General features: G+C 40.0%; 2 protein-coding genes across 2 annotated transcripts; one reads left to right on the top strand and one right to left on the bottom strand.

The window, feature by feature from the left end:
• Window positions 1-7,827: 7,827 nt before the first annotated feature.
• Window positions 7,828-21,592, top strand: LOC124273479 (vesicular, overexpressed in cancer, prosurvival protein 1-like). The gene is made up of 5 exons (XM_046708748.1): window positions 7,828-8,042; window positions 14,620-14,696; window positions 15,976-16,053; window positions 17,950-18,080; window positions 20,396-21,592. The coding sequence occupies exons 1-5, from the start codon at window positions 7,995-7,997 to the stop codon at window positions 20,611-20,613; spliced, it is 552 nt and encodes a 183-aa protein (XP_046564704.1). The 5' UTR covers window positions 7,828-7,994; the 3' UTR covers window positions 20,614-21,592.
• Window positions 21,593-23,767: 2,175 nt separating this feature from the next.
• Window positions 23,768-53,314, bottom strand: LOC124273481. The gene is given in 28 exon segments (XM_046708750.1): window positions 23,768-24,154; window positions 24,157-24,185; window positions 28,731-28,824; window positions 29,704-29,818; window positions 29,949-30,062; window positions 30,553-30,707; window positions 31,277-31,396; window positions 31,493-31,520; window positions 31,522-31,588; window positions 31,590-31,669; window positions 31,671-31,685; window positions 31,942-32,120; window positions 32,286-32,330; window positions 33,044-33,307; window positions 34,733-34,759; window positions 34,962-35,145; window positions 35,237-35,354; window positions 36,015-36,195; window positions 36,396-36,597; window positions 36,600-37,082; window positions 37,698-37,917; window positions 39,232-39,367; window positions 42,917-43,207; window positions 43,389-43,511; window positions 43,748-43,843; window positions 44,087-44,184; window positions 44,775-44,843; window positions 53,229-53,314. Coding segments are annotated over 28 exon segments (3,714 nt in total). The 5' UTR covers window positions 53,300-53,314; the 3' UTR covers window positions 23,768-24,044.
• Between the last annotated feature and the right edge of the window lie 18,775 nt (window positions 53,315-72,089).

Raw genomic sequence — 72,089 nt, forward strand, 5'->3', positions numbered from 1 at the left:
AAAGATACTGTTGACCCGACCGTGTACCACAGTAGCGCCATGATAAAGAGACACTCAACATGTGATGAAGATACTGTTAACCCGACCGTGTACCAATGTAGAGCCACGATAAAGATACATTCAACATGTGATAAAGATACTGTTAACCCGAGCATGTACGACAGGAGCGTCATTATAAAGAGACATTCAACAAGTGATAAAGATACTGTAAACCTGACCGTGTACCACAGTAGCGCCATGATAAAGAGACAATCAACATGTGATAAAGGTATGGTTAACCAGATCGTTTACCACAGTAGTGCCATGATAAAGAGACATTCAACACGTCATAAAGATACTGTTCACCCGACCGTGTACAACAGTAGCGCCACGATAAAGATCCATTCAACACGTGATAAAGATACTGTTGACCCGACCGTGTACCACAGTATCGCCATGATAAAGAGACACGCATTATGTGATAAAGATACTGTAAACCCGACCGTGTACTACAGTAGCGGCACGATAAAGAGACACTCAACATGTGATAAAGATACTGTTAGCCCGACCGTGTACCACAGTAGAGCCATGATAAAGAGACACTCAACATGTGATAAAGATACTGTTAACCCGACAGTGTACCACAGTAAGCCATGATAAAGAGACACTCAACATGTGATAAAGATACTGTTAACGAAGCGACCGTGTACCACAGTAGCGCCATAATAAAGAGACACTCAACATGTGATAAGGGTACTTTAAACCCGACCGTATACTACAGTAGCGCCATAATAAAGAGACACTCAACATTTGATGAAGATACTGTTAACCCGACCGTGTACCACAGTAGCCCCATGAAAAAGAGACACTCAACATGTGATAAAGATACATTTCACCCAACCGTGTACCACAGTATCGCCATAATAAAGAGACACTCAACATGTGATGAAGATACTGTTAACCCGACCCTGTACAACAGTAGCGCCATAATAAAGAGACACTCAACATGTGATGAAGATACTGTTAACCCGACCGTGTACCACAGTAGCGCCATAATAAAGAGACACTCAACATGTGATGAAGATACTGTTAACCCGACCGTGTACGACAGTAGCGCCATAATAAAGAGACACTCAACATGTGATGAAGATACTGTTAACCCGACCGTGTACTACAGTAGCGCCATAATAAAGAGACACTCAACATGTGATAAAGATACTGTTAACCCGACCGTGTACCACAGTAGCGCCATAATAAAGAGACACTCAACATTTGATGAAGATACTGTTAACCCGACCGTGTACTACAGTAGCGCCACGATAAAGAGACATTCAATACGTGATAAAGATACTGTTAACCCAACCGTGTACCACAGAAACGCCCACGATACAGATACATTCAACATGTGATAAAGATACTGTTAGCCCGACCGTGTACCACAGTAACGCCATGATAAAGAGACATTCAATACGTGATAAAGATACTGTTAACCCAACCGTGTACCACAGTAGCGCCACGATAAAGAGACATTCAACATGTGATAAAGATACTGTTAACCCGACCGTGTACCACAGTAGCCCCATGATAAAGAGACACTCAACATGTGATAAAGATACATTTCACCCAACCGTGTACCACAGTATCGCCATAATAAAGAGACACTCAACATGTGATGAAGATACTGTTAACCCGACCGTGTACCACAGTAAGCGCCATAATAAAGAGACACTCAACATGTGATGAAGATACTGTTAACGCGACCGTGTACCACAGTAGCCCCATAATAAAGAGACACTCAACATGTGATGAAGATACTGTTAACGCGACCGTGTACCACAGTAGCCCCATAATAAAGAGACACTCAACATGTGATGAAGATACTGTTAGCCCGACCGTGTACCACAGTGAAGCGCCATGATAAAGAGACACTCAACATGTGATAAAGATACTGTTAACCCGACCGTGTACCACAGTAGCGCCATGATAAAGAGACACTCAACATTTGATAAAGATACTGTTAACCCGACAGTGTACCACAGTAGCGCCATGATAAAGAGACACTCAACATGTGATAAAGATACTGTTAACCCGACAGTGTACCACAGTAGCGCCATAATAAAGAGACACTCAACATATGATAAGGGTACTTTAAACCCGACCGTATACTACAGTAGCGCCATAATAAAGAGACACTCAACATTTGATGAAGATACTGTTAACCCGACCGTGTACCACAGTAGCCCCATGAAAAAGAGACACTCAACATGTGATAAAGATACATTTCACCCAACCGTGTACCACAGTATCGCCATAATAAAGAGACACTCAACATGTGATGAAGATACTGTTAACCCGACCCTGTACAACAGTAGCGCCATAATAAAGAGACACTCAACATGTGATGAAGATACTGTTAACCCGACCGTGTACCACAGTAGCGCCATAATAAAGATACACTCAACATGTGATGAAGATACTGTTAACCCGACCGTGTACGACAGTAGCGCCATAATAAAGAGACACTCAACATGTGATGAAGATACTGTTAACCCGACCGTGTACTACAGTAGCGCCATAATAAAGAGACACTCAACATGTGATAAAGATACTGTTAACCCGACCGTGTACCACAGTAGTGCCATAATAAAGAGACACTCAACATTTGATGAAGATACTGTTAACCAGGCCGTGTACTACAGTAAGCGCCGATAAAGAGAGACATTCAATGCATTGATAAAGATACTGTTAACCCAACCGTGTACCACAGTAGCGCCACGATAAAGAGACATTCAACATGTGATAAAGATACTGTTAACCCGACCGTGTACCACAGTAGCCCCATGATAAAGAGACACTCAACATGTGATAAAGATACATTTCACCCAACCGTGTACCACAGTATCGCCATAATAAAGAGACACTCAACATGTGATGAAGATACTGTTAACCCGACCGTGTACCACAGTAGCGCCATAATAAAGAGACACTCAACATGTGATGAAGATACTGTTAACGCGACCGTGTACCACAGTAGCCCCATAATAAAGAGACACTCAACATGTGATGAAGATACTGTTAACGCGACCGTGTACCACAGTAGCCCCATAATAAAGAGACACTCAACATGTGATGAAGATACTGTTAACCCGACCGTGTACGACAGTAGCGCCATAATAAAGAGACACTCAACATGTGATGAAGATACTGTTAACCCGACCGTGTACCAATGTAGCGCCACGATAAAGATACATTCAACATGTGATAAAGATACTGTTAACCCGACCATGTACGACAGTAGCGTCATTATAAAGAGACATTCAACAAGTGATAAAGATACTGTAAACCTGACCGTGTACCACAGTAGCGCCATGATAAAGAGACAATCAACATGTGATAAAGGTATGGTTAACCAGATCGTTTACCACAGTAGTGCCATGATAAAGAGACATTCAACACGTCATAAAGATACTGTTCACCCGACCGTGTACAACAGTAGCGCCACGATAAAGATCCATTCAACACGTGATAAAGATACTGTTGACCCGACCGTGTACCACAGTATCGCCATGATAAAGAGACACGCATTATGTGATAAAGATACTGTAAACCCGACCGTGTACTACAGTAGCGTCATGATAAAGATCAATTCAACACGTGATAAAGATACTGTAAACCTGACCGTGTACCACAGAAGCGCCATGATAAAGAGACACTCAACATGTGATACAGATACTGTTAACCCGACCGTGTACCACAGTAGCGCCATGATAAAGAGACACTCAACATGTGATAAAGATACTGTTAACCCGACCGTGTACCACAGTAGCGCCATGATAAAGAGACACTCAACATGTGATAAAGATACTGTTAACCCGACCGTGTACCACAGTAGCCCCATGATAAAGAGACACTCAACATGTGATAAAGATACTGTTAACCCGACCGTGTACCACAGTAGCGCCATAATAAAGAGACACTCAACATTTGATGAAGATACTGTTAACCCGACCGTGTACCACAGTATCGCCATAATAAAGAGACACTCAACATGTGATGAAGATACTGTTAACCCGACCGTGTACCACAGTAGCGCCATAATAAAGAGACACTCAACATGTGATAAAGATACTGTTAACCCGACCGTGTACCACAGTAGCGCCATAATAAAGAGACACTCAACATTTGATGAAGATACTGTTAACCCGACCGTGTACCACAGTAGCGCCACGATAAAGAGACATTCAATACGTGATAAAGATACTGTTAACCCAACCGTGTACCACAGTAACGCCACGATACAGATACATTCAACATGTGATAAAGATACTGTTAGCCCGACCGTGTACCACAGTAGCGCCACGATAAAGAGACATTCAATACGTGATAAAGATACTGTTAACCCAACCGTGTACCACAGTAGCGCCACGATAAAGAGACACTCAACATGTGATAAAGATACTGTTAGCCCGACCGTATACCACAGTAGCGTCATTATAAAGACACATTCAACACGTGATAAAGATACTGTTAACCTGACCGTGTACCACAGAAGCGCCATGATAAAGATACATTCAACACGTGATAAAGATACTGTTGACCCGACCGTGTACCACAGAAGCGCCATGATAAAGAGACACGCTTTATGTGATAAAGATACTGTTGACCCGACCGTGTACCACAGTAGCGCCATAATAAAGAGACACTCAACATGTGATGAAGATACTGTTAACCCGACCGTGTACCACAGTATCGCCATAATAAAGATACTGTTAGTCTGACTATATTCCCGACAGTACTCGTAAAATGTCACACATTTAAATTCTAAGTGTATCACGAAATCTCCACAACAAAAACACATTTAAACCCGTCTGTATTGCACATTTACCTCTTACGATAAGATGCATGAAAATCCGAGTTAGAATTGATCTTCAGTAACTCATGCTTGTCGTAAGAGGCGACTAACGGGATCGGGTGGTCAGGCTCGCTGGCTTGGTTGACACTTATTATCGTATCGCAGTTGCGTAGATCTTCTCTCATGATGTTGATCACCGGATTGACTGGTCCAGACTCGATTATTTACAGACCGCCGCCATATAGCTGTAATACATCACTGCTGAGTGCTGCGTTAAACAACAAACCAACCAACCATTCCAGTGGGATAACATTCACGCTGAATTCGAATCAGACCTACTACCGATAAGCTGACAGGAGTTATCTTTCTTCACACGCACATGATTTTACACAGTCTAACGCTTCCTTCTGTTGTCCTTCTTCTTCTACAGTCAACATAGCTAATTGGTCACACCTAAATGAGCCTGGTTTGAAAAGTATGCAAGCTACATCACGGCGTAACTAGGAGATACGACCCAAGTGATACAGGTTTCGTACGTTTATCACTGTTTGGACACCCACGAGTCCGTGCATGGTGCTGAATAACATAAGCGGGAATTTGAATCCACAATCAGAGGATTCTGAAGTCTCAATGGGAGTCAACTCTAAATAGCAATTGGTCCAGTTTGTCCGCATGAACCAAAAGAACGCTAATCAACATTTGTAGGCTAAAAAACGGAATTTTTAGCCTCGGTGGTTACATCTACCCGTGATATCTTTCATTCATATGAACGTAACTCGTGAAGATCCGGGTTAGAATTGGTCTTCAGCAACCCATGCCTGTCGTAAGAGGCGACTGACGGGATCGGGTGGTTAGGCTCGCTGACTTCGTCCACCATGTGAATATAAAATTTGTAAATGGCTCAACGTACAGTTCTGAATCAACGTTTGAAATACAGGCACATTCACCCACTCATGCATTACAGTGGTCAGTGGGTATTCAGGCTCGCTGACAAATGTCATTGCATCCCAACTTTGTAGATCGATGCTGTTGATCACCGGATGTTCTTGTCCAGACTCGATTATTTACAGACCGCCACCACATAACTGGAATGTTGCTGAGTGCGGCGTAATACTAAACTCACACTCACTCACGCATATGAACGCACAACACTATCAAAAGGAACATGTCGTGCTTTCTTCGCAGTTGCGCTAAATTCATTTACACTTATTTGTGCTTCATTTGTAGTTTAACCAAACACACTTTGATTGATTTTATTTCAGAAATGTAGGCCATCCGGCCCATAATTCACATACATAGTCCTTTAATATACTTGACAGAGTACCTCATTATATGAATTATGGCATGTGACAATATTTGATTGATTTACCAACAACATTTAAATATGCTTACATGATACATTTAAATCATTTACAATTGTTTTCAATCCAGTTTTGTCTTAATTTAAAGCTGTAAAATATAAAAGCTCCTAACAGACTTATCACATATGTGAAGAACAAAATATATTTCATAATATCTCTTTAAATCACTTGAATTACATCTGGTTCTACACTTGCCAGAAACAAAATAGGAGATCAAAACCAGTTTTTCATATCTTTGCACCATCTCACCACCAGAGTGATGTTAAGTTCCTCCAACATGTGGATTCCAACTGCCTCATAGCCCACAAACAACAACCATCCGTGTTTGTTTGTTTGTTTCTTTGCACTCAGCAATAGTCCAGCTATACGGTGGTGATCTGTAAATATTCGAGTCTGAACCAGACAATCCAGTGATCAACAACATGAGAACCGATCTACGCAAATGGAAACCGATGACATGACTGTGTCAACCAAGTCAGTGAACCTGACCACTCGATCCCGTTAGTCGCCATGTACAACAGGCATGGGTTGTTGAAGACCAATTCTAACCCAGATACTCAACCAACTGTGACGATCTTTTAATTTTGCCGAATATTGTCATGGAACAGGACAAAACTTTAATGCGTTTGTAAGGAGTATATAATGATCGAATGCGAAATCAACATATGTGTGTATTTTGTTCGTTATATTTGCTTTTTTTACACGAAAGTCGGCAATATTTCATTTATATGACGCCTGTCTGTGAATAATCGAATCTGGACCAACATTCGAATGATTGATATCATGAGCATCGATTCATGCGATTTTAGTTACGCCAACAACGGATCTGATCTCCTGATCCGTTAAAAACCTATTTAGACAAGCACTGGTGGATGTCCTTCTATTCGTACCAGGGACAAGAATCATTAGAATTTAAAAGAGCTTCTATTTTAGCGGATAAATAATCTGAAGAATTTTTCGTCAAACACTAACCTTTCAGCTATTGAACATATTACAGGCTTATTACAATAATTGCTATAAGGAAATGCCCTTATGATGATGCGCATCACCGAGGTTTTCATATTTCCATTTGCCGTAATACATTGTAATTGAACAACAGCTTAGCATATGGCAATGGGTTTGTGATTTCCTGTACACCTCCTACTCTTTCAACGTACCCGTTATAGATCAGATAAGTAGGTGATGACTAGTTCAACATCACTATTATTATGCTACAGGAACTTTTGTATTTGAGAATATTTGAGACTGATATCCAGCGTAAAAGACTGATAAATGGCAACAGATGTGAAATTTCCCATACAATATTTCCCTTGTCAAGTACATGTTTACCTGTAATGAGTCGGAAAAAAATGTGAAGACAAATTCAATATCACTTATCGTACGTTACAGGAACTTTTGTTGTTGAGTATATATGGTGTTGAGTGCTTAGGTTATCGTAAATCGGTCACTGGCCATGAAACACAACATAAGAAATAAAAAATTCAATGATTTTTGTGACGGCAAACACAATGATATAATGCCACCTGATCACCTGCTGTTACATGTATTGATAATTAGCTTCATCATCCAGAAGACACGATGAATTATTCCGTTTCCATGGCAACCCTTTATTCCAGTATATAGATGGACTGTGGGTGTCCTATCGCTACCCCGACTTCCAGGAAACGCTGCATGCTATATTGTGGGTATCGATCACAGAGCTTGAAAACCATGGTAACGGAGTTAGGCGCGATCACGTGCTCTGTGATGTTGAAGAAGGTATGAGTTGTTAATGGCGCCAGGTTGATCGTACAGGCAGGACTATGACCGGGTGGTATCGCAGCAGTGTTGTCGTCCTCGCTGCGTGGCAGGTGAGGATGAGAGGGTTTAGGCGTCGTTGATGTTTTTACCATTCCACTATCGCGGACAATGTATGTGACATCTTTGGCTTTGGCTTCCTAAAGCACACATTCTTCAGACTTACTCAGAAAGCAAAACCATATATTACCGCTTTGGAGCTCTGTTATTGAAGATTCAGGTCCATGTGGAATAGAGGCCTTTGCAATGGTCATTTCGCATAATTTCCCTCAATACTTTGTCTTTACGTTTCAACACACAATCGAGACGAATTCATCTATGGTGGTGACGTTTCATTTCACTTATGTATTTAGGTTGGAGTAAACATAGCTAATTAACGTTGTTACCATTTTGTCTGTGTTGAAGCGTACATGAATATAGACAATTTATCCAACTGTCAATCTTTCTGTTTCGTGTTGAGGTTTCACGGTGTATATAGGGTTGATCACCATGTCAATGCTTTAGTTGTTCATGTGGGATTTCAATGTTTAAATATAGGGTGGTTTTGTTATATGTGTTTCTGTTTTTCTGTGAAATATATCAGGGTCTTGTACGTGGTTTGTCCGATGTCGATATTTCAGAAAGTGACAAAGCTTTTCATATTTTGTTTATGATTTTGTATATTTATCAGTGTTTCTGGTTTGTACGCAGGATCTCGTGATTTTTTATATGACTTATCCCTCTGTGAATGTTTTTGGCTTGTAGGCATGGTCTCATGGTATATATATGATTTATCCCTCTGTGAATATTTCTGTCTTGTATGCAGTGTCTCATAATTTATGTATGATTTATCCCTCTGTCAGAATTTATGGCTTGCATGCAGGGTCTCATGGTTTATATATGATTTATCCCTCTGTGAATGTTTCTGGCTTCCATGGAGGGTCTCATGGTTTATGTATGATTTATCCCTCTGTCTGTGTTTCTGGCTTGTATGCAGGGTCTCATGGTTTATGTATGATTTACCCCGCTGTCAGTGTTTCTGGCTTGTATGCAGGGTCTCATGGTTTATGTATGATTTATCCCCCTGTCAGTGTTTCTGGCTTGTATGCAGTGTATCATGGTTTATGTATGATTTATCCCTCTGTCTATGTTTCTGGCTTGTGTGCAGTGTCTTGTGGTTTATATATGATTTCTCCCTCTGTGAATGTTTCTGGCTTGTATGCAGTGTCTCATGGTTTATATATGAGTTATCCATCTGTGAATGTTTCTGGCGTGTATGCAGGGTCTCATGGTTTATATATGATTTATCCCTCTGTCTTTGTTTCTGGCTTGTATGCAGGGTCTCATGGGTTATATATGATTTATCCCTCTGTCTGTGTTTCTGGCTTGTATACAGGGTCTCATGGTTTATGTATGATTGACCCCTCTGTCTGTGTTTCTGGCTTGTATACAGGGTCTCATGATTTATGTATGATTTACCCCTTTCGTCTGTGTTTCTGGCTTGTATGCAGGGTCTCATGGTTTATATATGATTGACCCCTCTGTCTGTGTTTCTGGCTTGTATACAGGGTCTCATGGTTTATGAATGATTGACCCCTCTGTCTGTGTTTCTGGCTTGTATACAGGGTCTCATGGCTTATGTATGATTTACCCCTCGTGATTTTTTATATGACTTATCCCTCTGTGAATGTTTTTGGCTTGTAAGCATGGTCTCATGGTTTATATATGATTTATCCCTCTGTGAATATTTCTGTCTTGTATGCAGTGTCTCATAATTTATGTATGATTTATCCCTCTGTCAGAATTTATGGCTTGCATGCAGGGTCTCATGGTTTATATATGATTTATCCCTCTGTGAATGTTTCTGGCTTCCATGGAGGGTCTCATGGTTTATATATGATTTATCCCTCTGTCTGTGTTTCTGGCTTGTATGCAGGGTCTCATGGTTTATGTATGATTTACCCCTCTGTCAGTGTTTCTGGCTTGTATGCAGGGTCTCATGGTTTATGTATGATTTATCCCCCTGTCAGTGTATCTGGCTTGTATGCAGGGTCTCATGGTTTATGTATGATTTATCCCTCTGTCTATGTTTCTGGCTTGTGTGCAGTGTCTTGTGGTTTATATATGATTTCTCCCTCTGTGAATGTTTCTGGCTTGTATGCAGTGTCTCATGGTTTATATATGAGTTATCCATCTGTGAATGTTTCTGGCGTGTATGCAGGGTCTAATGGTTTATATATGATTTATCCATCTGTGAATGTTTCTTGCTTTCATGCAGGGTCTCATGGTTTATATATGATTTATCCCTCTGTGTTTCTGGCTTGTATGCAGGGTCTCATGGGTTATATATGATTTATCCCTCTGTCTGTGTTTCTGGCTTGTATACAGGGTCTCATGGTTTATGTATGATTTACCCCTTTGTCTGTGTTTCTGGCTTGTATGCAGGGTCTCATGGTTTATATATGATTGACCCCTCTGTCTGTGTTTCTGGCTTGTATACAGGGTCTCATGATTTATGTATGATTTACCCCTTTGTCTGTGTTTCTGGCTTGTATGCAGGGTCTCATGGTTTATATATGATTGACCCCTCTGTCTGTGTTTCTGGCTTGTATACAGGGTCTCATGGTTTATGAATGATTGACCCCTCTGTCTGTGTTTCTGGATTGTATACAGGGTCTCATGGCTTATGTATGATTTACCCCTCGTGATTTTTTATATGACTTATCCCTCTGTGAATGTTTTTGGCTTGTAAGCATGGTCTCATGGTTTATATATGATTTATCCCTCTGTCAATATTTCTGTCTTGTATGCAGTGTCTCATAATTTATGTATGATTTATCCCTCTGTCAGAATTTATGGCTTGCATGCAGGGTCTTATGGATGGTTTATATATGATTTATCCCTCTGTGAATGTTTCTGGCTTTCATGGAGGGTCTCATGGTTTATATATGATTTATCCCTCTGTCTGTGTTTCTGGCTTGTATGCAGGGTCTCATGGTTTATGTATGATTTACCCCTCTGTCAGTGTTTCTGGCTTGTATGCAGGGTCTCATGGTTTATGTATGATTTATCCCCCTGTCAGTGTTTCTGGCTTGTATGCAGGGTCTCATGGTTTATGTATGATTTATCCCTCTGTCTATGTTTCTGGCTTGTGTGCAGTGTCTTGTGGTTTATATATGATTTCTCCCTCTGTGAATGTTTCTGGCTTGTATGCAGTGTCTCATGGTTTATATATGAGTTATCCATCTGTGAATGTTTGTGGCGTGTATGCAGGGTCTCATGGTTTATATATGATTTATCCCTCTGTCTTTGTTTCTGGCTTTCATGCAGGGTCTAATGGTTTATATATGATTTATCCTCTGTGTTTCTGGCTTGTATGCAGGGTCTCATGGGTTATATATGATTTATCCCTCTGTCTGTGTTTCTGGCTTGTATACAGGGTCTCATGGTTTATGTATGATTGACCCCTCTGTCTGTGTTTCTGGCTTGTATACAGGGTCTCATGATTTATGTATGATTTACCCCTTTGTCTGTGTTTCTGGCTTGTATGCAGGGTCTCATGGTTTATATATGATTGACCCCTCTGTCTGTGTTTCTGGCTTGTATACAGGGTCTCATGATTTATGTATGATTTACCCCTTTGTCTGTGTTTCTGGCTTGTATGCAGGGTCTCATGGTTTATATATGATTGACCCCTCTGTCTGTGTTTCTGGCTTGTATACAGGGTCTCATGGTTTATGTATGATTGACCCCTCTGTCTGTGTTTCTGGCTTGTATACAGGGTCTCATGGCTTATGTATGATTTACCCCTCTGTCTATGTTTCTGGCTTGTATACAGGGTCTCATGGTTTATATATGATTTATCTCTCTGAAAATGGTTCTGTGTTCTATGTAGAATTTCACTCTGACAGTGTTGCTCTTTTGTATGTATTTCATGTTTACACAAAATTAATACCCGTCAGCGGTTCTTGTTTGTATGTATGATATGTTTACACAAAATTAATACCCGTCAGCGGTTCTTGTTTGTATGTATGATATGTTTACACAAAATTAATACCCGTCAGCAGTTCTTGTTTGTATGTATGATATGTTTACACAAAATTAATACCCGTCAGCGGTTCTTGTTTGTATGTATGATATGTTTACACAAAATTAATACCTGTCAGCGGTTCTTGTTTGTATGTATGATATGTTTACACAAAATTAATACCCGTCAGCGGTTCTTGTTTGTATGTATGATATGTTTACACAAAATTAATACCCGTCAGCCGGTTCTTGTTTGTATGTATGATATGTTTACACAAAATTAATACCCGTCAGCAGTTCTTGTTTGTATGTATGATATGTTTACACAAAATTAATACCCGTCAGCAGTTCTTGTTTGTATGTATGATATGTTTACACAAAATTAATACCCGTCAGCGGTTCTTGTTTGTATGTATGATATGTTTACACAAAATTAATACCCGTCAGCGGTTCTTGTTTGTATGTATGATATGTTTACACAAAATTAATACCCGTCAGCAGTTCTTGTTTGTGTGTATGATATGTTTACACAAAATTAATACCCGTCAGCGGTTCTTGTTTGTATGTATGATATGTTTACACAAAATTAATACCCGTCAGCGGTTCTTGTTTGTATGTATGATATGTTTACACAAGATTAATACCTGTCAGCGGTTCTTGTTTGTATGTATGATATCATGTTTACACAAGATTAATACCCGTCAGTGGTTCTTGTTTGTAGGTATGATTTAGTGTTTATATATGGTTCATCCCTTTGTCAGTGTTTTTAATTATTATGCAATATTTCATGATTTATATATAATTTATTCCCGTGTCACTGGTTTCTGTTTTGTAAATCTTGGATTTTGAGGTCAATATATATAGGATTCTCCTCTCTGTCAGTCTTTCTGTTTAGTGTGAAGGTTTTTCATGATTTATAATAGTATATACTTTATCCCTGTGTCAGTGTTCTGTTTTGTAAATCTTGGATTTTGAGGTATATATTATATATCTCAAAATCCAAGATTTACAAAACAGAACATCTCAAAATCCAAGATTTACAAAACAGAACACCATATGATTTTCCCCTCTGTCAGTGTTTCTGTTTAGTGTGACGAATTTCATGATTTATATAATTATGACGTGTCCCTTTGCCAGTGTTTCTTTTAAGTTTAGAGCGTTTGATGCTTCGTATATCATTTGCACCCATATTTATGTTTCTGTTGTTACGGATTGGCACTAGCCCTGTATCTGCTTTCTCTCCTAACAGTGGTTCTCTACATAGGAGGTCATGGTTTTATTGCGATTTATTCCCCTGTCGGTTTTTCACGTATATGTAGAGCTTTTGATGCTTCGTACATGATTTGTACCCGTTTTTACATTTTTTTGTTGTTGTCGATGGTTCTGGGCCTGAATATGGCTCATCTCCTGTCAGTGGGTTTGTTTTGAATCAAGGGTTTTATAGTTTATGTGAGTAATGTACCTACGTCAGTGTGTCTGTTATATCCATGCATTATTTGAGGTTTATCAAGCTGTATAAATACAATATCGATTAGAAACAAATATTATGAATGAGGACAATGTTGTTTTTTATGGATATACAACTTCTTTATTCTGCATAGGCGACGTTTCGACATAGATTCTAATATCGTTATCGAGCAGATTGTCACCACTTGCTTGACAACGACATTAGAATCTATGTCAAACGTCGCCTTTGCAGAATAAAGAAGTTGTATATCCATAAAAAATATTGTCCTCATTCTTCATCTCCTCAACTTCTAGAATGCCAATCAAAGAAGAAAGAAATATTGTCTGGATTATCCTTCAACAAACTGAAGACGAAGGCAAATTATTTAGACTTACATGAGGGTTAGCTGAATCTTTACTACAGCCATAAATCTGTTATGCATTCAGTAGCTTACATTCAATGCCTATCTCTAATGGGAAAGCTGAGAAAATCCTGAGGGATGAATTGGCATGACAAAATTCTCAGTACGCTGGGATCCAACAGTCCTGAACTCGATCCAGACTCGTCATTTTTTCATTTCTCGATGTTTTGATGCAGACATATCTTACCGTAAAATGCGATTTGTGACTAGGGATGGGTGTTTACTTCATCACTGCAGGCCATAGGCAAAACACCAAAGTATTTGAAACATGTAACGTCCAAGGTGATAGCCTCGCGTACTTGGGATTTCAGAGGATCCTTTAGGGGTCTACCTCTCGAAAGGTCTGACCATTAATGATCAATATTAGACTAATCCGCTTTGTCAAGTTCATGAAAATATGCGTCTTAGAAAACTCACCGAAGGCGCGTTGTCACATTCTGCTGATGCAGTGCATAAGCTTGGCTTTGAACCAAATGTGGCATCAAATCTCCAACATTTCCCACACATGACGAAAGAGCAATATGTCAAGCATTATGCAAACGATGATAAATTCTGCTGTGGATGCCTATTTATACTATCACCAATACGCCTACAAAACCAGTAGGATGCCGGTTTTTCAGTATCGTTATTTCACATGCGCCGTCCATAACAGTTCGACTCAGAACTTTTCAACTACCCCGCGTGCGTGTATCACATCTATATGTACGCATGTGTATGTGTATATGCTTGTATCTGTCTATTCATCTATCTATCTCAGATCTGCTTTACGAGTGGAAACAAGGCCTGTACATACCACACTTACAACTACGGCCACTCAAGAGTCGTCGCCTACAAGTAAGTGCACACACAGGTTTATAGGACATCTGTTGAACGTTATGTTGAATGCCTTACACGCCCAACGTGGAGGTATGAATGTAACAATATTATATACTGGGTGAGAGTACATTGATGAGGATTAGCAATATATGTGGAAATGCACTGATGTTTACATGAACACATGCAATAAATGTTATAAGGATCACCACTTCAGAAGGTAATTTTGTGCGTCTTTGGAGATAGCCAAATAGCAATAATTTGTGAGGCCACACGATGCAAACATAAATATATTTGAAAACTCCCAGTAATAGGTATGTCATAGGTTCACAACTGTGCACCGCTGTCTCACGTTCAGAGCAAGTGTCTTTGTGCTTGCCCGATGGGGATTGTCCCATTCGTCAGGAAGAGAGCATTGACAGTTCTTGTTCAAGCCTTGTGAGAGAGTCATCTGCAGCTCGTTTCAATGATGTTCTTTTGAACAGGCAGCCGCTCTGTGCGGACAATCGCCTCCTGCCCTTACTAGGCATGCACGTCCCTTGTAGGATGATATCTGGTGTTACTGTCAGTGAGGATGTGGTACACATTGTGTATGTCATACACTCTTCTAAAAAAGAAACGCATAGGTGATATTGAGAATATTGGACTCATGTAACTGCGGCAAAAACAATACAAATATACTATTTCTTTCCAAAACGTCATCTTTGTGTGATTGTAAACAGCTTCAGTGCCAAAACACAATTTTAACTTTTCCTTGCTTTAGAATCATTTGATGAAATATTCGCCAAAACGTCACCAAGGAAACATGCAAAGCAAATGCAAGTGCAAGTAAGCGGAAAAGCATGCGGTATCGATCACTATAAAATGGCAAACGTTTTGTTTAATTTTGTCATTCATTTTTGCTTGGTGCCGAGCAGTAATTGCTGCCAATGGTGGCCATACAAAGCACTGACTTTGACGCCATCTTGTGGACGCAAGCAAACAGAAACGCAGCAATAAATGCTGTTGTTGTGTTGGCGAACGCTGTCTATAGACGTGTGAATTTTCACCAGTTTACCATTGAAATTACATGGAATAATTGATCTTAACCTAGCGCAATATATTCTCCTTAAGTGGCTTATACGTTTCTTTTTTTATTTGAATAGTGTAATGTTCATGAACAGCTTGGGTAACTAAATATATATTAGGACATTTTAACGTTTACTTTAAGTGTTACAAGAACAACACGAGTACGTTTATTTTGATAGTCCCCACTTGAAACTTATATTAATTTGTATATTGTTTTCTGTTCTCGCTTCAGTTGTCATGACTGGGAATACTGTTGCTCCGGAGTTTGCTGTGACTATCCCGTCTTGATTCACAAATTGTGGTACTTCTGGTGAGTATCGGACATTATCAGACAATGTAAGCTTGAGGTGAAGGGCTGGAGGTATTTGCAAAACTACAAGTGTGCGAGAGATGCAAACAAAGATGGAAGTATCTTGGCATGAACATCCACCGCAATAGGAGATTTAATTTGGCAATCAATGATGTATTGCCCAGCTCTAAGAAGGCCATGGTCGCACTACTGTGGAAACGCACACCTCAAATTGGCGCTTGATACCGTAATCATTCTTTTCGATATTTTCGATATGGGAGCGAAATATTTGGCTATGAAAATACTGTAAATATTGAAAAAATTAATCTTAAATATCTTAAGTTTGCTACTGGTTTAGATGATTATACAATTGTTAAGAATATTTCAAGAGAGAGAGAGAGAGAGAGAGAGAGAGAGAGAGAGAGAGAGAGAGAGAGAGAGAGAGAGAGAGAGAGAGAGAGAGAGAGAGAGAGAGAGAGAGAGAGAGAGAGAGAGAGAGAGAGAGAAGAGAGACTTGCGTCGGATGGTTGATTAGAGTCTATAGCGGGAGATTAAGACGAAGGTGGAAAGGAAGTTCAGAGGTTGGTGGGCGAATTAGCGGCAAAAAGGTGTTTGATGGGTAAATGGAGATGGAGAGAATGGTATGGCGAAAACAGAAGAAAAAGAATTAAGTGAAGTGAAGAACACATGGAATCCAGTGAATATCTTCATGGCTTCAATACTTTGTGGAACAGTGAGTGGGTTCATATTTATCGACACATCGGCAATATTTCAGCCATATCTAGACGAGAACAATTAATGATTATACATAGTAATTAATGGTAAAGTATAAACCTGTCAGCAAATGACAGTAAAATAACTAGATTATCAGAGATATGAATTTAAAACTAGTAGTTAAATCTAAAACATTTAGATAAAACTATAGATGACAATACAATATAAAATCAGGCTATAAATTGCCAACAACTGAAGGTAGATCACCATACTAGGCACCACGGGGACTTACAGTACATTTGCTTCCTGCATGGACCCTAGCTGGATTTACACCATCCCTTCAGCTGTTAGCAATTTAGACAAGTCTAGCTACATATATAATATACACATATTCTACAATTAAAAAGGTGGAGAGCTTTAATTTACCTTGAATGTTTTGGGACTTACGTACCCTCTCAGGAGGACAATAATTTTACAGTACTTTAACCACCTTTGAGGATACAGCCACTAACAATCTGAGTTACTAATTTAAACTTCCAATCATAAATTATTGATCTAAATCATTTAACAAATCTGTTTCTTTTTAAAATATAGTTACCTGATATATTAAAAGATCCGTATTTAAATAGTTATCCCTTATGATGGTTGTTGAAAAAAAGCCGGCGGGGTAGCCTAGTGGTTAAAGCATCACGCTAGACCAGGGTTTGAATCCCCACAAGGTCAAAATGTATGAAACATTTTTTCTGTCCTGTGAATCGCATGCATTATATTATGTGAACCGGTAATAAACGTGTAATAAAGAGCTCTGATATTGGCCTGAATTTAATATCGGTGTATACATTTCAACATAACAGTGCAGTATTAGACTTGACTGTAAGAGACATGACTCTGTACTAAAGTACGTAGACTGTTTGTTTGTTTGTTGTTTAAAGCCGTACTCAGCAATACTACAGCTGTGTGACAACGGTCTGTAAATAATCGAATCTGAATCAGTCAATCCAGTGATCGACATCATGAGTATCGATCTATGCAGTTGGGATGCAATGACAAGTGTCAGCCAAGTCAGCGAGCCTGACCACCCTATCCCGTCAGTCGCCTCTTACGGCAAGCATGGAGTTTCTGAAGACCAATTCTAACCCGGATCTTCACGGGTAACTACGTAGACTGGCTATGTGTTTGATGATTTTCTCTTGTTTGTTCCAGGGTTGGGATACTGGCTCTTGCCTTCTTCCTGCTGCTGGCGTCAATCACATGGTATAAGAAACGTTACTACGGTCGGGTGTTGAGAGTCCACCCTGCTGCTATAGGACCGGGCGCTGTCCATATGCATACAGGTAAGTGGGTTAAATCTGTTGGAGAAATGATGCGTTCCTAAAAGCTTCGTCCTTGACCCGAAGTCAAGGGTTCGAACCCCTTCGTGGGTACAACGTGATCTATAAGAAGGTTATATTTTTTCAACTATGTCAGGGACGGTGTGGTCGCCTAGTGGTGAAAACGTTAACCGCATAGTAATAGCCATTTATAAAGCGCCTGTATTCACGTATTGGCCTACCTTTAGAATACAGCACCACAAACTTTAAAAATACATCATAATACCCTTTTACGTAATGTAATGTGATTTTGTTCGAAAGCACGTTCTCGAAACAATGCCCTATGACGCCTGCATGGCAACACGGTTGTCTAGCTCCGCGAGTGCGTATAAGTTCCGCTCACTGGTGTTTCATCTCTACTAGCTATGTTATTGCATAAGCCCAACGATGTTGAGAGTTTCCAGTAGTTTGTATACCGGCGGATGCGCAATTTTTTGCAAGCACCAGTTTGAAATATTTTTCTTTTTTCACTAATACGCTCATATTTATTTGTATTAAGGGGTGCCGAGGTGTTATGTTTTGTGTATTATTGTATTTTATATTTTTTAAATTTAGCGAGAATGCGTTACACCGGTCTATATTATATATATTCGATTATTCGCAATTTTAGGCAATGTAATTATTTATATTATGTAAATATATTTTATATTTCGGTTTCTAAGTAACTATTAAGTCTAAATGATTTACCAATGTGAACTGACATACATATATATTTTTTTCATTCAGTAATTTGAACCATTACATGGACATTGTTTTTATGAGTATTTTATTTTTCGAAGCGGTAATAATGCATTACACTGGACACGTCAGTCATATGTTTGTGCCGGTTCGGTCAATGCATTCTATTTATTAGGATTATTTCAAGGGGTTAGGGTAAGGGTTAGGGTTAGGGCTTAGGGCTGAGGGTTTAGGGTAGAGTAGGTACATGTCCGGTGTAATACGTGAGTACCATTTGTTGCATTTTAATACATTTTTTCACACAAAAACGGGAAAACAAACATGACGAAAGTATACTATGAAAAGGTTGAATGTAGACATTTTGGGCTAATGGAAATTGGCCTGGAATTTGCACTCAAGCCTCTTTCACACGCAACATTGGTTCAGTAATGATTCGAAGGCTAACTCACCCTCGTGCCGTCACGACACATGCTCATGTCTCCCTCGTTCCTTAGTGCGATCCACATTATTCTTACAGTGTTCCCTACATCACTTTTCTGTCACAAAATCACCGATTTATATAAAAGCGCGTCATTCATTCATGCACCGTGAAATCTACGTCTGACGCCTAACGTCAACAACCCTTTTCAGTTTGAGGCATATCGGCTCATTCCACGCCACACGTTAATTTGTAGATTACGGAATAGGACGAGTGCGCCAAATGGCATCGGGTCCATTCGGCAATTGTCCGTAGATTAAAATCACGAGACACCAAGTCTACCCGTAACCTTCGTAATTGTCCGTGACCTATTCGACTCTCTCCGTTCATTCCGTGACGTCACAGGAATGACTCGATAAATTTGCCCATTGTGCAATAGTGTGGACGTAGCTCAGTCGGCTAGCTGTCGAGCTAACAATCCGAAGGTCACGGGTTCGTGTCCGATGGGTTCTCACAAACTGGTTGCTTGTCTTAATGACACGTGACCTACGGCAGAGCTCGTCCTCACGAGAAGTTGTGGGGCTGTATTCTAAATGTGTTCCCACGTACTTATGCAGGCTCGAGCCGCTAACACATTATTATGGCGGATAACCTAAGCTGCCTGTGAGGCGCTAGGAGATTTACAGTCATCCCACCGGGTACCCATTCACGGCTGGGTGATCAGAGGCAAACTCGTTTCCCTAAGGTGAAATCACATGTGGCATGTGTGCTTCTTTGTAAGGCATGACGGAAGTCCGAGAAATGCCCAGGAGGCAAACGGTCAACCATCCTAGGACTCCGTGTGGGGGCGGTGGGGTAGCCAAGTGGTTAAAGCCTTCTCTCGTCACGCCGAAGACCCGGGTTCGATTCCCCACATGGGTACAATGTGTGAATCCCATATCTGGTGTCCCCCCGCCGTGATGTTGCTGGAATATTGTTAACAGCGGCGTTAAACCATACCCACTCACTCCTAGGACTCCGTGACCAACGTGAAGATGCTATTGTTGGAATCGTCCATTTTCTTACTATTGCGAAAAGTGTTTTTTTAATAAATTAATTTTTCGAAGTTAGTGCACAATTTAACCCGCGGACTTTGAAAGATACATACGCTGACAGATTTTCATCCAACATTCTCACATTACAGTGACAACTCAGCAATACATCCATACACCAACCTACCCTGGATCATATGTTTCTGTACCCCCCGGGCCGTATGTCTCCGCACCCCCGGGACCTCCACCACCATACTCCTCCCTCCCAGGGCAGACACAGGGCAAGCAACCACCCCCAGCAGGACCTATGCAGCCAGCATATCTACCCGCAGGGATGACCCCGGACAACGACAGCAGTAATCTATTCTAGTGGGCAGCTTATTGCCTATCGGGAGGAATTTCCATCAAATATTAATCGCAAGTATCGTGATGCTCTACAACGACAACCATTTGCTGTTGGCGATTTCTGTCGCCCAGAAAGGGGGTTCTAGTGATGATTGGATATAGACAGTAGCAATTACAAACGGCTGCACATAACATACTTCTAATTTTCATGTGCTTGAGAATGTAGCAAATACGGGTTATGTTAATAATGATAATAATAATTGTGTCTCGATGTATATCAAAATGTGTTCGTTTCTAATACTCATTTCAACACATTTGCATCCTACGATTATATCAACCAATCAAAACCTCGGGATGAAGTGCTGTATAGCAACGTAAGCAAGCGAAATTACGAAGTTTCTTTTGCTATTGTTGTCAACGGCATAAGTAACATTGACAGAATCATGGATAACTTGTTTGAGTGGCATTTTAGAAATTGGGGCGTAAAAGTCTGTTCAATATAGAATCATGGAAGACACAGAACAGTCGACAGAAGATGCCCTTGAACTCGACGATAATCTCGGAGACGGTTAATATTCTGCGGTTTGCAAGTATTTTGCAAGATGCGAATACTACAGGATGTCAACAACTTGATTTTAAATTTCTGATCCATAACAATGTCCACCGCCGTGATATTGCTGGAATATTGATAAAACTAACTCACTCACTGTGGTCTATAAAGGTTTCAGCTAAACCGTATGTAACGTTGGTTTTGATAGTCACGTTGTGGATTACACTGACAGTTTGAATAAGCATTTATTATTGGTAAATTAGACATTACTCCGCCCTCTGCATCGCTCACCATGTTGTATATAACCTGTTTTCCTCCGTTATACGATATATCATGTATATCGCATGTTGTGATCCATACGATGTTGTAACATACTTAATAGTGCCTCTTGAAACCCTTTTCAGGTTTACATTATTTGTTACAATTGTGCGTAAATAAATGAAATCAATTCTGACAGAGGTGTCAAGCGTTCACTGTATTTGTATGGTGACGAATTATCGTCACGTATATCACGTTTACGCCTATACACATTTGTTTAGGAGCAGTTCAGGTGCTGGACTGCCGGTGTACCCGAATCCATATCGAATATACTGACTGTGTGGTGATGTCACAACGACCAAGCAAGATGACCATTCGACTGGACTCTGAGAAGAGATGAATACACAATTCCATTTAGTACGTGGTCAAAAGTAACAAATGCTACATTTGGGATTTCAATTTTTCCTTTAAGTACAGATTCTAGTACTTTTGTTTGGTTGAGTCCCATCCGAGATTCGAACCCCGATATTGAGAGTCAGGCTTTTAATCGCCAGCATGCAAAGTCAGCCGTCTAACCCACTCAGCCAGATAAAAGACACAGCGATGTAACTGGAAACAAAATTTTCTGAATAGGTTTCTCATTAAGAACGTTACCAGTTGACAACAACGCCACGGTATACCTTGATGCATACAGTTACAACTGTTTAAACGAACTCAAAGGGAAAACATATTTCAGTTCATTATAACCGTATTTCCATATGTTCATTTCGACTAAAATGTACAAGTGACATGGACCAAACAAACAGTTATATCTGTCATTTCGTTATAAGCGTGTCGAAATAATAATAGTTTACCGCATGTTGATAACATACTGGCTATCTAAAGGACATATATACGTAGCTGGATTTACGAATATAGCGTATGGAGTTATTTCCCTTTGATAACAAGGTACATTCCGGCTTGGTTTAAGGCTCAATAGGATTTAAGTGAGTTGGTGACACGAGTTGGTGACACGAGTGCTATGTCCCATATGAGCCAGTGCCTACACCAGTGCCATGTACCATATACGTCAGTGCCTACACCAGTGCTATGTACCGTATGAACCAGTGCCAACACCAGTAGAGCGTAAAACATGTTTATAAAAGTGGTTTGTTGTAGAACGCAGCACTTAGCAATTGCCCATTATTACGGCGGTCTGACATGCGTCAACCAAGTGAGCGAGCTTGACCACCCGATCCCGATAGTCGCCTCTTACGACAAGCAGGGGTTCCTGAAGACGAATTCTCACCCAGATCGTCGGTTATAAAAGCATTCATAAAGAGACTTTAAACGTTCAAATATTTTCGCTGTGTTACTCATCTCCGATATTTATCAATGATATACTATTCAACCACGACAACAAAAGAGCATTGACAACCACTGCAACTCCAAGCGCGTTGATCAAACTCAACACAAAACATACAAGAAAATGAGTGAATGGTGTAGGGTGCATTTTATTGAGAAAATAAACAACAACACATAATCCATTAATTCAAAGTCCCCCCAATGAAATAAGAACTTGACCAGTATGACCCTATATCAAAATACAAACTTACCCTTGACCAGTGAGATCCCAAAATTACTAATTTACTCTTGGTCAGTGAGATATCCACCAAGATACACAACGCTACCCTTGGTCATCGAGATCCCACAGTAGAACACAAGATTATCTTTGGCCAGTAAGGTTCTCAAATGACAAAACTAATTTACCTTAACCCATGACGTCTCCCCCAAAGTGCAAAATTAATTTACCGTGACCAGTGAGGTCTCCCCCTACCCCCAAAGAACAAAAAAAATATAAAAAATATAATAAATAACAATAGTTTACTTTGACCAGTGAGGTCTCTCCCCAAATTACCACAATAGTTTACCCTTGAAAACAGAGCTCCCGCAATAAAACACTAATTCGACTATGTCGCAGGTTGCAAATACATTCTTTATCAATAGAAAAAGGAAATGTATTGATATTATACTTATATATCAATATCAATCAAAAGTAAAATTGTGAAAACAGTTCTAGGTATAAAACTATAAAAGTAAGAATTAAGATCTCATTTTAATTAACGCAAAACATATACGAAATTAAGCGGAAAATATAATAAAAAGTTAACAAACCACAGTCAACTGATTTTCGATATGATGACACGTACTTAACAGACTCTCAGATGGATTATCGCTCTCATATTGTAGCTGTGAAGCCCATTTCTGCTGTCCCACGCCGAGATATTACTGGAATATTGCTAAAAGCGGCGTAAAACACACTCACTGACTCATGTTGCAGAGCCTTTTCTTCCCAACATGTGACGCATGATACGCTTTAACGGTGGCAAGAAGGGAATAATATTGTCCCACGCCATGTTAGTCCAATATCTGAGTGTGTACGTATTCTATTTTTCGAACAATTCCAGTAGGAGACACAGAAAGCTAATAATATGAATCGCAAACAGGAATTAACACAATGTTAAGATAATGTCAGTAAGAAGTTGAGCGACATACAATCTCATCAGCGTAAAATTGCTGTTCCAAATGTGTGTGTGACACAGATCATGACAGATTGCCTGGTAACACAACGTGTACCACGAGTACCACAGGGTACCGGCCTTTCAGCTTCATTGCTGATAGTAATAGTTTTGATCGTCGCCGTCCGGTCGCAGACCGAAAGAGGACTCCAGGCTGCCCACGATGGTGCTGCTGGAAGGCGGACGTTTGCTCGGGGACCAGACCAACACTCCTGCATCAGCCGATAGTGACTGAAATAAAACAGACATAAACTTACCAACCATTGCGCTGTTAATAATGACAGTACATTGCGAGTGTCCTTCGTTATTATGTCCGTTACACATTACGTTTAACGCCATATTCAGAAATAATTCTGTACTTGACATCGGTTTGTAATACTATGTTTACACCGGGTGTGCGACCGATCAGCGACCGAAAAATAGCCCTCGATCGCACTCTCTCGCATAAAGTCGTAGCGCTGCGGTCTCAGTGAGGTCTCTATCATTGCCCAAAGCATGGCCAAAGACCGCCATCGTTCGCCACCGGTCGCCTTAGGTTTGGCCTGTATAGTGAATGGTTCTCCACGCTCGTACAACTTCTACGATCGGCCCAACTCGTAGTGAGGTCGCGAAATCTGTCGCAGTATCATCGCACAAGTCTTTATAAACTCGCAGGTAGCTCGCAGGTCAGTTCCTTTGATCGCGTCCAGTTTTTCATCAACACCTCCTTGGTCATGTTCCTCTTAGACCATGGCTTTGACCATGATAAATGTTCTTAAGGCAAAGGCATCATTGGCCAGTATGAAGTATGGCAGGTTCCTTGGTAGACCATCTGAGTCAGCGTCAGGACTGGGGAGAGCAAGTGCGCCAGTCTCCAAGCGGTCTTTTAGATCCGAAGCATTAAATCTGGGCGTCTGATTGGTGTCCACTACCTTCAGTTTCCACCCACAGGAACTTGTAGTTGTAGTCCACAAGCGTCAGGGAGTAGCAGCTCTTGTTGACACACCAGTAGCCGCTTGTATTCTGATATGCTTTACATCCAGGGTCCCTATTAGTGCTGGGAATTGGTCAAAATCTCATAATTGATGATTGGTTCATTACAACCGATCAATCATCGAAAATAATTGGTTAGCGTCATTTATGAAATTTTCCTGATTATTTTTCTTAATGGACAAAACAAATAAAGAAAAAAAACTGTAGTTCTTTGGTGTTTTTGCAAAGGTATTGGCAAATTTCACATCTTTAACGGATGACTAGTAGGTTAGGAACATTAATTTCTTTGGAGTCTTGAAAATAAATTCAACCATGACTTGGAACGAGCTTCTTCTGTAGTGGTCATGAAATGTAACAGACAAAACCAACCTTGTAAAAAATATTGTTAATGCTAACAAGTGTTTCCAGAATTGTTTGTGTTCGATTATGAGTAATCATGATCGATTGCTTATCGTTTAGTCACTGCGACCAATCTTCGATTATTTCAATTAATCGGACCACCACTAGTCCCTATCGCATGAGGCACTTGCCATCTTAGGTCGCCGGAAAGTCACACCAGGGCTACATGACCAGCGCATTGCGACCTAGTTGCGGTACGTAAGACCGATCGCACCAGTCTCAACCAAGTCGCCATAAAATGAAAATTTTAAAGATTTTGGTCGTATTCAAATCGCGCACCCTATTCGGTTTTAAACAGGAAGAGGCGATCGGTCTCGAAGGTACGCGACCAGTGCGATCGTTGGTCGCAGTCAGGTCGCGTTTCGGTGTAAACATACCGTAAATTGTCGAGTCTGGACCAGACAATCCAGTGATAAGTAAGATTAGCATCGGTCTACGCAACACGGATACGATGACTTGTCAACCGCGCCTGACCAACAGCGTGCCGTTGTTCAAAACAGCCTTAGCGCTAAGGTGATCGTAACTCCCATACCTAAAATTATACTTACGACAGCCTTAGCGCTAAGGTGACCGTAACTCCATATCTTACAATATAATTTACAGCAACCGCAGCGCTAAGGTGATCGTAACTGCCATACCTTACAATATACTTACGACAACCTTAGCGCTAAGGTGATCGTAACTCCCATACCTTACGACAGCCAAAGGTTGTTTCGTACAACGGCACCGAGATCCCGTTCGGAGCATCTTACGACAAGCAAGAGGATGAATTCTAACCTGGATCTTCATTGGTATAATGAGCATAACATATTACTGTAACCTTTACAGGTTACTGACTCTATTCTATGTTACTATTGTTGTTACACATTTCTGTCACTGTTCTTTATCGCTAATTTTACACATACATATCCGAATTTATCATGACTGTTTCACGCATTACTGTCACTGTTTTTTATGGCTGAACATTACACGTTACTAGGTGAGGTGAGGTGAAATTGGGTTTTACGTCGTGCTTGAGAATATTTCGTTCATATGACGACGTGCATGCGTGTGTATGTGTATGTGCGGCTGCGTGTACTAGCCCAGACGTAAGCTGGTTTTATAGTGCTAGCCCACTGAGGTACCATGCCGCAGTGAAGGATGAATACCCCACTCAGACACATTATACTGACTCCGAGCCGACCAGTCCTTGTTGTACCCATTAACGCCGAGCGCCAGGCAGGGACCAACAAGTACCATATTTTAACGTGTTTTGGTATGACGCGGTCGGGGATCGAACCCGCGACCTTCCGCACTCCGGGCGGACGCTCTAACCACTACACCACGGAGGCGGTCACACGTTACTAGGATGGTACACATGAATATATGTTGCATATATTTGTTTGTGCCAAATATTTGTGCCAAAACGTAATCCTCCTGTTCATATGTCATTACAGAAAGTATTTACATTTGATTTCCAGTCAAATGTGCTCAGTGACAGTCTTTGAATGTAAAGCAGTTGTTCGTAAAATAGTATATGGAGGGATCAAAACAACATGGCAGCCTTCAGTGGCCCATTCAATTCATGGTGTTTTTGTGCCAAAACATTGATCCGAGAAGATGCCATCATCTAAACGCTGCACCCCCGGTAAGTGCTGTTTATTTAGACTGAAAAACATAGCAAAGTTTTACAGTTTCAAAGGAACTTTTCGCTATATTTTTCCAGTTTTTTGCATCACTGTTTTGACGGTGCTGCATTGTAATTGCACGTTGTGATGGTATTTATATCTGTTTAAGGGTGGACTGGTTTAAAGTGGTGTGTGAACTACGACAGCTTAAATATGTTATTTTCATTTTCTACTTTTCCTGTACATAACTTACAATACACGTTAATATGTGTTTGTGTGAACTGGATACATAAACACGACATACGTATTTTTAGCAGACATGCCAATTGTACTGCATCCTGTTGCCTTAACGACTAGTTACGAATGTCTTTCGGTCGCTCTCTAACCTGACATGCTATTTATAAGGTAGAAACAACCATTACTAGCACTTTTAAATATTATATACATACTGCTATTAGGTGAATGGAATATGTTAAATAAATATATGTTACTGTTAAATAAACAATAATAAGATATATAATGATATCCAATCATGTCATGTAATAATGTCATGCCAATTGGCTGAGAATATTTGATATACACATGTGGTTTATTTGAGGCCGTAAACTTAAGTCCATTTCGCCATTGCAGTAAGTAGCCATAAGTAGTGTGTATTATAATTATTTACTACATTTTGACAGCAATGAAGACAATGCTTCAAGTCATCTCATGAGTATTATTACCCCAGATCCCAGCAAACAATTACTCTTCTGCTTTAGAAGAAAACAGCTGGCTATTTTACTTTTTCTGTTAACATTGGAGATATGATTCATGACCCAGATAGTGTTTCCATGAAAGTTTGCAGTTGGTTCTTTAGAAGAGAGCCTCAAGATACACTTTATAGATGCTGTCAAATGGCCGTTTAGGAATTATAACCGAGTTGGCCAGCAGAAATCTACAGTGAATATTACAATTTAGTGCTGCCCAACTGTGTACCATCCAATGATGAGCCTGTAAACTATCACGTTTTGATTGCCAGTGCATGGCGAGAAGACTTTGCACAAGTTATCTATGCGTGGGGTGTCAAATATTACGTGGTGGAATCTGTTTGGAATGAATCTAAGAGAAACCGAACCATGCAAATGTGTGTCTGAATCGTTAGTTAAGTTCGGAACTAACGTGAGGTGAAAGTGTTATTTTGTTGGAAAACATTATGGAAAGTCAAAATTCTTTTTTACTCGCCCAAACTAAGTGTTCCAGGGGTTTGATTGTATATTGATTGAGTATTTAAAGGAAAGGAAACTGTCCAATGAACATTATGAATCCTTTTTGTCCAGATCTGGGTTAAAATTGGTCTTTAGCAGCCCGGGTGATCAGGGTGGCTGACTTGGTTGACACATGCCATCGTATCCCAGTTGCGTAGATCGATGTTCATGATGTCAGTCACTGGGATGTCTGATCCAGACTGGATTATTTACAGACCGTCGCCACATGGCTGAAATATTGCTGAGTGTGGCGTTACACAACAAACACACAAACAAACCTTTTCTGTATTCACCATATTGACATGCCAACAAAATAGAGTCTACTTTCACGGTGAACTATTTGTATATAAGAGTGTATTTCAAGTGAAGTGGTAATTTTAAAATCATTTTAGAATTTTTACAGTGTTAACTGTTAAGGTAATTCTTTTAGTTTACCTTTCTGTATAATTTGAGGTAATCCATCCGTGTTAATATAAACAAATATCTAAACAAACACCAGCATGAGGTTTTATATAAAGAGATTCCAACTCAAATATTAACTTGAAATTACTTACATGTCTTCCGCATACTCCGGCCTTGACAGTCTATATCCGCCCTTCACCTTCGTTGGGATGTCACGACCTCTGATGTCAGAGTAGGGTGTTTCACCTAAGGAAGACAGCAAACTGGATAAAAATCCCTATAAAAACACTTCTTTTCCCTTGGTGTTGTACATACAAGAGTCATTCAACCATTGAGTCATACCTTTCTGTTACTTATCAAGCTTTACAATGTCAATCGGATATGACATTTAGACACAGATCAGTACAGCCAGACACATATCTCAGCTGATGATATGCCGCAGCTCCACACGTCCAACTGCCGATTCAAATGGTTTTATCATGTAAGCTTTTTTTCCGGCTACCTGATTGGTCTAGAGACAGTCACGTGACCGTCGAGAGAAAAGCATATTGACTCCAACCCAGGTCCGACAAAAAGTCATATTGACTTGAGTTACTAAAAATAGATTTGACGTCAAGCTATGACGTCATTCTATTGTTTTACATGTCACAGTATTGTTTACATAACGTTATTGGTTTGTAGCGAAAATGAAATTACTTTTCCTGACTAAATGGATATGTTTTGGTTTTTAGAAGCTTTTTTCGGTAATTACATAATAAAACAATTATGGTCAATACCTTTTTTTATGGACCCGCGAAAAGCAATTTTTACTTCGTCCTCGGTTAATAATGCTTTTCGAGGGTCCATAAAAAACAGGAATTGACCTCATCACCAGTCTGTAATTGTATAATATCAACTGAACCAGACTCACCCAGACACAACCGGAGTAATCCAAACATGTTTTGTCATAAACATATCCAGACACAATATGACACATCCGAATTCAGCGGACAAAGCCACATTCCAAGCAATGCTGAAGACTTCTGTTTGACTCAGCAGGAGATATCAGCAGAACCAGACCAACCACACAACCTTAAGATTTATTCCAACCAGATTCGACAAAACCAGACATAGAAAAGCACCTACCCATACTAAAGATCTCCCAGATCGTCACACCATAGGACCACACGTCACTCTTCTCGTTAGCATCCTTAAAGGACCTGAGGCACTCGGGCGCTGTCCATTTAATAGGGATGCGGTCCTAAATCGGAAAGAGTCATCAGAACAACAGTATAGGGTTATGATTGAGGACTATTGAAGACACAGTCATTTAAGGGAATTTGAATTTCCAAACCAGTTGTTGTGTTGCCGTCAAGATGAGTCAGACTTACCCCTTTAGCATCATCAGTAGACTCATCAGCCTTCATCGGGCCACACCCAGTCACCTTGACCTCCAGCAGGAAGGTCAACAGACAGTTCCGTGCAGCTAGTTTGCGATGAACGATCTGAAGAAACACCACAATTGTTCATCCTCAGAGAGTTTGTTTGCTTGTTTCAACAATATTCACTCCACATGGCGATGGTTTGTAAATAATCGACACAAGTGATCTACATTATAAACTTCGAAATATGCGATCTGGATTTAATGATGTTATAACAACAATGTCCCCGTGCCTCTTCATCCTATCTATTTGATCACCTGAAGAGTGAAGACACTCATGGCTTTTTGGTGGCGGTAGGGTATCCTTGTATTTAAAGCGTTCGCTTGTCACACCAAAGACCCGGGTTCGATTCCCGACATGGGTACATTGTGTAAAGGCCATTTCTGGGGTTCCCTGTCGCGATAGTGCTGGAATATTGCTAGAAACGGCGTACAACCAAACTCACTCACTCTCATTCATGGCCAGTATCCCAGCAGTTTTTCTCTTCGGAATACAGAAGTACATGCAGAGGAGCCTTCTTCAGACCAGCATTGTGTTTCCTACATACACTGACCTTTCTGGACGCCAGGTACTCCATGGCACGTGCGATCTCCAGAGCAAAGTTCTGTATCCTGTCAAGGATGTCGTTGTTGATGTTGGATCTTTGCTTGATCAGCCACTTGTCCAGCTGGCCAGTCTCGCAGTACTCCAGCACCATGACGGGACCCACTGAGAGACACCACAGAAAGTCAGACACATGTTATACAGCCAGACACTAAACAGTTACAGATTCATCATAATCATAATTCATCAAACAGGCGTTCATACAAACGTTTTACTTACGAACTCAAAATAGTTATAAATACACTTGTTAAAATAGCAGACACAAAACATCTACATGTTATAATGACGGAGAGATATATTTAATGCCAACAGGACAAACAAAACGAAGTCATGGTTGGAAGATCTATGAACAGATGTCAGCATAGACAGGAGGAGTAATGGAAGGAAAGGATGACTACACGATGCGACTTTGCCCATGTTTATGGGATGAACATGGGATGACAGAACTGTTACTCAACGGTGATCGTATCAAGATGGATAACCAGCCACAGTATCGTGCACATTGACCGTGTAAGACGTCTGATGCACCATCATCACCATCATCCTTATGCTCCCTTATGGGCATATTGTACAAACGTATTGCCGGGGGTCTTTCCTAAACAGACAGCAAGGTTCATGGCATGAATCAAAAGGTCACGTTATTGTATTTGAATGGTAATGGTGATTTCAACTCCACGTCTCGTTCTCCATGACGGCTCCTAAGAAGCCCAGCACATTGCGGTGCTCACCGACCTGTGTAGCAGCAAAGTTGATCTTCGCCAGCATCAAAGGATGTCGTCTTCCATTCTCCCGCACTGTGAAATGTCGACATAATGAACTTGACACCAGGACCATAACACAAAATGACACATACTAAGGTTGAAATGTTATTCACATAAAAATAGTTTTACCTTTCAGGACCTTCGCAGCCACTTCCCTTGACGTTCTTGGGCGTTTCCATCCACTTGGCCTTGTAGATCTTTGCAAACCTGCCGGTAGCGATGACCTGTCAGGCTGATGTCTTCTGGAGGGGACGTAATAGGGTTCTCTCCTAGGTCCATGCCGTAGATGTAGATGTCGTCGTCCTTGTGTGCATGTTGCATTCTGTAGCATAAATGTAGTGTAGTATAAATCCATTATCCATGTTTTTAGCAATGGTAGTATGGCAGTTATAGATTACAGATTGGATCTGGTTTCTCCGTGGAAGGTCTTATCTGACATTGATCTGATATTTTGTAACATTTTGTGATAGTTTGTAATAATTATTCATCTGTTATCATATCCAAGGTTCATTGGTAGAGTACATTCACATCTCCAAATGAACGTAGTGCAATGGTGTATGTCTGATACTAAATCGTACGTCAAATGTCCATCTACTTCTACGGTTGTTCCGATTGAAGCCCGTCGTTTGTCCTGAGGTCACAACATGGGGTTGTTCTCTGTAATTGTTCCGACGCCCGAGGATTCCAGCCAATAGCCCAAGGTGGAACAGAATCAGGCCAACAACAACCAGTATCAAAGCTAGCAGCAACAGCGTTCCTTGACAAAACAGAAAATAGCACATTATGGATGCGTTTAACTGCGTATGTAGCACGTTTTTGTAATAGTTCTTTATTAGTCTAATTACCAACAAGTTTATTGTTTAGAGAAGATATTTTATGGGACGATACAAAGTTGTTGTCATATGAAAAGTCAGTCATGTACCTATAACAACACCAGCAACAGCTCCAGATGAAAGTCCACCAGAAACTGGACCTGCAGAGTCTGGAGAGATAGAAAACTTGCGTCACAGTCACACAATATCAGTCAGAAATTAGGATAAACGTTAACATCTTATTCTACATCTCCATCAATCAGAACAATAAATACTGCTGCACACCAGTTAGAAATATTCGATGTTTCTCACATACATTTGGTAAGTATATGCTTGAAATAGATCGTCTTTTGTAAGCGTGTGTTCACATAAATATAACCCTTTTACTGTCTGAACAATTCTTATTCCTTTTGCTTGTTGTTTTTGTGTTTTATCGCTGCGTCAATAATCTGGATAAATGACGGCGATCTGTAGGCATTCTGGGCCTGACAATCAAGTACTTGACATAAATGAACAGAACTAGGCAACATAATGTGAACAACAACCACTACTACTACTACTACTACTACTACTACTACTACTACTACTACTACTACTACTACATATGTGCATTCAATAAATGTTAATTAATGTTGTGTTGACCCAGGTTAGAATTGGTCTTCAGCAACCCATGCTTGTCATAAGAGTCGACTAACGGGATCGGGTGGTTAGACTCACTGACTTGAATGACACATGTAAACGTATCCTAATTCCGTAGATCGATGCTCATGATGTTGAACACTGGATTGCCTGGTCCCCATTCTATTACATACAGACCGCCGCCATATATCTTGAATATTGTGCGGCGTTAAACAACATACAAACAAACCTGTTTTGACGGTCAATGGGACAGCCCTGCTCTTATAATCCACATACTGGGATATGACTACAATGCTGTATTCTGTGTCCGGCTGGAGGCCGACCAGAGTGTGGGTGGTCGCTGTACTGTGCAGTAGTCTCATCTCCGTCCGTCCATTTGACTCATAGCTGATCCACATCTCTGTCCGGCGGTAGCAGCTGAGGGCGTGTTTCCACGCCAGGGTCACTTGGTTGGTGTCCTTGCTGATGATAGTCACGTTTACAGGTGCTAGCGCTGATGCAAACAAAGAAGAGATACGTAATGTATGGTTTTGATACTGGAACCACCACGAATCCAGGTAATGTAAATGTGCTTTTTTAAGTGGGGGTACTTCAGATTTAGTTGTATTATTATTTGGGAACAAAGTTGTATGATGGTATATGAATATATAAAATAATTCATTGGTAAACATTAAGTATTTAGTGCAAACACGTTTTTTTTACCATAATGCTCACCTGAAAATGGTCAGCTTAAAAATCGACATTTTAGTGAAGCGTGTCAGTTGATTGTTGTACTTTTCAATTAACAAAAACAGACTAGGAGTTGTTGTGATATTGGTTCAAACTAAACTAAACGTTTCTTGACATGCAGCGTCTGTCATGTCAGGAACGGTAATGGGTATGTCGGAATTTGGCACAAGTCAGAGCATTGTTTCACGTTTCAGAGTCAGTAATTATCAGATTACAATGATGATACCAATAGAAAAATACGTCAATAACACATGTCGATCCCTTCGACAACTGACACACAAGACCGTTTCTTATGAACGGATATGTTACGAAAGATGCTCTCTACAAAGCTACAGGTATTAGAGTGAGTAGACAGACGAATAAGTCACTGCAGATATTGAACCTGCCTGTCCGACATCGATGTCGTTGGTGTAAAGAGCGGTAGCGCTGGACCAATCCTCGTGGGGCAAGCGTTATGTTTTTCGGATGAATCAAGGTTTGCTTCTGATTTTCTAGACAGGCGCAACAGAATCGCTTTGAGTGAATGGCCGTGTTCATTAAACAGGAAGATCTTTCCTTCATTGAGCTGGGATCAATATGACTGTCAGAAGACTTTTACATGTTATCACATTATTTACAAGGCATCGATATCCTTGGACGATGCTTACGACAGAATCACCGATGTCTTAGAGGCTTATTTACGTGATATTGATAACTTCTCATGGTAAGTGATAATCATCTAACACAATATATGGTCATCTGACGTTCAACGTCTGTTGCACATCTCAGTGAGATATACCTGTTAGTCTGCGAATCTATTTATCTCATTTAAAGATATACAATATCAGTAGTTGTGACCTCATTATTGAATAACCCCTACGTTTGTTTACTTGTATAGTTCCATAATGACGAGAATGATTTTCAAACGCCAAAGTCCGACTACGACCATATTATAAGCATGAGTTGGAATGGCAATTTAATAACGCCATAAGGAGAGGGGATGGTATTCCGCCCCAGGACTGGCACCCATCACAAAGACTTGCAGAGCAAACACAGAAGCAGATCAGAATAGAATATTGCATTTTCATAGGTACTATAAGTTACCTAGACGACCGGTTTGGCAAGTTTATGAGGTAATGGTTCACACAGGGATTCTTTACACGTTGTGTGTAACCTGGAAATGACAGACGTACATTGATACCATACTTACATCCCTGTGTTCCAGTCAGTGTTCTGACTGTCCACCTATTATAATGAAAGTGCAACGTTAAAAAACTTTGAACATATCATATATTGAATAAATTGACACTGGATCTTACGAAAACGTTATTTAATATATGTATACCTATATGAACACCGTTCTTGTTTGCAGAATCACACAATTTTTATCTATGTCACAAAACAAGTTATTGGCAGCAGTATGAAGCTGATATCCAAACTCACGGTGAAACTCTCTGTTGTATGAAGACCGGCCATGTTCACGAAGTTCATTTCCATTGTCACCGTCTTCCCTTCCAGCATTGGGTGCTTCAACCAGCAGTTCCTAATGGGCAGGAGCTGCTTCTCGTTGAAGCAGACTGGATTGACGGTGGTACAGTAACACGTTGAAAAACCGTTACAGGACTGTTGAAAAAGGTGATATCATATGGCTCATGGAAATGAACAAAGAAACAAAAAAACTGTCTATCGATTCACAGGATCTATGGTCACTTACATCTATGGTCGTGAGAGGCAACGTTTCATTAACAATCGCCACGTTGTTGTCAGTTTTCCAGATGAAGAGGTCCACACGTTTCATACCACTCTCCATGTCCCGAGCGTTTACTTCAACACTAGAATCAAAGAAGTGAGACGTTGTTGGTTATTTTTATTTCAGGCGATGAGACAAAAAAAGTAACATCGACGTAGTGCTATTCATCGACTATCAAAACGAACTTAACGGAATATAAAATGAGAATCTTTATCAAGTATTTCCACCGGAATGGGAACGAATCTTAAAATTATCTGTTACTCTACATTAAAAAGTAATTTCGATTTACAATGTTACCGTTATCTGGTTATATACCGGACTTTGACAGGTGCATAGTAAGAATCTCCGGTAATTTCAAAACCTGTCAGTCATGTGTCCAGATAAATGTTAAAATCAGTTTTCTAATTACCTCTGTCAATTTTGTTACTCCTCGAAAAAGAAAAGAATCATTTTCACAATGCCATCGAGGAGTTGTAAAAATAGCAGGTTTATGGAAAATCCAAGGAATTGATGCATTGCGATACCCTCTACATTTCTGATTGGTTATTTGGATGGAAGGTCTCGCGCACAATGAAAGGCGTGATCACCTGACCGGTAACATTTACAAATAACCGGTATTCTCAAAGTTGAAGCTCAGCTCGATTACCGGAAAAAAAACCCCAGGTGACGAACTGATGAACTAACTAACATCCGTATGTTTTAACACATTGAAATACTAAAGTACATATATACGACTACTTACGTTGAACTGAATGAAACATTGTTCGACTGGACGTTCTTCCTGAACACAGGCTGCTCGACATCAGGCGGTGTATCATCAAAATGTACCCTGGTCGAATCTACCCGGGTGTTACCTAGGACGTCTGTAGCTCTCACCCAAACTGTCACCGTGTCGCTCTTCGTCAGTGGATATAGGTGTGGATCTATCAATCACAAACGAATATTCATTATTTTAGAACAAAAAGGGTAGTCACGTGATGTGAATAAATAGATTTACTGAGCCAGCGGATTCAGGATTTACTCCATTTTAAGATACCAGTATGTCGAGTTCTGTTGCAAAAATGTTCATGGCAGTAAGTATAATCCCGAATTGACATATGTTGCATAATAACGAACACGTTACCTCGAGGTATGGTATATGTTTCACTGAGTCCAACATCAGTCCAGCCTGTGGCTGGTTCCGTCTGATTCACACCGGCGTTGCTGTCCTTCACATAAGCTATCCCAAACTTGACAACACCTCTCCTGTTTTGTATTGCGTCTACTGTCCTGTTTCCTTCGTGGTCATCATGTCCGGACTCATCTGGGATGTTCTTCAAGAAGTCCCCTCGAGCTGTGGCGGGTATTCGAGGACTTGGTTCAACCACTTGCCCTGCTCGTGCATCAGGTTGACAAAGTGGTTGGTCCACGTGACCTTGATTTCCCTAGATGGATCATCTTGCCAGTTGTACCCGCCATTAGGATCCGCCGAAGATATGTATAGACGGTTGTCTGCTCCAGTATCTATAGTAACACTGGACACGGGGTCGTATATGGCGATTCTCCTGACAAAGACAGAGTTATTGGCCTTGTCTGAGGCCTCCAGGATGAAGGAGTACACTCCAGGAGCAGTTGGTGTGTAGTTGGCTTGGAAGGAGTTGGAGGCAGATGACGACTGATTGACTTCAATAGGTCCATACATGGGGTTCAAGGGTTCATTTTCCTTCAGAACCTGGTTCCCATCCACCTGAAGTTTGAATACTTCCCAGGCGTAGCGGTACATGCCAGAAAGAAAATCATCCCAGTTGGACCACCGGAGATTGATTGGATTCTGAAAATGAAAGTGTAACAATGTGCCTGTTTCAAGCTGATATCAATAGGATATTGCTTTGGGTTTCCATAACATATGGAGTTAAGGTTCACTTTAGAATATTGTAATGCTGTCCGACATTTAGTGAGGATCAAAGACAAATATTGTGAAATTATTTATCTGGAAATAATGATTAAGGAAACCTAATCGTATAAGCGATATCAGAATTTAGTGTTGAGACACTTCATGGCTCCTTGTAAGACACGATACACAGTGTGTTGTTTGTCTGTGGCTTTGAGTAAAATAGGGTGTTGAATGTGTACTCAGGATTCATGAAATAAAACTATGTGTTCATTTTGACGAAATATTCAAACACCTTTTAGTGATCTTGTGATATTAGCATGAAGGCGATTTAGAGGACACAACATGCACTTTAGGATGATGACTTGGGGACATAATACGATGACAGTGTATCACTCCAACATGTGCATCTTGATGAAATGCTATCCCAGGTCAGTTGTTTCCATATGCTATGTCGAAACAGAATGTTCCATGCCAATGACAAGGATGCCAATACAGTTCCTATTCCTTACACATACTGATCATGGTATCTTTTTCACATGTAATGATGTTTACCTTTGTCACATCTTGCGTCATTGAAAACGGTACATCTGAACAGGGTGACCCTTGACCCAGGCAGCTGTGGGTTGGTTTCTTGAAGTCAAAACGGAACTGCATAGACTGGTCTACCATATGTCCCATGTACGTCTGGTTCCCTCTGTTTCTCAGGCCAAAAGAAGTTAATTCCTGGAGTTCCCGGTAACCCCCGTTCCAGGCCTTGAATCTTAGAATAAGTCTGAAGTGGAGAGGAAAAGATACGTATGTAGCCCTTGCTTTTTCCGGCCGTACTATTTCTTATCTCAGTATTTTCTAGCAAAAGTATTAAGATATATTATTATATGTATTCGGCACATTTACTATGATGATATTCTTTTCAATTAAAGCATCGAGTCCCTACCATAATTGTACACAGTGTGGATTCCATTATACAGACACGATTTCTCTTATTCATTCTGCTGATCAAAGTGATATACCAGTCTTCATATACAGATGGGACTATGACAGACGTAGTTGTAGTTACAAACAGCACCAGCACAAAGGAACCAAACCTGTGCGCACGAATACTGGAAGGAACGGCACATGTGTAATTCAATGAACCACTCGTGAGCACACGAAGGATTGAATGAACCATGAGTTGGTGAAATGTTTTTATTATTCACTTCATTTGGATAAAATCATCGTTGTTTGATACATTTTGCAGACATGATTTCATAATAGAACAAAAAAGGGAATGACATATCTCTTTGTTAGGATTTGCAGTGGGAATAATGGTGTATAAAAGAGGTTGAAAGAGAAGAAATAATTCACTGTCACAAACAATCACAGGACATTCTCAAGAATATTCCATTTTCTCTCAAATAAATCAATACCGAGATTTGTTTCTAGCAATATATTTCTCAATGTCATAAACATCATTTAATATCATATTATATATGGTCAAACCTGGTTTCACATATTTGATATTCATGACAATGTTGTGGCGCTTTTCTGAAATGATCCTGCGGTTGAGCAAGTGATCACTATTGGCACAGAATAATATATCTTGAGTTTAGAGTTCGATTGTTCTGTGCAGGACAATGTTAACAAAATTGGTGAATTTTTACCAGAATAATCTCATGGTTGGACATTCAATACGACGAATATGTGACGATGCCGACACTTGTTTCTCAAAAACTTCATTTATTTATGTCAATAAACCATAATAGATATCCAAACAAAGTGCTGTATCATTCTAAAAGTAGCTTTGTAGATTGAGATTAACAAGTATACAAACGAGCAAGGAGAGGTTGTTAACTGATAAGAGAAAAACATGAATACACAGTGCCTTCTAGAAAGTGACCAAAAGTAATGTGTAATATTGGGACTAACCCTTCTGAGTAAAGTACAGGTAATTGAACAATTGTATTGAGCCCCATTCGGGATTCGCACCCACACTATCACACTATCGACTTTCAACACCGTGGCTCCACAAAATTCCTAAAATCAATATATCACTTAGAAAGAGTATTTTATAATATAACACGTGTTACAAACGAGGAAAACATCTTACGTATCTCCATTTTCCAGAGCTCTGTCGTAGTCCCGTTTGGTTATGTCACAGTAGTAGGTGTCGGATGTTGGGTTGAGGTAAGACACAGTCGGTGTGCAGGGCAGAGTTGTGTCAAGACTGACAATCGGGGTTGACCCTAGAGGCAAAATGTAAGATATGATGAATTTTGAACAATGGTGTAACTTTTGCAACAAAGTGATCAAGTTTGGTGTGGCATTTGCCATATAGCATGTGGCATATATGCTTGCGTATACAGCAACAATTATGTATTTCTAATGGTGGCTTTCTCTACGTTCACAAATGAATGGATGCATTATAATATGCATTGTTATCGGGTCGGATATTTTCATTGCTGGTAAGTGTATTGATCTAACTGAGACATAATCATGATAATTTGTGCTGATTCCAGAAGTAGGGCCGATAGTTAAGAACTAACCTGGTTATGCCTTTACAATCAACAGATTCAATTTCTCTGACTTACACCAAGTTATGTATAATTTATCTATATGTAGAATAGCACCAGATGTAACTCGTACTCGTTGAGAATTATCTCGAAATTCATGGCATAGAATCAAGGATAAGCATGGCGTGAAAACGATGGTTCCAATCATATTAAGATGGTTCTCCAACTTCTGTACCAACAGTCATTTCGTATTGCAGATCTCACGTGATTCAGACATATCTGGTTTGACAGATAAATGTTGTAGAAAGTTAAATGTTATTATTTCTGACAAATTGTATGCTTGTGTTTAATTCCGTCATTATCATGTCATTCAGAAATTTTTACTAGTACCAGTAGTATACATAATGGTGGTTTCGCCGCAAATTCCTCTGAGAGGTTTATTTGTGGTTAATTAAGCTCCCTGACCGGTTAAAAAAGTGTTGTCCATGAAGTATCCATTCATCGGACACGCTCTGTGTAGGATCAGTTGTGAACTCTATCATAGATACGGGATGTTGCTCGCTCCAATAACCGCAGCGATCATCACGACAAAGCATTGCAGTTTTAACCATAAATGTTTGCCAAATGATATACACGATGACGAAGGCGAACCTCGAATTGATTCCACCTTCTGTGGAGGTGGAGGAGATGACCCTCAAAGTATTGATTGATAATGTCGTGAAGAAAGAAAAAAACTAAAAAAATACTAAAAAAGTAGCCGCTGGTAAAAATGGCGGGTTAGCTAAGCATCATAATAAACCGATGAATAATCGGGCGTGGATTCTGTACGCCATGGCATTTTATGTTATAATCATGTCTACCACTGATGGAAATAAATTTGTCAACCACGCATATCACTACGTTGTGGTCACTGGCTTAGCCATAGGCTATGTACGATTAAGTAAAATGATACCAAACGAGGCACTCCGAAACGAGTCAATCCCAAACTCGATTTCAATGCGTACGACATGGGCATGCTGGTCCTGGATTTGGGACTAGCGATGGCCACCAAGGATATGCTCATCAAGCAAGGCATCATCCCGGAAAACATATTGAAGTAAAGACCCATTATAAAACATAAAAAATGGCCACGATTGCTTTGTTTGTCGGCAGGGCTTTAGCACATGCCCTCGCCTTTTTGAGTAGCAATACTACCATTTTTCTTATTTACGAATATCAAATGCAGTCTAAACAGATGCGGAACGGAAACGTCACGATTTAGCCGTGGAGAAATTACAAGCCAAGCAAGCCTAATACACGAAAAAACGAATGCCATGAATGGATTTTATTCACGATCAATTCCAACAAGAAGGGCACGCCGTACAAACGTTTCAGGACGTAAACGAGGCCATGCACGAGTATTAACAATGGGGACCCCCTCGGAGATCAACCCAACCTATCGGAATATTACACACCTTCTCCGAATCAGAAAAACTGCGAGCTGATCTTCTTGGTGTTAGGTTTCTCCACGACAGTCTTAATCGCCAAGAAAAAAGACTAACGTATATGTAGGTGCATATAGATAAGCAATTAGACTAACGTATATGCAGGTGCATATATAACAGCGAAGATGAGACCCGCTCCGTATCATTGCAATTACGTGCTTCTTGGAAAAGCCGAAACCTGTGACAGGAAATGCGCGACCGAATACTGCGGCATACACATGATGTCTGTCAGAAAGGGATGCGTAAACTACACATGTTCGGTATGCGGTATTGGAGTGAAATGGCATTATGATTTGTGCAAAGCCCACGGAGCAGATGTGGTCCGAAACCAAATTATTTATGACAAGAAAAACAGATGATCTCAGCGAACGTAATCGACTACTCAGAATGAAAATTTGAAAAAAGATTAATTTTTGTCTATTCAAGGAGAAATATGTATAAATCGATATAATGGATAAGATTTTCTACAGACCACGGGGCTACTGGAAAGGTACAAGCACTATCACCAATATCGCTGAAGCCACGAAAGTCTCTGAAGAGACCGCTAAGGCTTGGTTGGAAAAGCAAGCCTTATAGCAAATTTATTTGCCGGCTCCTCCATACATCCCGAGAAGAAAGTTCAACACTCAATCGAGTACATCAAGCCGACCTTTTGTTTCTACTGCATGATAAAGTGAGATGCAAAACGTACAAATATGCCCTGTTGGATGTGGCCAGTTGCTGCAAAGAGGCCGAAACCACTCACAGCAAACGTTTCGGCTCAAGTGGCTAAGGCGCTGGAACGTATATACAAACTTTAACGTGGCCTGTAGAATTACAAGTCAATCCTGGACGTGAATTTATGGGTTCTGTGTCGCAACTGCTGTCCAAACACAAAGTCAAGGTCAGGCGCGATATGGTGGGAGCGCAACCAAGCCATCGTGGAGAGATTCAACCGGACCTTAGCCGAACGCTTGTTCAGACACCAGTATGCCAAAAAATGACGACACCCAAAACCACTTGACGGAATGGGTCGTGCGTTTACCTCAGGTGGTAAGTGCAATCAACAACGAAGTGATGCGTCTCATCAACAGAAAACCTGTCGAAGCCATTAAAATGAAATTGGTGACAACCAAATCGGCCGCAACACCAAATAAAAAAACAGAAGAAACTATCAAGTGGAGTCAGCGTGAGGTATTTATACCAGTCCGGTGAACTCGAAGGAGGGGATTGACATTGTGTCAAGGAACCCGTGTGATCCATGAAAACGTACCAAATCGATCGGGTGGATATCAACGAAGACGGACCCTATTTGTATTACCTCAAGGATGACCCGGTAGAGGATTTGTGCGAGAGGAATTGCTCTTCGTACCTCATGACATGGTATTACCTCCTTATTAAAACCCTTTACCCTTTACAGTATATTATCATCATGTGGCGGTTGATCGAGAAATGGTTGTTCAATCGCGTTGGCGTGGACGGTGATAGGCTCAATATTTATTCAACCCTACTTTCGAGTGATTAGTCGAGGTCAATTCACCAACATGTATGATAGTTTAGGTTTTGTGGGAACCGAACGGTAACAACTTCTCATGGATGCTTTAGTCGATTAAAGCCTCGAGGTCAGAGACCGACTTATGCTTATGGACATCATTGTATTAAGTAAAAATAAAATTCTGCTCAACGACGATGCTCCATGGATAAAAAGCAACACTTTTGTAACCGGTCAGGGAGCTTAATTAACCACAAATAAACCTCTCAGAGGAGTTTGTGGCAAAACCCCCATTATGTATACTACTTTCCCATAAAATGTTCTCACCCCTCAACGGTAGCTTCTCATGGTTAATGTCAACTTCTGCCTTGGCAATTCCAATGCCATATCTCTTGATGAAGAAGGGGTGAGTGTAATTATCCGTCATGTAATGGGCAGACGCAGTGACGTTTACCCAGTTGAATCTCTCCCTGTTTGTCCACACGGAGTCAGCATCAGTGGACATGGTGGAGTCCGCGTACAAGGAATACTTCTCCATGGTTGGCATCCCGGTGCCACGTTGCCAGAACGACAGTCTGGCGCCGATCTCGTAAATCTCTGGCTTCTGGGTTGATTCCACTGCAAAAAATATGATCAAGGACATTCCGTCGCTTAGTTACTATCACATCACAAACAGTTCTTATTATGAAATTGGGATCTATCCACTTTGACTATATTTACCACATTTACGCACATTCCATAACTCACTGCATCCAAGTCTTATTTAGTCTAATATAGTGCAAACATAATGAACTAGTACATTGTCTACAATAGTCACTCGGATTAGTTGACGGAGACGTGAAGTCTGAAGAACAGTCACAGTTGACACTGGAACCTGGTGTACAGATACCGGGGAAACAGGGCCTCTGGTAGTTACATACCACTGAAATAATATAAAACAAAAAGTAAAAATAGATCAGGCAAAACTATGTATCCTTCTCAATTAAGGTGATTTCCCCAAAGTGTAGTTCTCTTGTGCGTGTAAGAATTCAAGCAACCAATTGTACAAAATGTACTTTACTGTTTCACTATTATACCATTACTGTTACTATTACCAAGTGTCTTCGAAGTGGTTATAACCTTGTAAGGACGTAAATATGTGATTCTAACAATACATACACGTGTTACACCTTAATCCTATAGCTCCATCATTACACCGACAGGTGTTGGGTTGCACACAGATACCACCGTTCTGACAGGGAGGGTTGCAGATTGCTGGAAATATAACAGCAAACAAATCAAATTATCCCCACAAGTCCTTTCACACAACTGTAACGTGTCACCGTATTGTACAAAGGTTGTTGAATATCTCGATTATAAGACAGATCAGCAAAGAAACTAGTTTGGAGCTACATGTGTAGGTACTTTGATTTGAGATCATGATATTGTAGATCAAGCGTCACAATTTCCAGCTGATAAATACGTTATGAGGTCATTATATAAAGGGGGCAGTCTTACCCTGGTTACAGTTCTGGTAGGATGAGGTTCTCCAACCAGGACAGCAGAAATATACAGTCTCATAATCCGGCACCGAGTACCACCTGTAGTAGCAGCAGCTGTACAGTGGAATCAGAGGGAACATATCATTGATGATGATGATTATGGACGGCATGCAAAACTACAACCTCTGAAATTGTTCACTTTTGTTATTACTTCTACTAAATACTAAATAATAGTAATGATATTTGAATTGTGCATCCATTGAGATGACAAGAAACGTTAATCACATTAAGACACATTTTGTAGGAACACTTTGAAATCTTTATAGTATACATAGTCTCCTCCAATAAACAATATGAAGTGGTTGTGTGGAAAGGAGTTAACGGCATATACAAGAATATGGACCTTCATTGCGGCTTAGATCCACGTGTGTCTAGCGTATACATAGGTGTGTGTGTGTGTGTGTGTTTGTATTTACTCTAGTCTGGGAAATATGGTATGATTGCATCAGATCACTGAGATACCATGTATTTGGTTAGTGCACGACGCTGCTGCTAAATGAACCACCAACCTCCAGCTCTCCAAGCATGTGCTCCATTCATACAGTCACGCATTAGGCCCAATAAAATAGAAATGTGAAGAATATATCTCACCCTATGACCCTATCATGTGAATTATTGTTACAACGTGCATTGGTTCCACATACCCCATCCACGTCCGATATGCACAGCGTCTCACTTGTCTGTACCTGCAGACTGTCCGAGAACAAAAGTTCCTGAAAAAAAAATAGGCGCATAAACATAGACACAAAATAGGAACCTTTTGTGAACCTTTTCTGATTTTCAAGGTTGCAAAATACTTCTTATATAATCCAACTATACACAAATTTAGATATGTTGTTAAAACATTAATTATTGAATCATTGACGTTGAAGTAGATATGCAAGAGTGATTGGAGGAGGTATATATAGTATGACCAGAAATTATTGAGAATTATAGGAATATGTTTAATTGGATTTCTAGTATAAACAACTTTGATCAGCTATCAAGTGCTTGGTTTCATTCAAGAGAGACAACTCCGTTAATCCTTTTTTCATTAGTTTGTGAAGAGTTATCCGCCTTTGTTTACTTGCTAGCAGACGACATTTTCAGTGATCCTCAGTATGGATGATTTAGAGAAGAGGAAGTTGATTTTAGTGTATTATAACAAGGACATCAGATCAGCTAAAGTGATTTCAAGTAGAACAGGCATCCCTTTGTCCACTGTTTATCTTGTTTTGAAAATTATTGCAAATGGATATAGCATTGAGCACCAGGGAGGCGCAGGTAGGCCCAGAAAATTGACTGTCGGTGACAGGAGTCGGCTTGATATTCTTGTTTCTAAAAACAAACAAAGGAGTTTAGAAAACTTAAAGCTGGATATGATTGATAGAGGAACTGTGGCTGTCTGTAAGGAGACAATAAGAACTGAACTGCATGCAATGGGTTGGCAGAAAAGTCGAGGAATTCCATCACCGATCATGAAACCTGAACAAAAGGAGCGAATGTTGAATTGGTGCTTACAGCATAGAAATTTTAACTGGGACAATGTGATTTTCTGAGATGAAAGTTCTGTGTGGCTGTTTCCTAATACACTGAAATTCTGGACCAAACAAACTGAAAAACCTTTGTATCAGCGCCCAAAGTACAGTCCGAAATTTAACGTGTGGGGTGGCATATCTGTGTTAGGGGTAACGCCCCTCTGTGTATTTGAAGGGAATATGAACAGTGAGCGGTACACAGATATTCTCGAGGGACATTACTTCCATCTGCTCGCGTGTTCTATGGAAATTTTCGGATTTTCCAGCAAGACAACGACCCAAAACATCGTTCAGAGCATTCACAGGCCTGGTTTCGGACCCAAAATATGACATTATTAGATTGTTCAAGCTATAGCCCTGATCTAAATCCAATAGAAAATGTTTGGGGACTTATGAAGGAAAGTATCAATAAGAAAAATCTGACAAATATTGCTGAAATGAAAGAAGAGGTGGTCCGATATTGGGACAGCATGGACCACGACTTTCTCACTTCTTTGATCAGCAGTATGCCCCGCCGCATTGAAGCCTGCATTGCTGCCCATGGTGACTTGACAAAATACTAACTGTTCACCTGTCTTTCGATCTTGAGTTATGTTCTGCTAATATTTACATTAAATATCTTTCATTATACTTTTGACATGACAAAGGGGTGTTTTTATTATGGTCTGATGTGTGAAAGCATAATATTGTCGTTTTTGTAACCGAAAGTATATTTTCAGAGAGTTATGAGTACGTCTCTGTGACATTTCATTGCCTTATTTCCTGAAACTTGTTTCTGATCCACAGGTTTAGCCTGAACACCTTTTTCCATTTGTTATGTGTTCAGTAAATTCCTTGTACACTTCTCTAGCGCTGTCCGTAGGAGTTACACCTTGGAGTGCACTTGTGTAAAAGTCATTGAACGTGGCTTATCTGACAACAATGACACTGTACGGGCAAACCTAGATCAAGGGCAAGTCAAGGATCACCCTGGCTGCACTGACCCGTTTATAACACTGACCACCTTAGAATCCGCCATATTGACCGTTAACATGGCTGCACGCTCCACACGGACCTAGTTATGGAGCACCACATATGAACAAGTCACATAGACAAAACCGTTAACACGGACTCCACAATCTGCAGGTAACTATCCAGATTGCAGAGAATACAGACTTCATAGAGCTCAGCCAGCTTATGATTACAGCTCGAGCAGCACGGCATGCAAGGCTTGCATGGAACATACAGTCCGTAGCCCTGCATCATATGGAGCAGCCGATCATGTACAAGATGCCTACAATAAACAGGAACACAACCCTTTTGCTGCTGGGTTGTGTTCCGGACCAAGAAGAATTTGCTGCAGAGACTTAAATATTGGACAGAAACGCAAGCTTCCACAGTCATCTTTTCAATCCAAGATATTGAAGGATTTGGATGAATGCCTAGCCTCTCTCAAGTATCCTGCGACGCTCGTCATTGCAGGTCAGAGACTCTTGTGCATCAGATAACAAAGCCTTACCCTCGAAATCGCCGGGTATGTGACACTTTATGGCTTTATGTCTTTATGTCTTTCTGATGCTTTATGGCCCCAAGTATAGAGGAAGCCGACCTGGCAGCACAGTTTACCTTATTTAGACGGGATCACCACACACACCAACAGCATTCGTCTGTACCTCCTGAGATGTGGACTATGCTATATTTATAGCCTAAAGATGATCAACAAATCAACGGCAAGTGTCGTTCACAATTTCCCTGCAGAAGATAGCAAAAGCAAGGACTCTAGACAGCGATTTCTATAGTGGACTGCGTTATCTCCATAGATCTGCAGGATGCATATGTACATGTGCTTATCCATCCAGACTCTAAGAAATATCTACAATTTGCTGCCAAAGGAAGAATATTTCAGTTCAAAGTCCTACGTTTCAGGATACCAGTGGCTGTTCACGATTATAACAGCTCCAGTACTAGCGTATCTATATATAACTACAACGCATAATAATCAATTGTTATCTGGACGTTTTTCTGTTTCCAAATGTCAGCGCACTCTGAGAGATTTCCAGACAAAGCAGAGCTTCACCCAAGAAACTACAGAAATACATATGGGCCATATTCGACACACATCAAGTCTCGTTTATTCCCCGCTGAAATATTTACAGGAGGTCAGTGCCTGGATATCACAGTTCCAGCAATCTCCATACCCTCTACGGGAATGGAATTCAGATTCCAACTGCATCTAAGATTCGTTCAGAATGTGATCAACCAGTATAGATGGAAATGGATGGACTCAGTCATAGTACCTATGGATCTAATGTTCAAGAATCCCGACGATATACACGGGACTCCAATCAAGATGCTGTTGCCATTTCTCAAGTCCTCATGGAACGCTTGACATTAGCATCTGATCTTACATACGAAAGAACATACGAAAAAGCACCCTTATCTCATCTTGCATGGAAGACTGCCTTCCAAATGGCACTGGCAACAGCATAACAAATATCAGAATTGCATGCCTTGGATGTATGATCACTTGCATTCTCGAAAGATCCCTCCAGGGGAACAATCAGAGCCTTAACAAAATTAACTGGAAGCATTTCTCACTGCATATAATTGAGTCTAATGCCTCAGTTGTAGTCTAGAGATAGGACTTTGTCTTCATTTGAGGGGGACGAGATATAAAGCGGAAGTGACGTCATAATGATGTCATCAGCGGCACCGTTAAGCGGAAGTGACGTCATAGTACACCAAAGAATTACATGCAACAGCAAGAAACGTTCTCGGGCTTTGTCCCAACACCAAACGCAGGTATATTTGGCTCATCAGTAAACATCTACATTAGGTTTTATGTTTGTCTTCTTAACCTAGTTTTGGGGTAGTCTTGGTCCTCAAAGCCTATGTGGGATTCCGCAGTCAAGTGTTAGAGGGACGTATTCATAAGAATTTTAAGGTATATTCAACACTGAATACTACCTCTAACACCAGATGTAGAGGTCCGCCCATGCTTTCCCCAGGAATTCCCTAGTACCTTCCTTAATGTACCCGGGGAAAAATATTCCAGAAACAACTCTTACAGAAAAAACACTAGGAAGAAAGACACTACATGCTGTTCAAACTTTTTATTCATTTTTTTCCGTTGAGACATTTTGTCAAAATGTACTTTCATTTTTCCTGGGGTTTGTTAAATTTTCCCGAAAAGCTTTAGAAAGCGTGATCTGAAATGACGAAAATGCTCTAGCAAACGTTGTTTCAACGCCCCTTCAACTTATAAGGCTCACAAACTGTCAAAAGGATTAAAACCTAAGAACCTATTGCTGAACCATTGAATTGGATCACTCAATTTCTAAATAGAGCAGTGGTTTCTGGTGTCCAAAATATTGAAACAAGTGTTATTGGACACGTATTAGACCAGATTTCCAACAAAAGCAATGGATAATTATGGCTTTTAACCTGGAGGATGCTTTACCACATGTATTCATTATGCAGAGTGACGGATGATATGAACACCTGTACACTTTCGTGGTATCGAGTTATGTAAGGCCACATATATCCTTCAAAAAAAGAAACTTGACACAGGAAAAAATTGAAATTTAGGAAAATATTTGACACAAACCAATCCATGCAGAATCCCAACATGTGGAGGAATGGTTGCGGACGGCAAAACGTATGAAAAAAGAAACGTTGAACAAAAACGTAACGTTACACTCACGTCTGTAGTGAATCGCTAAAACGCACCCAACATGAAATGCACGTGCATCATGAAATTGTGTATCACCCCGAGCTTAGGCCTTTGACTGTAGGCTTTAAAAAGCTACATCAACGGTACTCCACATGCATTGCTTTAAGCCACTTTAGACGACAAGAGAATGCCAAGACTGACAGAAGCTCAACGACACAACGCCATCGGCCGTTTAGAAGGAGGGGCATTGCAGCATGAGGTGGCAAGGCAGTTCTGCGTGTCCAGACAGACCATCTCAAACCTGTGGACCCGATACAAAAATACACGGAGTGTTAATGACAGCCCCAGGTCAGGATCGTCCTAAAGTTACCACCTACACCGAGGATCGCTACATCCGGTTGAGACCTCGTTCAAACACCACGCCCGCATCATTCCCACAATCCAAATCCATGGATCTCTGACCAGACAGTGCGCAATTGACTATGGGAAGCCAGACGTTTTGCCAGAAGACGGTTCAACGTCACGTCGTTTCCTTCATCAACGTCAGTGGTTGAACTTTGGAGCATGACAATGCTCGATCTCACGTTGCACGTGTTTGACAGAACTCCAGCAAAACAACGTTAAGGTGTTACATTGCCGCCTCGATCACCGGATTTGTCCCTCGTTGAACATCTATGGGATACTCTTGATCGACGCTTGCGCCAGCGTAATCTGCCACCTCAGACACTACAATAACTGCACACAGCACTTCAGCAAGTGTATCAAAACATTCCTTAAGACAGCATTAGGCATCTCCTTCCTTCTATGGGCCACCGCTGCCAAAATGTTATCGATGCTCATGGTGGTCACACCAGATATTTTACTCTGACCAAATGGTTTTACCAAGCACTTTCTGGATAATCATGTTTTGGAAATTTGTAAAGTGATGATTTTCCTGTAATTGAGCAATGATGCCATGTCACGATTTGAATGCATGGTAACAATTGAATCACTCCAAATCACGTGTGTTCTAATATACATGTATATATTGATCTGAAATGCATATTTGCAGAAAGTGAGGGAGTCTATTACGTGTCTCATGTTACCAAATATACGGTGCTGCACAGGTAATGTTCTCTGCAGTTAGGAACCATAACACATAGAATTTCAAACTAGAAAAGAAACAAAACTGATTGTTTTGACCTTGACACATGGTTTGGCGTAGGAGTACTTGGAGCAACGCATGCATTCCCCAAAAATAACAAGTAACTATACTGAGTCAAAAAAGAAACTACACATTCATTCTTCGGGGCACTATAAAAGAACAAGAGATGGTAAGATGGTTAAATTGTTATTATTTCATTGCTGAGATCTGTGTGATGTACTCGATACACTGACAGTGCCATAATCAGTTCCATTAGGCTACACCGCCGTTCCAAAACATGGGTATACAGAATGTCAAGTCACAAGAATTAAAACGCGAAATTTCTCAGTTCAATATCGTGAATGGCCGCCCCGCGCATTCACCACTGCTTGTGAACACGTGGTTGGGGATTCTGCACCAATGTTCTTGCAAGGCAGCGCCAAGTTCCTGCAAATTCTGAGGTTGGTTCTTAAGACCACGAAGCCTTCTCCAAATTGCATCCCAAACGCGCTCTATTGGATTACGGTCAGGGGACCTCGATGGCCAGTCCATGACGTTGATTCCAGCGTTTTGAAGGAAATGTCGTGTCAACATCGCGGTATGCGACTGAGCATTATCATGCTGGAACTGTAGACCTGGGCCATGAGTCGCCATGAAAGGAACGATTTCAGGGGTGAGCACCTGGTCGCGGTAAGCAGCAGCTGTGAGGTTTCCACGGATGACCAGAAGTCGGGAACGGTTGTTCCCACAGAAAGCACCCCACACCATGCAACTTCCGCCCCCGAATCTGTCGACTTCCTGTACACAACATTGGGCATACCTTTCACGACGTCGTCTCCAGACTCTATGCCTGCCGTCCGCGAATCTGAGGGTAAACCTGGATTCATCGCTAAAGACGACTCGATTCCAGTCTCTCTGGGTCCATCGGAGGTGACGTTGGGCCCACAGCAGACGTTGACGTTGATGAAACGGCGTCAATATTGGGCCACGATATGGACGTCGAGAATCGAGATTGGCAGTCCGTAACCGATTTCGAATGGTCTGTGAGGACAGTCGACCTCTAAACATCTCAGCCCTGGTTCGTGTAGCCGGCAGAAATCTGTCACGTAGGTGACGTAGGACGATTTGATGGTCTTCTGCTCGTGACGTCACACGTGGACGACCCGACCTTGGGCGATCAGAAGTGGTGCCAGTTTGTTGTAGACGACCTCGCAAGTCATACACAGTACGACGGCTGCATCCCATTGCTCTTGCGACGTCAATAACTGATCTTCCCGCTTGCAACATGCCAACGGCACGTTCACGCTTCACATTTGACAATCGTAGCATTTCAAGTACCGTTAGAACTGTGGTTTAAGAGTGTTTTTTCAATTCTTGAGGCCAGTGCCAACGCGTGCATATGAAGAAAACTTCGATGCAAAGATCACGTGATCGACTGCACGTGCAAAACCTGATTTGGCACTAACGTCATTTGCAAGACGAATGGATGGGTTTGAGTGGGTTTTGCTAACGTTTTTCTAGAGTCGAAAGATAGGGATCCCATTTCGGATACATAGATGTGTCATCAGAGAAACAATTATTCATTATTTTTCAAATTACATTTTTTGAAGTTTCGTTTTTGACTCAGTATACTTGTAGTGAAAATATATTCTTCAATACATAGCAGTGCTGGGGTCCCTGTTTGATAGCATGGTTAACATGGCAACGCCCAAAAAGTACAGGCTCAAACAACATTGTTTTGTGTTATTAAAGTAGTACATGTAAGCATGTACTGATTACCTGACCTGGTTTTATTTAAATCACAAACATAATCAATGATGGTCCTGCTGAAAGTTCTTCAAAACCTGGAGTGTTTTTCTTGAGAGCTTCTGATTAGGGTTGTCCATATTAACGTGTCTTATATGACTTTGGCAGAAGTTTATAACATAAAAGCATCATTCCTTCTTCAGTAGGAACATCTGACAGTCGCCGTGTGGTTTCCAAAATGCTATCAGTGACATAAAGTTATCAACTTCTTCCAAAGAGGATGTCCAATTAGCAAGAATTGCTATGTAAATACCGATGTCTGCGCTCAGACTTGTCATTGGCACAGTGGATCATACTTTTATAGAAGGACCGATATTTAACTTGTTTTTATGTAAGTGGTTTGAAGCAGTGGCTTTCGATCTGACGCTCGAGACATGAATCCATCAGGCCGAGAACATACGCATCACTCAAACGTGCACGATGATAAAGCAATCATCGTTGCATAATCAATATTCTTTTGTAAATGAAACCGTGTGTCTCAAGATCATCCAAAATGTAATCATCACTGTCTGCTTGTAGCCGGCCTTCACCTCCACGTGCAAATGAAAGCACACACCGTTTGCCAAAACCACAGTTTTAAGAAATACTTGACTCTTATATAAAATCAACCAATGCAATTGAGTGTCACGCTAGTGTGGTGCTCCCTAACTTTCGTAATTTGCAACGCATTTCAGAAAGCTCACATGAAGACAAATCAATAGCATGACATGACTTCATTATCTATTTCGTCAGTATTTGACGGTTCGGCAATGTTCTTATCCAACGTTAAAATATTACATAATATGTCTGAATTCCTTGAGGGATTTCATAAATTTCTGCGCTTTTCCCAATAATTTGTGTTTTGTATTTCGCTTTTCAGTATATACATTCGTTAAGCCGATACAAGTGAACATAAACAAGCATTTCATTGTTATCATAATGCATATAGCTATTTGGCAGGTATTGTTTGCGGCGATTGTCATTGTGACAGTATCAATTGTCCAGGATTGAAGTCACTTACCCAGACCACTGGACGCTGAACTCGACAAGGATCCCCAGAAGTACTACCAAGAGGAGAAAGTGTATCTTCATTTTACATTAGCTGCTCAGAACACGTCTGCTAAGTCTGACTCCAATCCTGTTGTCACCAGGAAGTCTCATACAGAGTGCATGTACACCGACTATAGGGAGCAGCGTGTGCGGGTAGCTATTTAAACCTCGACAATCCAGGAGGTAAATTAGAATATTTCGCGTTGTGATTTGTCGCACTGCTTCAATCTAACAGGTTATGGGCACACCTACACTGCAGACGCGCTTATCCAATAAGAGGGCGTCATTTAATCAGCGAGAATATTTTAGAACCACACTGCTGTTAGAAGGGCGCGGTTTACATTGTATACACAAGGACATAATATCGCAACACCTGTGATTTTTAACCGTAGTATATCAATTTGCATTGCCTAAAATATCGGGGTTCATATTTATCATACGTTGCCCAAGGTCAAAATACCACTTTGTCATGGTGATGTGACGTCATAAATAATGCTATCACGTCACATTTCTTCTATGACGTTGGGTCCTACATGCGACGACGGCGGGTAGCGGGTCTATCTTTGGAAGTAGATTTAGATATATTTTCCTTAATATGACGACTTCGGTAATAAATAGAATATTATATTCATGTCCATATCATACTGGGGCGGTGGGGTAGCCCAGTGGTTAAAGCGTTGGCTCGTCACGCCGAAGACCCGGGTTCGAATCCCCACATGGGTACAATTTGTGAAGCCCATTTCTGGTGTCCCCCGGGGTGATGTTGCTGGAATATTGCTAAAAGCGGCGTAAAACCAAATTCAGTCAGTCAGTCAGCCATATCATACTATGTTTACGACACTCGTGCCTAAATATCATTTCAATTGCCTCTGAAAAATAGAAACTTTGCTCATGTCAGCTATCGCATTCAGTTAGATCATTGTTATGGCACGGTGTCTGTTATGCCTTGCCACAAAGTCAAAGCCGACCGTTTTCGTAGGAAATACCAACATATAGGCACTCTTGTCGTAAGCATAGTATGACAGGGCACTCATATAATATCCTCTATATAGATAGCTTTTTTGTATGATCATTTTGTTCCTTCCTGGAACCATACATGGATTTTAAATATGCCAATGCTATGGCCAAAGACGAGCATCACGAACGTGTACCCGTCACTGAGCTTATATCAAGTTTCAGTACACTGTTCGTCTTGATAACATGGAAGAATCAACTGATTGATATGTTGATGAGTGAAAATGATCGCTCTTAGTTATCAGCACTACAAAATGAGAACTTGTTTGCCATGTTTACTTCATCTCTGAATATACTACGTGATTTCCGTTCATTTTGCGTTTAGAATTCTCATTAAATTATTTCGTGAGGATCATTTTATCCACATAGTAAGTGTGTGTGTATGTAACGTATGACTTCGGCAAAAACTCGCAGTTGATGTTATTATTAAATGTATATATGATATCATTCAATGTGTTCAATATTCAGCACAAAGAGTATTGAATTTGACTTTGTGACAAGGCATAACAGACACCGTGCCATAACAATGATCTAACTGAATGCGATAGCTGTCATGAGGAAAGTTTCTATTTTTCAGAGGAAATTGAAATGTTAATGTGTAGTCGGGGCTATACCAGGTTATACAGACGGGGTGTAGTGTATGGTTGTGGATGACACCCACGTCCAAAGCAGAAATTATATATGACTACACATATGGCAATATATGTGCATACTATGATGTCAAGCCAACACAGATTGCATCAACAAGGTCGCAGACAAACAACATACTCCGCCCTTATAATTCAAAGCTGAATGTACAATGCATTTGTTTCCTAATACCGTCAATATTATCTTCATGTTGGACAATTCTCCCTGTGGATGACACATTCCTCATTGAGAGTGATGAGGTTGTAGTCACAATCTTACAGTGGATTCTTTTGCTAATGGAGAAACAATAGGAGTTATAGATTCTATTTCAGGAATCTAGATTTCAGGGTTTTCTGGCGTAATAGTAAGACGTCGACAAAAGAACATAGCAAGTCTTCAAAGGCATTTAGAATTTGGTGTAGTAATACAAGACAAATGTTATAGATAACTTCTTTATTTGTTTGTCACGATGTTTATGGGCTAGTTCGTGCCCCTTCCTGAGGTGGATGATGACTATAGTGTACAGTACAGTATACATATATTGATGTACAGGAAGCCTGAGATGTAATTACATATATACAAACACCAAGGAAGAACAATGATTATCCACCCGAGGAAGGAACATGAACTAGCCCAGACAAACAAATAAAGAAGTTGTTATCCATAACATTTGTCTTGCATCGTCTTTATACTTCGGAACAAATTGGGGCACAACTGCTCCAGTGATTGAAATCATGAGGATCGTCCTGCCCGGTTGGGATATGATGACACATGTCAGCGAGCCTGACCACCCGGTCCCATTAGTCTCCTTTTACTACCAACATGGGTTGCTGAACACCGATTCTAACCCGGATCCTAACAAATTTATTTCTCTTTACATTCAGATTCTAGCGAACACAATAGACCTAATGGCCGACCGTTTGATATTCGGAGATAATTTATGTCTTATCTCATACAAGCTCCAAACAACCTCCAAGTCGCCTCCATCCGTCTGCTTGTTTAATTTACTCCATATACGAAGCTTTGATTTTATCTTTTTGTCCCAGGTATGTTCTTTTGCTTCTTCTTTCTTCTCTCTCAAGTTTGTAGATCCGGGTTAGAATATAGATATTCTGTAACCCATGCTTGTCGTAAGAGGCGACTAACGGGATCGGGTGGTCAGACTGGCTGACTTGGTTGACACATGTCATCGGTTCCCAATTGTGCAGATCGATGCTCTGGTCCAGGTTCAATTATTTTCAGACCGCCGCTATATAGCTGGAATATTGCTGAGTGCTGCGTAAAACTAAACTCACCCACCCCTCAAGTTTGTAGGGCTGATTGCCAGTTCATTCTGTATATTTGTTAAAAATTGTGTTTCATTTTCCTTGTCCAGGCTTTTCAGGGACTTTCCTCCTTGTATTGACACAGAGGATAAAGTTAACTGCGTTGTTATCTATGCCGACGACAGAGGTAGATAAGCTCACAATACAATGGAAATTTTAAATTTCATAACCAAATTGTGAAATTCAAATATAATGTCCGTCATTAGCTTTAACATGTCCTCATCCTCATGCGAGTTTTTCCTGGGCAGTTTCGCTGTATTTTAGATGTTTCTCAGTGCGATGTAATGTTGGCGTACTCAGTACTTAGCTAAAACCTGTTGAAACTCATACAGTATATTTCTGTTGTATTCCGATATATGTAGTTACTGTATATATCTCATTACAATACATTTACGATATTATGTTAAGCTCGTTTAACATCAAGTGTTCTTCCTGATAGTATTTGAAGAAAGCTTTTTTGAAACGTATTGTATTGGCATCTATTGTTAAACTGTTTTAGATTTAATTACTAGTTTTAAATTCCTATCTGTGATAATCTAGTTATTTTACTGCCCTTCGTTGACAGTTTATTATAATTTACCGTTAATACCTATGTATAACAATTGATTGTTCTACGATTTGGCTGAAATATTGCCGATGTGACGATAAATTTTATCTACCTCACTGACTCACTCTTTGAAATGTAACACATCTAATATACACAAAGAACTTAGTTAAGCACCCTATGACATATTTCACGACTGAATGAGCTCTGACCTTTACCTTTTGGAGCCTATCTGGGACATGATTGGTCGTGTGCTGCAACAGGATCCTCCAATACAGAACCTGGCCCAAATGGAAGCTGTTTTACACGAGGAATGGCGTAGACTACCCCTTCAGTGGATCAGGAAGCTGACAGGGGGTATGAAGAGGAGAGTGCTGTCTGTCCTACAGTCACATGGAGGTTACACGCGTTATTGACACGCAAAATGATGAATGTTCACATTCACCAATAAATTCAACATTAAACATTCCAGGGCCATACTTGCACAGACATGGTTTTGTATGAAAATCAGTCGGGTTTTATTTAAATAAGCAATTATCATCATAAAATCAACATGGATTCCAATCATTTTGTCTTTTTTATGAGTCTAATGATTATACGGGTCAGAAAAACTCCATCGTGGTCACCACGACAAGTTTTATGTACGTGTTGAAAACCTATCACTGCAAAATTACAGAAGGTGCTTCATTAAGTTCTTTGTGTATATTTGGGATAACACTTTCTCGGTTAGCTGTATCCTCAAAGGGTGTTAAAGTTCTGTAAAAGTATTGTCCTCCTGAGAGGTACGTAAACCCTAAAACATTCAAGGTAAATTTAAACTTACTACTTTTTTAATCGCAGTATATATGGCATTTTAATTTATAGCTAGATTGTCTAAAATCGCTAATAGCTGAAGGGGTGGTGTAAATCCAGCTAGGGTCTATGCAGGAAGCAAATGTACTGTAAGTCCCCATGGTCCCTAGTATGGTGATCTACCTTCAGCTGTTGGCAATCTATAGCCTGTTTTTATATTGTATTGTCTTTCATAGTTAAGATGTTTAGATTTTCATACTAGCTTTACATTTATAACTGTGATATTCTAGTTATTTTACTGCCTTTGCAGACAGGTAAGTATATTATATGAATTTCTGTTTATTCATTTATAAATTTACAACTTTCTTAGATACGATATGGCTGAAATACTGCCGATGTGACTTTAAATTTTAAGTCACTCATTCACTTTCTCGGTAATTTGGTCGAGTCTCGCTCGGGATTCGAACCCACACTCTCAGATTCAGGCGCTTAATCGCCAGCACACAAGGTCAATTATCCAAACCACTCAGCCAACATGGCTTCCGCAAAAATAGAAGTAGGAAGACTGGTAGTCATTGACTTTGTGTACACCTCTGATAAGTGATTCTGTGAAACGTTGGAAACTTAACACTCCTGTAAATTGGTAATTTATGTGCCTGTCCTCTACATTTTCGGAAACTCATCATCTGAATTGCCACCCTGTCTTCTCATCTCACCGATATCCCTCCCTTCTCTGTCAGCCAGCATCTTTGAGTTCTCGCCCTAATATTTATCTCCGACATATTAGAGCTATCACAACTGAATCTCATAAACCGGAGTGTTCTCAGCCGGCTACAGTCCCTGTTGCAAACTGAGTATCAGTGTTATTAGGTATTGTGTGCATAAAGACCTCGTATCAATATGGGAAGTGTTACGGCGTCTATACATGTATATAAAGTGAATATTCAACTGCAGTACTTTCCTTATTTGAGGTACTTGTATTTCCATCAAGTTTCAAAACTACAATAGACCCTGTATGTCAGTGGTGAAATTGGATCCTACGAGTGAAGTGGGAAGGAGGAAAGTGATACGAGTTATCGTATTAGGATAGTGTTCGTCATGTATTATGCATGGCATTTTATCGCAAAATCAGATGAGTGAGTGAGCTAAGTCTTACGCCGCACTCAGCAATATTCAAGCTATATGGCGGCGGTCTGTAAATAATCGAATCTGGACCAGACAATCCAGTAATCAAAAACATGAGCATCGATCTGCGCAATTGGGAACCGATGACATGTGTCAACCAAGTCAGCGAGCCTGATCACCCGATCCCGTTAGTCGCCTCTTACGACAAGCAGCCAAACAGATGATCATAACAAGTACACATATCCGTTTTTGTAAAGTAGTGAAAAACACAAAGCACGTGTTCATGCGAATGTTGTATTTTGGGATATATACTCAAACACTATTGGCCATAAAGCATTATACATGTCCCGGATTTCACAAAGAACTTGTGAAAATGGACGATTTTACAGATGATACAGTACCTGTATTCAAATGTGTTTTAAATGTTTATGACATCAACATGCAAAGATAGGGGGTGCACAGGATAGAGAGAACATGTAGATGTTCATATCCAGGATAGAAGAAACTTAAAAGAGGAATAGAAAACTACACTCCAGAAAATCAGTAAGCTTGACATGGGACAGAGGAAAAAGGGGCCACACAAACGTGCGGCAGTAGCCATTACCAGCCAGTCAGTCTCAACACAGGCAACAACACGCCGTTTACATACATTAAGAGTGGCTTGACGAAAACCATCCATTCGCTGACATAATTCAAACTTACAGGGAACCAAAAAAGTAGTAGTAGTAACAAATTGGCGTACATGCACGTCTCATAAAAAAACAATCAGTCGAGAATACTGAGGTGTGAAAAAAGACCCAGCTACATACATGTGGTAGACGAAACACCACCCAACATCCATGGCTACAAGAAACAGCCAACAGTACATAAATTGGGTAAAGTTAACACACAGCCTTACATGTGTGGGATGGAAGAAATACACAGCCATACATTCATGGGATAGAAGAAACAGGCAGCTCTACATTCTCGGGATAGAAGCAAAAACAGGGCCCTACCTCCATGGGATAGAGGAAACATGCAGCTCACATACACGTGAAAGAGGAAGGACGCAGCTCTGCGTGGTTTAGAACAAGGTAGCATCGGTACGTTTGTGCTATAGGAGAAACAAACAGTCTACATGCGTGGTATAGAAGAAAGAAGATGTCTACATTTGTGGTATAGAAGAAACAAACAGTCTACATTTGTGGTATAGCAGAAACAAACAGTCTACATTCGTGGTATAGAAGAAACAAACAGTCTACATGCGTGGTATAGAAGAAAGAAGATGTCTACATTCGTGGTATAGAAGAAACAAACAGTCTACATTCGTGGTATAGAAGAAACAAACAGTCTACATGCGTGGTATAGAAGAAACAAACAGTCTACATTCGTGGTATAGAGGAAAGAAGATGTCTACATTTGTGGTATAGAAGAAACAAACAGTCTACATTTGTGGTATAGAAGAAACAAACAGTCTACATTCATGGTATAGAAGAAACAAACAGTCTACATGCGTGGTATAGAAGAAAGAAACAGTCTACATTCGTGGTATAGAAGAAACAAACAGTCTACATTCGTGGTATAGAAGAAACAAACAGTCTACATTCGTGGTATAGAAGAAACAAACAGTCTACATGCGTGGTATAGAAGAAACAAACAGTCACATTCGTGGTATAGAGGAAAGAAGATGTCTACATTTGTGGTATAGAAGAAACAAACAGTCTACATTCGTGGTATAGAAGAAACAAACAGTCTACATTCGTGGTATAGAAGAAACAAACAGTCTACATTCGTGGTATAGAGGAAACAAACAGTCTACATTCGTGGCATAGAAAAAACAAACAGTCTACATGCGTGGTATACAAGAAAGAAGATGTCTACATTCATGGGATAGAAGAAACAAACAGTCTACATTCGTGGTATAGAAGAAACAAACAGTCTACACTCGTGGTATAGAAGAAACAAACAGTCTACATTCGTGGTATAGAAGAAACAAACAGTCTACACTCGTGGTATAGAAGAAACAAACAGTCTACATTCGTGGTATAGAAGAAACAAACAGTCTACATTCGTGGTATAGAAGAAACAAACAGTCTACATTCGTGGTATAGAAGAAACAAACAGTCTACATTCGTGGTATAGAAGAAAGAAGATGTCGACATCCATGGCTACAAGAAACAAACAATAGTACATAAATTGGGTAAAGTTAACACACAGCCTTACATGTGTGGATAGAAGAAATACGCAGCCATACATTCATGGGATAGAAGAAACAGGCAGCTCTACATACTCGGGATAGAAGCAAAACACGGCCCCTACCTCCATGGTATAGAGGAAACATGCAGCTCACATACATGTGAAAGAAGAAAGACGCAGCTCTGCGTGGTTTAGAACAAGGTAGCATCGGTACGTTCGTGCTATAGGAGAAACAAGAGCCTACATGCGTGGTATAGAAGAAACAAACAGTCTACATTTGTGGTATAGAAGAAACAAAACAGTCTACATTTGTGGTATAGAAGAAACAAACAGTCTACATTTGTGGTATAGGAGAAACAAACAGTCTACATTTGTGGTATAGAAGAAACAAACAGTCTACATTTGTGGTATAGGAGAAACAAACAGTCTACATTTGTGGTATAGAAGAAACAAACAGTCTACATTTGTGGTATAGAAGGAAGAAGATGTCTACATTTGTGGTACAGAACAAACAAACAATCTACATTTGTGGTATAGAAGAAACAAACAGTCTACATTCGTGGTATAGAAGAAACAAACAGTCTACATTTGTGGTATAGAAGAAACAAACAGTCTACATTTGTGGTATAGGAGAAACAAACAGTCTACATTCGTGGTATAGAAGAAACAAACAGTCTACATTTGTGGTATAGAAGAAACAAACAGTCTACATTTGTGGTATAGGAGAAACAAACAGTCTACATTTGTGGTATAGGAGAAAGAAACAGCCTACATTCATGGATAGAAGAAACAGGCAGCCTCTACATACTGGGATAGAAGCAAACACGGCCCCAACTCCATGGTATATAGAGCAAACATGCAGCCTCACATACACGTGAAAGAGGAAAGACGCAGCTCTACATGTGGTTTAGAACAAGGTAGCATCGGTAATGCTCTGTGCTATAGGAGAAAACAAGAGCCTACATGCGTGGTATAGAAGAAACAAACAGTCTACATTCGTGGTATAGAAGAAAGAAGATGTCGACATCCATGGCTACAAGAAACAAACCAATAGTACATAAATTGGGTAAAGTTAACACACAGCCTTACATGTGGGATAGAAGAAATACGCAGCCATACATTCATGGGATAGAAGAAACAGGCAGCTCTACATACTCGGGATAGAAGCAAAACACGGCCCCACCTCCATGGTATAGAGGAAACATGCAGCTCACACACACGTGAAAGAAGAAAAGACGCAGCTCTGCGTGGTTTAGAACAAGGTAGCATCGGTACGTTCGTGCTATAGGAGAAACAAGAGCCTACATGCGTGGTATAGAAGAAACAAACAGTCTACATTTGTGGTATAGAAGAAACAAACAGTCTACATTTGTGGTATAGAAGAAACAAACAGTCTACATTTGTGGTATAGGAGAAACAAACAGTCTACATTTGTGGTATAGAAGAAACAAACAGTCTACATTTGTGGTATAGGAGAAACAAACAGTCTACATTTGTGTATAGGAAGAAACAAACAGTCTACATTTGTGGTATAGAAGGAAGAAGATGTCTACATTTGTGGTACAGAACAAACAAACAATCTACATTTGTGGTATAGAAGAAACACACAGTCTACATTCGTGGTATAGAAGAAACAAACAGTCTACATTTGTGGTATAGAAGAAACAAACAGTCTACATTTGTGGTATAGGAGAAACAAACAGTCTACATTCGTGGTATAGAAGAAACAAACAGTCTACATTTGTGGTATAGAAGAAACAAACAGTCTACATTTGTGGTATAGAAGAAACAAACAGTCTACATTTGTGGTATAGAAGAAACAAACAGTCTACATTCGTGGTATAGAAGAAACAAACAGTCTACATTTGTGGTATTGGAGACACAAACAGTCTACATTCGTGGTATAGGAGAAAGAACCAGCCTACATTCATGGTATAGAAGAAACAAACAGTCTACATTTGTGGTATAGAAGGAAGAAGATGTCTACATTCATGGTATAGAAGAAACAAACAGTCTACATTTGTGGTATAGAAGGAGGAAGATGTCTACATTGATGGTATAGAAGAAACAAACAGTCTACATTTGTGGTATAGAAGAAACAAGCAGTCTACATTTGTGGTATAGAAGAAACAAACAGTCTATATTCGTGGTATAGAAGAAACAAACAGTCTACATTTATGGTATAGAAGAAACAAACAGTCTACATTTGTGGTATAGGAGAAACAAACAGTCTACATTTGTGGTATAGGAGAAAGAAACAGCCTACATTCATGGGATAGAAGAAACAGGCAGCTCTACATACTCGGGATAGAAGCAAAACACGGCCCTACCTCCATGGTATAGAGCAAACATGCAGCTCACATACACGTGAAAGAGGAAAGACGCAGCCTGCGTGGTTTAGAACAAGGTAGCATCGCACGTTCGTGCCATAGGAGAAACAAACAGCCTACATGTGGTATAGAAGAAACAAACAGTCTACATTCGTGGTATAGAAGAAACAAACAGTCTACATTTGTGGTATAGAAGAAACAAACAGTCTACATGCGTGGTATAGAAGAAACAAACAGTCTACATTCGTGGTATAGAAGAAACAAACAGTCTACATTCGTGGTATAGAGGAAAGAAGATGTCTACATTCTGTGGTATAGAAGAAACAAACAGTCTACATTTGTGGTATAGAAGAAACAAACAGTCTACATTCGTGGTATAGAAGAAACAAACAGTCTACATTCGTGGTATAGAAGAAACAAACAGTCTACATTCGTGGCATAGAAAAAACAAACAGTCTTCATGCGTGGTATACAAGAAAGAAGATGTCTACATTCGTGGTATAGAAGAAACAAACAGTCTACATTCGTGGTATAGAAGAAACAAACAGTCTACACTCGTGGTATAGAAGAAACAAACAGTCTACATTCGTGGTATAGAAGAAACAAACAGTCTACATTCGTGGCATAGAAGAAACAAACAGTCTACATTTGTGGTATAGAAGAAACAAACAGTCTACATTCGTGGTATAGAGGAAAGAAGATGTCTACATTCGTGGTATAGAAGAAACAAACAGTCTACATTTGTGGTATAGAAGAAACAAACAGTCTACATTCGTGGTATAGAAGAAACAAACAGTCTACATTCGTGGTATAGAAGAAACAAACAGTCTACATTCGTGGCATAGAAAAAACAAACAGTCTTCATGCGTGGTATACAAGAAAGAAGATGTCTACATTCGTGGTATAGAAGAAACAAACAGTCTACATTCATGTGGTATAGAAGAAACAAACAGTCTACACCGTGGTATAGAAGAAACAAACAGTCTACATTCGTGGTATAGAAGAAACAAACAGTCTACATTCGTGGCATAGAAGAAACAAACAGTCTACATTCGTGGTATAGAAGAAACAAACAGTCTACATTCGTGGTATAGAAGAAAGAAGATGTCGACATCCATGGCTACAAAAAAACAAACCAATAGTACATAAATTGGTAAAGTTAACACACAGCCTTACGTGTGTGGATAGAAGAAATACGCAGCCATACATTCATGGGATAGAAGAAACAGGCAGCTCTACATACTCGGGGATAGCAGCAAACACGGCCCCACCTCCATGGTATAGAGGAAACATGCAGCTCACATACACGTGAAAGAAGAAAGACGCAGCTCCTGCGTGGCTTTAGAACAAGGTAGCATCGGTACGTTCGTGCTATAGGAGAAACAAGAGCCTACATGCGTGGTATAGAAGAAACAAACAGTCTACATTTGTGGTATAGAAGAAACAAACAGTCTACATTTGTGGTATAGAAGAAACAAACAGTCTACATTTGTGGTATAGAAGAAACAAACTGTCTACATTTGTGGTATAGAAGAAACAAACAGTCTACATTTGTGGTATAGGAGACACAAACAGTCTACATTTGTGGTATAGAAGGAAGAAGATGTCTACATTTGTGGTACAGAACAAACAAACAATCCACATTTGTGGTATAGAAGAAAACAAACAGTCTACATTCTGTGGTATAGAAGAAACAAACAGTCTACATTTGTGGTATAGGAGACACAAACAGTCTACATTTGTGGTATAGAAGGAAGAAGATGTCTACATTTGTGGTATAGAAGAAACAAACAGTCTACATTCGTGGTATAGAAGAAACAAACAGTCTACATTTGTGGTATAGAAGAAACAAACAGTCTACATTTTTGGTATTGGAGACACAAACAGTCTACATTCTGTGGTATAGAAGGAAGAAGATGTCTACATTCATGGTATAGAAGAAACAAACAGTCTACATTTGTGAGTATAGAAGAAACAAGCAGTCTACATTTGTGGTATAGGAGCAACAAACAGTCTACATTTGTGGTATAGAAGAAACAAACAGTCTACATTTGTGGTATAGGAGAAACAAACAGTCTACATTTGTGGTATAGGAGAAAGAAACAGCCTACATTCATGGATAGAAGAAACAGGCAGCTCTACATACTCGGGATAGAAGCAAACACGGCCCTACCTCCATGGTATAGAGCAAACATGCAGCTCACATACACGTGAAAGAGGAAAGACGCAGCCTTGCGTGGTTTAGAACAAGGTAGCATCGGTACGTTCGTGCTATAAGAGAACAAACAGCCTACATGCGTGGTATAGAAGAAACAAACAGTCTACATTCGTGGTATAGAAGAAACAAACAGTCTACATGCGTGGTATAGAAGAAACAAACAGTCTACATTCGTGGTATAGAAGAACAAACAGTCTACATTCGTAGTATAGAAGAAAGAAGATGTCCACATTCTGTGGTGTAGAAGAAACAAACAGCCTACATCTCGTGGTACAGAAGAAACAAACAGTCTACATTCGTGGTATAGAAGAAACAAACAGTCTACATGCGTGGTATAGAAGAAACAAACAGTCTACATTTGTGGTATAGAAGGAAGAAGATGTCTACATTTGTGGTATAGAAGAAACAAACAGTCTACATTTGTGGTATAGAAGAAACAAACAGTCTACATTTGTGGTATAGAAGAAACAAACAGTCTACATTCGTGGTATAGAAGAAACAAACAGTCTACATTTGTGGTATAGAAGAAACAAAACAGTCTACATTCTGTGGTATAGAAAAAAACAAACAGTCTACATTTGTGGTATAGAAGGAAGAAGATGTCTACATTTGTGGTATAGAAGAAACAAACAGTCTACATTCGTGGTATAGAAGAAACAAACAGTCTACATTCGTGGTATAGAAGAAACAAACAGTCTACATTTGTGGTATAGAAGAAACAAACAGTCTACATTCGTGGTATAGAAGAAACAAACAGTCTACATTTGTGGTATAGAAGAAACAAACAGTCTACATTCGTGGTATAGAAAAAACAAACAGTCTACATTTGTGGTATAGAAGGAAGAAGATGTCTAAATTTGTGGTATAGAAGAAACAAACAGTCTACATTCGTGGTATAGAAGAAACAAACAGTCTACATTCGTGGTATAGAAGAAACAAACAGTCTACATTTGTGGTATAGAAGAAACAAACAGTCTACATTCGTGGTATAGAAGAAACAAACAGTCTACATTTGTGGTATAGAAGAAACAAACAGTCTACATTCGTGGTATAGAAAAAACAAACAGTCTACATTTGTGGTATAGAAGGAAGAAGATGTCTACATTTGTGGTACAGAACAAACAAACAATCTACATTTGTGGTATAGAAGAAACAAACAGTCTACATTCGTGGTATAGAAGAAACAAACAGTCTACATTTGTGAGTATAGAAGAAACAAACAGTCTACATTTGTGGTATAGAAGAAACAAACAGTCTACATTCGTGGTATAGAAGAAACAAACAGTCTACATTTGTGGTATTGGAGACACAAACAGTCTACATTCGTGGTATAGGAGAAAGAACCAGCCTAGATTCATGGTATAGAAGAAACAAACAGTCTACATTTGTGGTATAGAAGGAAGAAGATGTCTACATTCATGGTATAGAAGAAACAAACAGTCTACATTTGTGGTATAGAAGGAGGAAGATGTCTACATTGATGGTATAGAAGAAACAAACAGTCTACATTTGTGGTATAGAAGAAACAAGCAGTCTACATTTGTGGTATAGAAGAAACAAACAGTCTATATTCGTGGTATAGAAGAAACAAACAGTCTACATTTGTGGTATAGAAGAAACAAACAGTCTACATTTGTGGTATAGGAGAAACAAACAGTCTACATTTGTGGTATAGGAGAAAGAAACAGCCTACATTCATGGGATAGAAGAAACAGGCAGCTCTACATACTCGGGATAGAAGCAAAACACGGCCCTACCTCCATGGTATAGAGCAAACATGCAGCTCACATACACGTGAAAGAGGAAAGACGCAGCTCTGCGTGGTTTAGAACAAGGTAGCATCGGTACGTTCGTGCTATAGGAGAAACAAGAGCCTACATGCGTGGTATAGAAGAAACAAACAGTCTACATTCGTGGTATAGAAGAAAGAAGATGTCGACATCCATGGCTACAAGAAACAACCAATAGTACATAAATTGGGTAAAGTTAACACACAGCCTTACATGTGTGGGATAGAAGAAATACGCAGCCATACATTCATGGGATAGAAGAAACAGGCAGCTCTACATACTCGGGATAGAAGCAAAACAGGGCCCTACCTCCATGGTATAGAGGAAACATGCAGCTCACATACACGTGAAAGAAGAAAGACGCAGCTCTGCGTGGTTTAGAACAAGGTAGCATCGGTAATGTTCGTGCTATAGGAGAAACAAGAGCCTACATGCGTGGTATAGAAGAAACAAACAGTCTACATTTGTGGTATAGAAGAAACAAACAGTCTACATTTGTGGTATAGAAGAAACAAACAGTCTACATTTGTGGTATAGGAGAAACAAACAGTCTACATTTGTGGTATAGAAGAAACAAACAGTCTACATTTGTGGTATAGGAGGAGAAACAAACAGTCTACATTTGTGGTATAGAAAAAACAAACAGTCTACATTTGTGGTATAGAAGGAAGAAGATGTCTACATTTGTGGTACAGAACAAACAAACAATCTACATTTGTGGTATAGAAGAAACAAACAGTCTACATTCGTGGTATAGAAGAAACAAACAGTCTACATTTGTGGTATAGAAGAAACAAACAGTCTACATTTGTGGTATAGGAGAAACAAACAGTCTACATTCGTGGTATAGAAGAAACAAACAGTCTACATTTGTGGTATAGAAGAAACAAACAGTCTACATTTGTGGTATAGAAGAAACAAACAGTCTACATTTGTGGTATAGAAGAAACAAACAGTCTACATTCGTGGTATAGAAGAAACAAACAGTCTACATTTGTGGTATTGGAGACACAAACAGTCTACATTCGTGGTATAGGAGAAAGAACCAGCCTACATTCATGGTATAGAAGAAACAAACAGTCTACATTTGTGGTATAGAAGGAAGAAGATGTCTACATTCATGGTATAGAAGAAACAAACAGTCTACATTTGTGGTATAGAAGGAGGAAGATGTCTACATTCATGGTATAGAAGAAACAAACAGTCTACATTTGTGGTATAGAAGAAACAAGCAGTCTACATTTGTGGTATAGAAGAAACAAACAGTCTATATTCGTGGTATAGAAGAAACAAACAGTCTACATTTGTGGTATAGAAGAAACAAACAGTCTACATTTGTGGTATAGGAGAAACAAACAGTCTACATTTGTGGTATAGGAGAAAGAAACAGCCTACATTCATGGGATAGAAGAAACAGGCAGCTCTACATACTCGGGATAGAAGCAAAACACGGCCCTACCTCCATGGTATAGAGCAAACATGCAGCTCACACACGTGAAAGAGGAAAGACGCAGCTCTGCGTGGTTTAGAACAAGGTAGCATCGGTACGTTCGTGGTAAAAGCTATAGGAGAAACAAACAGCCTACATGCGTGGTATAGAAGAAACAAACAGTCTACATTCGTGGTATAGAAGAAACAAACAGTCTACATTTGTGGTATAGAAGAAACAAACAGTCTACATTCGTGGTATAGAAGAAACAAACAGTCTACATTCGTGGTATAGAAGAAACAAACAGTCTACATTCGTGGTATAGAGGAAAGAAGATGTCTACATTTGTGGTATAGAAGAAACAAACAGTCTACATTCGTGGTATAGAAGAAACAAACAGTCTACATTCGTGGCATAGAAGAAACAAACAGTCTACATTCGTGGTATAGAAGAAACAAACAGTCTACATTCGTGGTATAGAAGAAAGAAGATGTCGACATCCATGGCTACAAAAAACAACCAATAGTACATAAATTGGGTAAAGTTAACACACAGCCTTACGTGTGTGGGATAGAAGAAATACGCAGCCATACATTCATGGGATAGAAGAAACAGGCAGCTCTACATACTCGGGATAGAAGCAAAACACGGCCCTACCTCCATGGTATAGAGGAAACATGCAGCTCACATACACGTGAAAGAAGAAAGACGCAGCTCATGCGTGGTTTAGAACAAGGTAGCATCGGTACGTTCGTGCTATAGGAGAAACAAGAGCCTACATGCGTGGTATAGAAGAAACAAACAGTCTACATTTGTGGTATAGAAGAAACAAACAGTCTACATTTGTGGTATAGAAGAAACAAACAGTCTACATTTGTGGTATAGAAGAAACAAACAGTCTACATTTGTGGTATAGAAGAAACAAACAGTCTACATTTGTGGTATAGGAGACACAAACAGTCTACATTTGTGGTATAGAAGGAAGAAGATGTCTACATTTGTGGTACAGAACAAACAAACAATCTACATTTGTGGTATAGAAGAAACAAACAGTCTACATTCGTGGTATAGAAGAAACAAACAGTCTACATTTGTGGTATAGAAGAAACAAACAGTCTACATTTGTGGTATAGGAGAAACAAACAGTCTACATTCGTGGTATAGAAGAAACAAACAGTCTACATTCGTGGTATAGAAGAAACAAACAGTCTGCATTTGTGGTATAGAAGAAACAAACAGTCTACATTTGTGGTATAGAAGAAACAAACAGTCTACATTCGTGGTATAGAAGAAACAAACAGTCTACATTTGTGGTATAGGAGACACAAACTTTCTACATTTGTGGTATAGAAGGAAGAAGATGTCTACATTTGTGGTATGGAAGAAACAAACAGTCTACATTCGTGGTATAGAAGAAATAAACAGTCTACATTCGTGGTATAGAAGAAACAAACAGTCTACATTTGTGGTATTGGAGACACAAACAGTCTACATTCGTGGTATAGAAGGAAGAAGATGTCTACATTCATGGTATAGAAGAAACAAACAGTCTACATTTGTGGTATAGAAGAAACAAGCAGTCTACATTTGTGGTATAGGAGTAACAAACAGTCTACATTTGTGGTATAGAAGAAACAAACAGTCTACATTTGTGGTATAGGAGAAACAAACAGTCTACATTTGTGGTATAGGAGAAAGAAACAGCCTACATTCATGGGATAGAAGAAACAGGCAGCTCTACATACTCGGGATAGAAGCAAAACACGGCCCTACCTCCATGGTATAGAGCAAACATGCAGCTCACATACACGTGAAAGAGGAAAGACGCAGCTCTGCGTGGTTTAGAACAAGGTAGCATCGGTACGTTCGTGCTATAGGAGAAACAAACAGCCTACATGCGTGGTATAGAAGAAACAAACAGTCTACATTCGTGGTATAGAAGAAACAAACAGTCTACATTTGTGGTATAGAAGAAACAAACAGTCTACATTCGTGGTATAGAAGAAACAAACAGTCTACATTCGTGGTATAGAAGAAACAAACAGTCTACATTCGTGGTATAGAGGAAAGAAGATGTCTACATTTGTGGTATAGAAGAAACAAACAGTCTACATTCGTGGTATAGAAGAAACAAACAGTCTACATTCGTGGCATAGAAGAAACAAACAGTCTACATTCGTGGTATAGAAGAAACAAACAGTCTACATTGATGGTAGAGAAGAAAGAAGATGTCGACATCCATGGCTACAAAAAACAACCAATAGTACATAAATTGGGTAAAGTTAACACACAGCCTTACGTGTGTGGGATAGAAGAAATACGCAGCCATACATTCATGGGATAGAAGAAACAGGCAGCTCTACATACTCGGGATAGAAGCAAAACACGGCCCTACCTCCATGGTATAGAGGAAACATGCAGCTCACATACACGTGAAAGAAGAAAGACGCAGCTCTGCGTGGTTTAGAACAAGGTAGCATCGGTACGTTCGTGCTATAGGAGAAACAAGAGCCTACATGCGTGGTATAGAAGAAACAAACAGTCTACATTTGTGGTATAGAAGAAACAAACAGTCTACATTTGTGGTATAGAAGAAACAAACAGTCTACATTTGTGGTATAGAAGAAACAAACAGTCTACATTCGTGGTATAGAAGAAACAAACAGTCTACATTTGTGGTATAGGAGACACAAACAGTCTACATTTGTGGTATAGAGAAGGAAGAAGATGTCTACATTTGTGGTACAGAACAAACAAACAATCTACATTTGTGGTATAGAAGAAACAAACAGTCTACATTCGTGGTATAGAAGAAACAAACAGTCTACATTTGTGGTATAGAAGAAACAAACAGTCTACATTTGTGGTATAGGAGGAAACAAACAGTCTACATTCGTGGTATAGAAGAAACAAACAGTCTACATTTGTGGTATAGAAGAAACAAACAGTCTGCATTTGTGGTATAGAAGAAACAAACAGTCTACATTTGTGGTATAGAAGAAACAAACAGTCTACATTCGTGGTATAGAAGAAACAAACAGTCTACATTTGTGGTATAGGAGACACAAACTTTCTACATTTGTGGTATAGAAGGAAGAAGATGTCTACATTTGTGGTATAGAAGAAACAAACAGTCTACATTCGTGGTATAGAAGAAATAAACAGTCTACATTCGTGGTATAGAAGAAACAAACAGTCTACATTTGTGGTATTGGAGACACAAACAGTCTACATTCGTGGTATAGAAGGAAGAAGATGTCTACATTCATGGTATAGAAGAAACAAACAGTCTACATTTGTGGTATAGAAGAAACAAGCAGTCTACATTTGTGGTATAGGAGTAACAAACAGTCTACATTTGTGGTATAGAAGAAACAAATACCACAAATAAGAACAAAGAAATAAGCTGCTCTATTCAGAGGCAGTTAACAACCCAAGCTATGGTAAGACCACATCAAGGCCA

Source organism: Haliotis rubra, unplaced genomic scaffold (genome assembly GCF_003918875.1).
Source record: "Haliotis rubra isolate DU_JTF1 unplaced genomic scaffold, ASM391887v1 Scf1808, whole genome shotgun sequence".
In the NCBI taxonomy this organism is placed as follows: domain Eukaryota; kingdom Metazoa; phylum Mollusca; class Gastropoda; order Lepetellida; family Haliotidae; genus Haliotis; species Haliotis rubra.

What these genes read in the sequence shown, in the direction of transcription:
- LOC124273479 (XM_046708748.1), top strand. Translation starts at nt 7,995, where the DNA reads ATGACCGGGTGGTATCGCAGCAGTGTTGTCGTCCTCGCTGCGTGGCAG. An exon ending in TCGTCCTCGCTGCGTGGCAG is followed by an intron (nt 8,043 to 14,619) that starts GTGAGGATGAGA and finishes TATCTATCTCAG; the next exon opens with ATCTGCTTTACGAGTGGAAA. An exon ending in CGCTGTCCATATGCATACAG is followed by an intron (nt 18,081 to 20,395) that starts GTAAGTGGGTTA and finishes CTCACATTACAG; the next exon opens with TGACAACTCAGCAATACATC.